At 39.5% G+C, this 60048-nt stretch overlaps 5 protein-coding genes and 1 long non-coding RNA gene across 12 annotated transcripts; 3 read left to right on the forward strand and 3 right to left on the reverse strand.

The window, feature by feature from the left end:
- Nucleotides 1–578: 578 nt before the first annotated feature.
- On the reverse strand, nucleotides 579–1694 carry b3galt4 (UDP-Gal:betaGlcNAc beta 1,3-galactosyltransferase, polypeptide 4). The gene has a single exon (XM_012917752.1). It carries the CDS (start codon nucleotides 1692–1694, stop codon nucleotides 579–581), a length of 1116 nt encoding a protein of 371 aa, XP_012773206.1.
- An 8694-nt stretch (nucleotides 1695–10388) lies between these two features.
- On the forward strand, nucleotides 10389–24238 carry nr2c2 (nuclear receptor subfamily 2, group C, member 2). 4 transcript variants are annotated; one of them, XM_004546115.4, is made up of 15 exons: nucleotides 10391–10573; nucleotides 14005–14089; nucleotides 14336–14428; nucleotides 14579–14779; nucleotides 14869–14974; nucleotides 15109–15288; nucleotides 15718–15919; nucleotides 16027–16117; nucleotides 16293–16438; nucleotides 17209–17386; nucleotides 17886–18007; nucleotides 18089–18228; nucleotides 18688–18825; nucleotides 18924–19029; nucleotides 20970–24238. In XM_004546115.4, exons 2-15 carry the CDS (start codon nucleotides 14030–14032, stop codon nucleotides 21142–21144), a joined length of 1938 nt encoding a protein of 645 aa, XP_004546172.1. In that variant the 5' UTR covers nucleotides 10391–10573; nucleotides 14005–14029; the 3' UTR covers nucleotides 21145–24238. The 4 variants fall into 4 exon arrangements, 3 of the variants coding, with proteins under 3 accessions (XP_004546172.1, XP_004546173.1, XP_004546174.1); XM_004546116.5 differs by having other exon boundaries at nucleotides 10392–10573; nucleotides 15763–15919; XR_191057.5 differs by lacking the exon at nucleotides 20970–24238 and having other exon boundaries at nucleotides 10389–10573; nucleotides 18089–18259; nucleotides 18924–19028.
- Nucleotides 24239–25624: 1386 nt separating this feature from the next.
- Nucleotides 25625–29113, forward strand: mrps25 (mitochondrial ribosomal protein S25). The gene is made up of 4 exons (XM_004546118.3): nucleotides 25625–25860; nucleotides 26878–26984; nucleotides 27080–27167; nucleotides 28704–29113. Exons 1-4 carry the CDS (start codon nucleotides 25727–25729, stop codon nucleotides 28891–28893), a joined length of 519 nt encoding a protein of 172 aa, XP_004546175.1. The 5' UTR covers nucleotides 25625–25726; the 3' UTR covers nucleotides 28894–29113.
- Nucleotides 29114–29208: 95 nt separating this feature from the next.
- rbsn (rabenosyn, RAB effector) lies at nucleotides 29209–37955 on the reverse strand. Of its 3 annotated transcripts, XR_191058.4 has the most exons (13): nucleotides 37635–37955; nucleotides 36328–36616; nucleotides 35068–35202; nucleotides 34874–34974; nucleotides 34736–34781; nucleotides 34480–34641; nucleotides 34112–34374; nucleotides 33853–33923; nucleotides 33658–33744; nucleotides 33456–33558; nucleotides 32330–32434; nucleotides 31066–32234; nucleotides 29209–29832 (listed from the first exon to the last, which is right to left on the reverse strand). XR_191058.4 is itself a non-coding variant. In XM_004546120.4 (12 exons), the coding sequence occupies exons 2-12, from the start codon at nucleotides 36488–36490 to the stop codon at nucleotides 31119–31121; spliced, it is 2352 nt and encodes a 783-aa protein (XP_004546177.2). In that variant the 5' UTR covers nucleotides 36491–36597; nucleotides 37635–37955; the 3' UTR covers nucleotides 29209–31118. The 3 variants fall into 3 exon arrangements, 2 of the variants coding, with proteins under 2 accessions (XP_004546177.2, XP_004546176.2); XM_004546120.4 differs by having other exon boundaries at nucleotides 29209–32234; nucleotides 36328–36597; XM_004546119.4 differs by having other exon boundaries at nucleotides 29209–32234.
- Nucleotides 37956–38006: 51 nt separating this feature from the next.
- On the forward strand, nucleotides 38007–57016 carry LOC143414195 (uncharacterized). 2 transcript variants are annotated; one of them, XR_013094706.1, is made up of 3 exons: nucleotides 38007–38032; nucleotides 54483–54593; nucleotides 54734–57016. It is a non-coding gene; the product is annotated as an uncharacterized LOC143414195 (long non-coding RNA). The 2 variants fall into 2 exon arrangements; XR_013094707.1 differs by lacking the exon at nucleotides 38007–38032 and adding an exon at nucleotides 44819–44908.
- On the reverse strand, nucleotides 39254–41612 carry trh (thyrotropin-releasing hormone). Its single transcript, XM_004546121.5, has 3 exons — nucleotides 41454–41612; nucleotides 40874–41081; nucleotides 39254–40517 (listed from the first exon to the last, which is right to left on the reverse strand). The coding sequence occupies exons 2-3, from the start codon at nucleotides 41061–41063 to the stop codon at nucleotides 39910–39912; spliced, it is 798 nt and encodes a 265-aa protein (XP_004546178.3). The 5' UTR covers nucleotides 41064–41081; nucleotides 41454–41612; the 3' UTR covers nucleotides 39254–39909.
- Nucleotides 57017–60048: the final 3032 nt, after the last annotated feature.

The following is a 60048-nucleotide window of genomic DNA, read 5'->3' on the forward strand; positions in this document are numbered from 1 at the left end:
CATCATAAATCCCTCCTTTTAAAAAAAAAAAAAAAAAAAAAAAAAATACTCTAGTCATTATTGGTGATTCTAAAACTTCATTATTGCTGTGTAATAAGCCTGTGATTTTATATCGGTCCTATTTTTTTGTGAACATGCATTTAAACTATTATACTTGGCCTAGACTACAGGCCTGTGCAGGTGTTGAAAGTAGCAGCCTATAATCATTACTTAGTTATCTAAACAATGTTGTTTTAATGTGCAGTTGCTGCGTGCGTCCTTACTTTAAAGCATCAGCATGCTAAACTTTGCTCTACATCTACAGTTCGTGTCAGTGTAATAATGTGGGAGGCAGCAGACACCCCTATACTACAGCTGATCCTGACAGCCCCCTTTACTACCAGCGGATCTTCCCTTTTCAGCAAAATAAGATACATAAGTACATTGAGGTGTTTAAAAAAATAAAGCTTTCAAATTAAACAAAGTAGCATTTTCGTAGTGCACGTGTAGCTTCACAGCCTAAAGAGCACTTGTGCTGTTCACAGTATTGAAGCGAGGCACAGCCTCCAAATAAGTCCGAGTTTGCTTTCCGTTAACCCTCACAATCCTTGCTCCAATCCCAGAGCTGTGCCCAGCATCGCCCGGACTTTGCAAATCCCCAAAGAAGCACGTACATTCAACCAGGAGCAGGGAGGTGGTGAATGCACATCAGCCCAATAGTGCAGCATGTCTCTGGGTGGGATGTGGTGGATGGACACCATGGCCTGATAGCAGCAGCGTCCGTACGGCATACTTGGTCCACCGGAGAAGAGAGGGCAGTGTGAGGGGAGCACTCCAGCTGCCCGGGCACACAAGCCTACAAACACATCCTCGGGCGGAAGAGGTGTGGATAACGGTGATGCAGAGGCTGCCAGGGAAATTTTGAGCAATGCAGACCGGGACAATACATAGGCTGTGCCACTGCAATAGTCTGGAAAGACAGAAGGAGGGTAGGCTCCTGAGGGTAGGTAGTGCTTGCTGTCCGGGTCCCGGTCGGGAGCCACATGGAGATGCACCCTGCCAAGGTACAAGTCTCCTTGTTCATAGGGGTTACGGCTCTTATTCAGAAAGTGTAGGAGAGAGCTGGGATTGAACAGGACATCATCATCCACTTTGGCCATGAAGTGAGCCTGAGGGCAGAACCTCCGGGTCCAGCCCAGCATGGACAGAGTCTTAAGGGTGAGGTTGGAGTACGTGTCCAAAAAACGCCCCTGAACCAGGTCTCCCTTCTCCCGAGCCTCTTCTATCAGCAGCTTAGCCAGTCCGGGGTCAGACGCCACACCGACCATGAAGAGGGTCATGACCCGCAGACCTCTCACCTCCACCTCCCCTCCCCAAGTGTCCCTGATGGCTTGGCGAGCCCTCTGATTGGCAGGAGCCGAAGTAACCATCATGATGAGGTAAGGCTTGGCACGTTGGCACACAAGTGGGCTAGGCATGAGCAAAAATTCCTCTGGTCTGGTAGGAGGGACGCTTTGCGGTGGGATGATCCCGATGTGCGGCTCTACCACAGTGTTCATTCCCATGGAGGTGACCCATGATTCAATGAAGTCCACGAAAAGCAGAGCCGACAGGGCTGAGCACGCTATCACCGCGCATAGAAAAGGCAGAATCCCAGGCTTGTTACCCCTCTTTCCTGCCCGGGTCTTACATACCCATAATGCGCGTCCGATCATGACCAACCTCTGCTGAAGACCGCTGTGGCCGCCACAATCCCCCCTCTTAATCCTTGGCTGTCCCTCGACTTCACAGCTAGAGGTATCTCCTTGTCATTGCGTCTCTTTTTCTTTTTCTTTTTTTAACCTTCGGGCGTCCCCCTTCGTTCCTCTTTCGGTCTCAGTTACAGTAGGACCAGCAGTAGACTGTGTCAGTGGGAGGATGCGCCAGCTTTTAGTTTTTTTGTTGATGCTGCAGCTTGATTGGATTTTGAGAAAGTAGGGTTTGCAGCTGCGCATATGAAACGGTCGATTCCCCCCGCTACCCCAGCTCTTATGAAGCGTTTTAGATGAGATAAAGGTCGAGCTATGCGCGATAAAGACCCGTTACTCCACCCATGCTTGTTTGTCAGACTTTCCGGGGCAAAGCTGTTTCTGCTTCTTTGCTTTGAAGGTCGGCGGTTTTTAGGTCACAAAGCTACGTATTCCTTTACAGCCAGATGGCCGTACAGGCTCTGAAATGACATCCAAAGACTGTAATTCTGATCCTATTATTTAGAATCAGTCAAAGATGTGAGTCTTGGCTGCAGTCTTTTTTCAATGAAGTGGCAAAACCCCAGCGTGCGATTTACAAACTAGAAAATCCAAAGTAGTGGAAAAATATCTGAAAATGCGCTATTTTCAGATATGTATGAATTTTCCTTTGAATCAGTGTGGAGCGGCGCTGCGCTTTTCTCTTCTGCAGTCGCTCCTGTCATACGGGATGGTGCAGGGTGACACCTGGTGGTGATGCTTGGTTACGTTTCCTTCCTGTCCTTATGTGAGAGTGTATGTGTAAGCAAATTGCCTATCCCACACGCTAAAACTGCGCTTGGGGAAAAACTGAAGCAATCAAGTGGTATTTTATTTAAAGTGTAGTTCTTTTCATTACAGTTAACCACCCAGAAACGTCCTAGGTCTTAAACACCTCTATCATAATTATCATTTATCATGAATAATAAGCTTAAAGTTATCATTTATGAAATGTTAAGTTTAAACTGTTCAATACACTCTGGAGTGTATTGAATAGAGAATCACATGAATAAAAATAAACTCACTGGCACAACCGATACAAGAATTATAAACAAGCTAAAGGAAAGATAAGATGGTTAAAACAACTTAAACAGTAACAGGCTGTCCAATACCCTGCATGTATCACTGGGTAAATCCCAGGGAAATCACCACAATATGAACAGCTGGACATAGCCAATACAGATGTCTACTGGGAGCCATAATCTTCCATATAAGGAAGATACTTCCTGCATGTTTTGCTCAGGCTACATGTCTACAAGAAAGCAGTGTTGGGTTATGGGGTTTTAAGGGAGCAAGCATGCTTAACTTCAGGTGGCAGCAGGGTGACCATAAATATTCACAAGGGCAAAAACTGAAAAAATCCAGAAAGGCAAAAGGGAAATATAAACCAAAAGACCAGAGGGGATGGTATACAGGATGTTAATGACAAAGACTGAGAGGTGTGGGACCAGAAGTGAAAAACAGCAAGTGATAAAAACAGGAAGTATCCGAAAGACAGGCATGCAGAGTAAAATGAAAACTTACAAAGAGCTAAGGGGAATACAGACCATGTCTGCTTTACCTCTGTGCAATAAGGGATTCATAAACCTTGTAACTGCAAAGAGATAAAGCTGATAAGTCATACCGCCAGCTATAGGAAGCTATAGGAAAGAGTGGTTGAAGCTAGGTTAAGGAAAGAGATCACAATCACTGAGCGTCAGTGTGGTTTATGGTAGGAATAAAAGCTAAAATGTGATGTCTGTTTTGAAAGTGTTCATGGAGAAGTACAGCGAAGGCCTTTGTGGACCTGGAGAAAGCTTATGACAGTCTGCAAGATGGGAGAACTGTACTGTATAAGTCAGGAATGGCAGAGAAGTTTGTGTGGGTGGTGCACGGCATGCATGAAAGTAGTAATATAAAGGCACTTTTTTTAAACATAGATGATTTAATTTAGCTAGTTTAGGAGCATTTCACTTTTCTTTTGCGCTCCGAAAGACACAGGGCCTAGAGTACCACAAACAACATGTATCCCTTTAGAAATAAACTTATCTTGTGATACTTCTAAAAGCCACATATTCTTAACTAGCCACAATAACACTGTATCGACCCACCCAATGTTCCTTTAATGCAACAATCCCTATAATTATCTAGTAGCCACACACTGCAACAGTAAGACTTGATGATTAGGGGGTTACAGGTAGGGCCCCAACAGTTTCTCTGCTCCAAGACATCCGCGGTCCTTTCACATGGTAAGCATGTCTGTTATACCCAGCGCATAAATGTCTGTATGTCAGCGCTGATTATTCAAACCCTGTTTAAAATGTGACACACGTGTTGTCCAAAAACATTTCCTCTAAATTTGCAAAGTTACTGATTTAAAAAATATATTTTCGAATTTTTAGTTGCATGTCAAACATATGATAGACTCTTGAGCATATTTATATAGCTAAATCCACAATGGTATAACCACGCTAAATAAAAGATGCCCAAGCACCAATGCACTCTAATGCAAGCCTCTGAACTGTATGTTGATAAGTACATGAAGCGTACCTCCACCTCTATAGCTGAAAACAGTTTGTATCCGCACTCTGAGGGTCTGCTGAATTGTTTTTAATATGGCACTTTTTGACAAACTGCAGATGATGAAATCCTATTTATTGGAAAAACTGTCCTTAAGCTACTGTTGCTCATACTTACTGAGTTCCCTAGCTACTTCTTTACTATGTCAGTAAACTTTTTGAAAAGGAAGGAAGGTGTTGTAGATTTAAAGAAACATCTTAATTGAAGCAAAGGCAAAAAATTATAATGAATTTTATGTGACTGTTCATATTAGCTTATGGGGATAGGTTAATTGGATAATCCAAATTGCCACTAGGTGTGAATGTGTGAATGAATGTGAGTGCGAATGGTTGTCTGTCTCTGTGTGTTGGCCCTGCGACAGACTGGCGACCTGTCCAGGGTGTACCCCGCCTCTCGCCCTATGTCAGCTGGGATAGGCTCCAGCACCCCCCGCGACCCTGAAAAGGAGAAGCGGAAGTGAATGGATGGATGTTCATATTAAATCCAACAACAAGTGAACATCCAAAACCGGCTCCAATCCTTTGTATTAATGATCTCCCTCCCTCCCTCCCTCTGTGTGTGTGTGTGTGTGTGTGTGTGTGCGTGTGTGTGCGTGTCTGTGTGTGTGTGTGTGCGTGCGCTCACAGATGGAAGGTCACGGCAGGAGCTTTTCTCAAACGCATCTCCAATCATTTTTTTTACAAGAAGTGTAGCTCATACAGTGGCATAAATGTATTCTTTGCGTTACTTTATAAATATGAAACTCTAAAGATTTTGAGTTCATGCACATTGTGAAACAAGAATCTAAATATTTGTAATGTTGACTCATGACTACATGACTTTAATAGACTACTTAAAAACACTAAACTCTAATTTCAGCAGTTTATTTTAAGTTTACAGAATATAACATCTGGTAAGACGATGAATTTTACTTCTCACTGTTTGTGCTATGTGCATCTATTTATCATATATGTTGCTTTGCTCTGTAAACTGTAAAATGTTTCATTGTATTCATGAAATAAACCAGACTTTCACTGTCGGCATCTTTTAGTCTTTTTCTGCTTTTGTTCACTCCAAGTTAACAAAGCCCACAGACTTCCAGAGTTAACTCGCTAACAGCGTGGAGCAGTCTCAGTGTATTTAGCTGCTTTTTCCTTAAACACAATCAACTGAGAGAAATGGCTGTAGTCATCCACTTGGGTCATTGTGAATGTTGAAGGAGATTTGTTCCATAGACACTGTATACTAGTGTTTCCTACACTTAATCCAACACTACTATGTTCTGTTTAAACCCAGATTCCTTTTATAGAATGCAGTGAAATTTGTTAAACTGTTGCTTAATGGGACAGAAGTACAAGTCACTCTTTTACTAACACATTGTAGATAAGTTTATTGCTGGACAACACAGCTAACAGCCTCACACACTCTTTAGATTTTTGAAGTATTGTGTGTAACGGTTTTAGTCTATCAAACCTTACCCTTTTCTCCCCAGTATTACAACAGTATGACTCCCAAAGTACGGCTCAGTATACGAACAAGGACTCTAAAGTCAGAACAGAAAGATACAGTTGGAAGATGAATGATTGCATTTTTTATGATGCGTAGCAAACTACACCCTCTTCTTCTTCTCTTTGTTGTTGCTCCGTGTGTGTGTGTGTGTGTGTGTGTGTATGCCTTAGATCTCAAATAATACATTACCCATACTTAAAAAAAACTTAAAAAAAACATTTGATTTTCAACATCTGAGATTCTAAGTTTTCTTTTTTTTGAGATTCGTTTTTCTTTACCTCTCAGCTGTTGTGTTCCAAACAAACAATGTTTTCTTCATGACCAAATTGTGTGCTAACTACCTCACACCGCTGTGTCTGGGGTCCAAAAAAAAAAGTTAAAACGATATACCTTGCGGCAGTTGTGCTGAAGAAAATACTGATGGGGTGTTTTTATATAGGTGGGTTTGGTTTCAGTTGGCCTCTGAGATGCAAATATAAAGAGCAGGTTGTAAAGAAAAAGGTGGAAAAACTATGGAGGTTCGGTTAGTCAGTAGGAGGTGTAATTGCCGGATAAAGGAGCAGTTTGTAAAGAAAAAAGGTGGAAACTATGGAACTACAGTTGGGATGTGTGTGCTGGGAAGCTCTTGATAAGGAAGCTGCTTTTATTGTTTTATGACTTGTTTTGCTGACTGTTGGGGCCCTACCTGTAACTCCCTGTCTAATCATCAAGTCTTACTGTTGCAGTGTGTGTGGCTACTAGATAATTATAGGGATTGTTGCATTAAAGGAACATTGGGGGGTCGATACAGTGTTATTGTGGCAAAAAAGTGCCTTCATATTACTACTCATGAAATAGTGGTGGGGTGTGTGGTAGGGGTGAGAGATGGGTTTAAGGTGATGGGATTACATCTGGTATCGGCTTTGAGCCCCGATGGGATCCCAATACCTGGGATGAACCATCCAAACTTACACACAGTGCACAAGAGAGGTGAAGAAGAGCATGCAGACAGGGTGGAGTGGGTGGAGACAAGTGTCAGGGGTCATTTGTAACAGACAAATAGCAGCAACACAGGAGGCAGAGCTAAAGATGCAAAGATGTTCATTGGTAGTGACCAGGAAGGAAATAAGTATTAAGAAATGAACAGCTTATGGGCTATTTCGGAATTTGTGTTCAGGAAACAAATATTGGCAAAGTGTGCTTCTTTTTTCTATTAGCACTTAACACACTGAACACCTTGATTAATTGCATGAGGCTGACCTTTATTCTAAAATGCAGTTAAATACAAATTGTAGCCCCATCCTTGCCTCAATGCGTAAAAAGATAACTAAATTATATTTACAATGAACACTTACTAACATGCATGCAGTATAGAGTTCATCTGAGATAGACAGATTGAGATAATTGCAGAAGACTAATGGGACAGAATATACAAATCTGTTGTGGTGGGCGTGTTTTTTGGCGCAGCGGCAGGGGAGGCCAACACAGTAATCGCCATCAGTAATCACACCTCACCTGCATAAAAGGAATGAACTGGGTCCTGAGGTTGTTCTTGGTGTGTGTGGCTGACAGCTGAAAAGCTGCAGCCGAGTGTAAAAACGAGTATGTGGTCGGGTCTGCCGTGTATCTTCTACATGTGTCATTTCTCAGAAAACACTGATATATAGGCCTATACACTCAATGCCCATTCAGTTAGGTACCTCTGTTCATACCTAATCAGCCAATCACGTGATGCCAACTTAACACACTTAGGCAGGTAGACATGGCAGCACAGTCAGGCTGGCCTGGTGACATTCAAACGGAGCATCAGAATGTGGAAGAAAGCTGATTTAAGGGACTCACACCAAGAAGGTTCTGAGTTTGGCTGGGGCCTTTCTGTGTGGAGTTTATATGTTCTCTCCGTATCTGCGTGGGTTCTCATGGAGTACTCTGGTTTCTGGCAGTCTGTACACGGTGTACCCTGCTTCTCGCCCTATGCCAGCTGAGATGAGGTTCCAGCCCTTCTGCGACCCTGAATTGGATAAGTGTGAGAGAATGGATGGATGATAACTGTGGCATGGCTGCTGATTCCAGACATGCTGGCCGGAGTACTTCATGGACTGCTGATCAGTTTACAGCCATTTCCAGAGTTTAAAGAGAATGAATTTAGCCAATAGGAACTCACATAACTACCTATTACAAGGCCTCCACAGTCACCAGATCAGAGCACCTTTGGGATATGGTGGAATTACACATTCACATCATGGACATGTAGGTTAAAAATCGGTGTGATGCCTTTATTTGAATATGGACCAATATCACTGAGTAATGTTTTCAGCACCTTGTTGAATCTATGCCATGAAGAATTGAGGCACCTCTAAAGGCAAAATTGGGTCCAAGGTACAAGGAAGGTGTAATAAAGTATCTTGTGAGGGTATAGCCCACATATTGCATGTATAACAGAGGTCATTAAAGATATGAATAAGTCTCTTAAATTTGTTAAATGCCAGTTAAAAAAAGAAGTGCGGTGTAACAAAACATGATGGTTTGATACTCTTTATTCACTGTAGGCTGTGTTTAAAGTGGTGTGGAAAAAATTTAAAAAACTTTCATGTGAAGAAATCTTGCCCGATGCCCATAACTTTACATAACTGGGTATGGTATATTTCTGAGAACCATGTTTTTTTTTTACCATCATTATTGTTAGAAAAGCAAAGTTGCTTCAAAAGTGAGAATAAAAAAGGAAAATAGAAAGATTATGATAAAAAAAATGTCTCAAATAATAATACAAATTCAGAGGCTTGGTGTAGATTTGAAAAGGAAATGAAAAGCATTTATTTCAGTGGGCAAGTCATATGTTTCACATTTTTTGATGTGTGGCTTCACCTTTTATCATATTTGCACTTTACTTTATTTGTAGCCTTTTCATCTAAAGTGTTATGTAATATGGGCCTTTGTGCTGTTAGTATCTTGGGTATGAAACATGTGCAAACACATGTAATTAGCATTTATAAGCCCAAAACAGAGTTTGTACAGTTTTAATTCTACAATTATACTTTAATACATTCTGTCTCTTGGGCTTTCTCATAATTTAATTAAGTAATCTTCAAAAATAGTTCTCCAGGGCTCTTGAAGAACATTTAAAAGCTTTGGATTGTGGCTGCTTTTTGTTCTGTTCTCTGTCAAGATTGTCTCACACTACTTCAGTGTTGAGGTCTGGCTATGGGGAGGCCAGTCACTGACTGATAGTGCTCCATTGTGTGTTTTTCCATACAGGTTAATGCACTGGCAGTGTGTTTGGGATTATTGTCATGCTTAAAAATGAAGCTGTTTCTTGTCAGGTGCCTTCCAGATCGTATTGTACGGCTGATGAAAATATGATCGTGCATTTCGATGTTCATAATTCCATCAAGATTGATAAGATCCCCAACACCACTGGCTAAAATACAGCCCCGAGACATTGCAGAGCCTATGCTATTTTTTAAGGATGTACCATAGACACTCACTGTTGTACCTCTCTCCTGACTTCCTCTGTACATATTGACAACAATTTGAACTATAAATTTCACATTTGGATTCATCACTCCACAAGACCTGTTGGCACTGATTTTCATTCCAGTTCTTGTGTAGTTTAGCATATGTTTTCTCCCTGTTTCCCTTCCTTGAGAATGCCTCTTGACAGCCACCCTGAGACCACTGAGACCATTCCTGGTGAGGATTCGGTGAACAGTAGATTGAAAAGCTGAAGGTTCAGATGGATCTCCAAAGGCAGGATTCTCCCCCCCTCCCCTCCCCTCCCCATTTCTTAAGTACATGACTTTCAGATACTGTAGACAGTGCCACTTGAAAGTTTCCTTGAAACATTTTATGGACACACCGCACAATATGCTGACATATGCCAGATGACTAATAGCTCTTTGGGAATCACGTTGTTAGTGCAAAAATGCAATTTTATGTCTATCAGACTGTTTTTGGCATTTTTGTAGATTCAAACTAAAGAAATGGAAACAGTTTATGTGCTCTGTGACAGGCTGCTAGTAACAAAGTGCCTAAAGATATTATTTTAAATTGATTCTTTGCCAAGTTGTCTGTTATGTGTAGACATAACATTGTCTTCCTTGAGTTAGGTGTCTTTTTATGCTTCAGTGATTTGTAGTTTGTGTTAAGTGGCTTAACAAACTAAACCAGAAAGCCAGCATAACGATTGCTCAAGATCACTTAATAAAATTGCCAGAAAGTCTCGCTTCTTGGAAGCAAAATATAAAGAAATTAGAGCTCGATCAAGATTATAACTGGATAACATTATCTGACATTTTCTATATCTGATGACATTATGTATATGTCACGAACTTCTGACAGTATCATATAAGATTAAAAAAAACAAAACACTTTATTTTTATATTTTTTAATATTTATACTATTTGTAATCATTTATGCAATCACTTATTAAAGCCTTGAGTTTATTATTGCAGCTCTTTATGTGAAGAGCAGAAACGCACTATAGGAGAAACAGTGCGTCTATCCTCTTAAATACATCTGTTGTTAAACATTTTTTTTACTATGTAAATGTTTCAAACGTACCTTAACAACAAAGTCCAGACAGTCAGACATAATGACGTCAGTCCTGTCTGGCTCGCGCTAAGGGTGGGGGGGTGTTGGAGTCGCGCGGGTACGCGAGAGAGGAAGGAGGAAAAAAAACTCAACCATCATCAACTCGCTGGCGGAGCGGGGTCACGAACTATGACCTTTAACAGAAGAAAACCAAAACAAATATTTTATAAAATAGCAGAGCGCACTAAATCTGTGACCGCCAGTTCCCGGAGGTAAGTCTGAGTCCTGGACTGAAAACAGTAGAAAGCTGTGAGACATACAGGACCATAAAAGAGCGTAGCTAATTTCCCAACTAGCTAGCAAGCTAGCCGATGCGGAGCTCCCTTCCTGGCCGTCTCCGGCAGCTCGGAGTGCGGGCATGGACCGTGAAACATCGGTCTCAGTCCGTTTAGGCTGACATATTTTGGTGACAGCTAAATTAATTGTTAAATACGATGACACAGCTGTCGACTTGAACCAATCCCTGCGTGCTAGGATGACAGCCACAGTGGGGCACACAGCTGCAGTCGGCTCTCACTGCAGCCTACTTGCGTTCATTTGCAGTGAGCTAGCTGAGGGGGCTAACGCTGGAAAGCTGTAGCTGCAGCAGATGAACTCGACCCTTTTACCTTTGCCATCCCGGGGACGGGAGTGGATTGAAAGTACTACGATCATACATTTTATTCATCACAGCTGCCATTTTTTTTGTATTCGCCACCAGAATATCTGTTCGGTGTCTGAAAACAAAATTGCTCGAACATATTTATCATAAGGATTCGTCTTCGATGTTACTGGCTGATTGCCAGATTCTCCATTTTGTTATGTGTTGTGATACGTTTGAGAAAAGAGGTAATGATGGACGTACTGTTAGACCAATCAGTAAACAATATGAAGCTACATAAGATTCCTGTATGGTTAGTGCAGCCACATAAATCATTTCCCCCCAAAGGCTGTCAGATTGTATTCTTATAAACAGTACAAGACCATATAAACAGAGAAGGACGGAAATCTTTCAAATGCCAGTAGATTAGAAAGAATTAAACTAATGAAAGGTGGATTTAGACACTTCCCCCAAGAATAAAGATGCTGCAAGGTGGTGATCACAGCTTTAAAAAAATCATTCTAATTTCTAGATCTTCTAGTGCAGCTTGACTTTTTCTTTCTTTCTTTCTTTTTTAACATACTAGCAGTTATGTTACACTGACAGCGAATCTAGGGTAGTTCAAAGTGGTGCAAACAGCCACAAAAAGCATACGCCAGAAAAATGTCATCATAGCCCTCAGTCACTTTATGAACAGTGTGTGTTTCAACATTTTGTGAGATTCAATTCATCTTGTATTTACTGTTACCTTCTGGCAGAAGTTTAAAGGATTTAAAAATTAATTTGTGCTCTGTTCAGTTAATGCTCGGAATATTAGTCTGTAGTGTGGAGTCATTGGGTTAGCGCAACATTAACAATTAATGTTGATGTGATGCTAAATTGTGACTTGTTGTGCTTTGTATGTTTGTGGTGGTCACAATAGCTATGCTGGGAACTGGGACTTGGAGTCCAGAACAAATTTCCTCTTCAGTGACAATAAAATATAAAGTAAAGCAAATTAGAAGTTTTAAAAATATTAAAAGCAGTGGGAGTTAGTCTCGACACCTTCATATTTACTATGTTTTTTAAGTCTTGACAGGATTTCATATTTGTCCATTTGGAGGACAGGTGTACAAAGTAAGAAATGATTGGTGCCTCTGTCGATGTCAGTGTGGTATTAGTATCTCCAAAAAGTGTTTCACCCACTGAAATTACTCTGGCACTGGACTGATGCAACTCAAGATTCATAGGTAGAAATTATTACATTAACCAATATAGGTGCAGCAGTATAGGAGGATTGACCATATCTGTGATAACATATAATATCTAACACTAACGCAGTGATGGTTCCAAACCCTCTTCAGTTAGCTTCACTTTGAGTGTGATTTTGGTTTTCAAAGGAAACAAAATAGACATTTAACAAAGGTAAAGGTGAGTTTAGCTGATAGCTTAAATATTTTATCTGGAATATTACATAAATACTGCATTGTCTTAGCAAGTTGTGTTGTGGTCTATAATAACATGTCAGCTATATCACCAAATTAAGTGAAATCCTCCTGCTGTGGTGGCTTACTCTCTGTTTGAGAATATGCAGAAGTGCTAAAGTATGGCTCTAAAGTCAGCGTAAAGTCACATGTAGAGGAACACACCAAGCTGTCGATCTTTGAACCATTGTATTGGACAGTTGCTCAGGTCTTATTAAGGATGGGGGGAAAAATTTATAGCGTAGTATTGTGTTATTTTGCAATGCAATCTTATATCAATACAGGGACACTAAATATGAACATAGTATTAAATAAATTAAAATACACTGTTAATACTATGAGCTATAGGGCTCATCTCATGCACCACCATCCCAAGATAACATTACCTGAGCAAACATTTATTTGACTAAAATAACCTTGAAAAAGGTACTTCCTAGTTCAGAGCAAGCCAAAGGCTCAGTCACACAAGTAAAAATAGGACAAGAATATCCTTGCAACTACAAAAAAAAAATTAAAAATGTATATCCATATATAATTATTTCCACATTCTGCAACCGATTGCAACTTGTGACTAAATGGTTGTCCAGACGTTTAGGGTTATTGCACGTTTACAAGCACTTTTAATCGCACGTTGCTTGGATGTCTTGCCTGATCAGAGATAACCTTTCTGCAAACAGTAATAGTCTGGACTTGGGCTGACTGTAATCACTCTGAAAAAGATTCTTGAAGGTTTGCAAGTAATTGCTGTCTAATTTTAAATGCAAACAGAATGCCAGCATGTTGCCATCAGTCTGAATGGGTCTGTCATTGTGCACAACTCATAGGGACTTGACTCATCTGGCTGCCAGCTGATTGTATTCTGGTTATTTATGTAGGCTGCAGGCTCCATGTAATGGCAACATTTATGCAGGTTTTAGGGACAGTGTTGGTATGCTTGACAATCTCATTTTGAAGCAAAAAAATAACTGAAGTGAGATAACTTTATCTTATTGGATAAAACAAATACAGACAAAGTTGACCATGAGGACATAATTTGCAATTTTAAAAATGTCACAATATACATTGTTGCAATATTCTCCATATGTTAAAAATCGCAATAAATTCTTCTTGTAATTGAAGTGAAATGTTTTGTTGAAGTTACCTAAAAAATAAGAATATTACTTTTAATAACTGTGTGATGATACGGCAGTCTATAGCTTAATATATAGGTAACAGGGCAGTAAACAGAAACTGTTTTGTCAATTTTATTTTAGTTTGAAGACTGATTGCATTTGTTATTATATAGTATAAAAAGAGAGAAGCTTATCTTTTGTTTAATTTTTAATGATTTTAAAAGTTGGGTTGCAAAGGCATTGCTGCAGCACAGATTTAGTATTTCAAAGTGGCGTAATATTTTAATGTTTATACCACCCATTCATAAGAACACATGAGTGAGACACTGGTGTGCTTCAGTAGCCAAATCGCACCATACAAAATCATCCAATGTCTTGCTGCATCTTCTGTGACCATTATGCGAGTCAGTAATGTCAGCCTGCTCTTCTGGGGTAGTTGGTATTTTTATTAGTTATTTAATTATTTTCTTTGACATCCTTCCAAACAGACCTCACTAATGACTTTACTTCATCATGACGTCCAACCTGAATCTGCTTTCCCAGCAGAAAGTGGATTCTGAGCATGACGCAGAGGTGAGTGGTCTGAAGTTGTTGCTTCATCCAACCAATATGAATTTTTTTTCCTTTTTTGATGGTTTTACTCACTTTGGTCGTGTGGTTACCTTTAAGATATAATTCACCATTTGCTGTCTTCTTTCACTTACAATAAAAGTGTATAACATTTTGTAGCAAAACATTTCAACGCTGCATATTCAAATGAAATGTATTTGTGTTGCAGACTTATTAATTAAGATTATTTTTATACATTTAACCAATTAGGTGTCATCCTCTCCATCAGACTCAGTGATGAGTGAGTCTCCGCAGCGCTTTCAGGTCATCTCGACTGAGCCCTCTACACCACAGCGAATTCAGGTAACATCTTAAACTTGAATGTGTTACAACCTGTTGACATTGTCCCCTTTCGCAGGGGCGCTGAACATGTTGGTGTTAAAATATTTTTCTTGGATCTTCCACACTTTCCCTGTTGTTCTGTCTTCCTCTTTCATCTCTTATCCCCCCCAGATTGTAACCGACCAGCAGACAGGTCAGAAGATCCAGATAGTGACAGCAATGAACCCATCCAGTGCCCCCAAGCAACAGTTCATTCTGACTACAGCTGACAGCTCAGGGGCAGGAAAGGTCATCCTGGCCTCACCAGACAGTCACAACGCCAAACAGCTCATCTTCACTGCTGCAGACAGCCTCATGCCAGGAAGAATACAGGTACATTTCCCTCTTAATACTGTCACATAGGGCATATGTGACAACACTACTGCCAATAACTTGTTCTTATTTGAATGCTTTTTTTCTAGATTGTTACAGATCCAGTGTCAATGGAACGGTTGTTAGGACAGTCAGGAGATTTGAGCCGACCACAGCCAGTGGAGTACTGTGTGGTGTGCGGAGACAAGGCTTCAGGTACTTCAGCCACTTAACATGAGTATACTTCGGATCTTTTCCATATACTTTGGTATCCAGCTGTGTGTTCAGCTTCATATTGTCAGTAGACTCAACCACGGGTACAAAATAAGAACTTTTTTGTCTGTGTGCAGGACGTCACTATGGTGCCGTCAGTTGCGAAGGATGTAAGGGCTTTTTTAAGCGGAGTGTGAGGAAGAATCTGACTTACAGCTGCCGCAGTAAGCAGGACTGCGTCATCAACAAACACCACCGCAATCGCTGCCAATTCTGTCGGTTGAGAAAATGCCTTAAGATGGGGATGAAGACTGAGTGTGAGTGTGCATCCAATTCCAGGACACAGTGCAAAAAATACACCCAGAAACAAGTCAAGTATTGTCCCTGAGAAGGTAGTTTCAGTTTCCTTGAGAAATAAGTGAGATATGGCCCGAAAAAGTCTTCTATCTTTTTCCTGACCTGACATGTATAAAATACAGACTGGTGTGACACTGGATACTGCTGCAGGAGGTTGTTTAGGAAACATTGTCCCTACAGCTACTCAACAAGGGTTATTTTTAGTAAAAATATAGGTTCAGCTCTTTCTTTACCATCAATTTGTCAGGAAGTCCAACTGAGAACTATTCTGATCAGTTAAACCAGAAGTACCTCATATCTGCAGTATTCTGAGAGACACTAAATATCATTAGCATTGTTCTCAGTGCATGATTGTAGAAACGCACAATGTTCTTTGCTTTTACTTGTAGGCATGAGGAAAATATTAACACATTCTGACTCCTGTAAATATTCAGCTGTCCAGAGTGAGAGGAAACCCATCGACATTGTGCCCAGAGAGAGGCATGCCAACTGCGCGGCCTCCACCCAAAAGATCTACATTCGTAAGGACCTAAACAGTCCACTCATCGCCACACCTACGTTTATCTCCGATACAGAGACAGATGGATCCAGGTCAGACCTGCAGACAAACATTGGGTCTGAGCTGTTAAATTTGCACCATCTTTAAGTTTCCAACGATTTTGTAAAGTTGTTTTGATGGTTCTTTGTACCACATGTAGGTCCAGCTTGCTGGACCAGGGGATGCTGGTTAACATCCAGCAGCCAGTGATCCAGAGTGATGGAACTTTGGTGCTGGCAACTGATTCAAAGGTACATCTAATCATTAAAGAGACTGTGTAACAGTAAACAAAACATCTGCCTTTTGTAAGTCGTGTAAAGAGGTTGGAGCATAAAATCTGTGCTAGGCTGTAATGTATGTACAGTGGGTGCTGGTTATGTTGCCTATATGATGGGATATAATCTGCATTGAGTCACTTGTCTTTAGATGGATTGTGGGCAGGGAGACTTGGGGACGCTAGCCAACGTTGTGACATCACTGGCCAACCTAAGTGACTCACTAAAAGAAAACCTAAACAATGGTGATACCTCAGACAGCCAACATGAAGAGCAGTCTGCAAGCGAGATAACACGGTCAGTCAGCAACACCCAGAGAGGAGTCTTGCCTTTGCTTGTTCAGATTTGGGTTCAGGTGGCTTATCGTTAGTGTTCTCTTCAAATTTACTTTGTTTGTCTCTGCAGAAGTAAACCAGTTCTCTATTTGCATTTGTTTAATACCGCATTGGTAATTTTGTGAGTTATGCGTTGTGGGTTCTAATATCTGCATTATTTTTTAACACTGATAAAACCTGTGTTGTAGACTGTAGATAATATCTCATTGATGACTTTGCATTGTTTTTGTTCTTATTTGAATGAACATAGTAACTGGATCAAAGGAGCTTGCAAAGAAAAGCGTCTGGACTTCTTTAAGTTGCTTGAAGACGTTTCACCTCTCATCCGAGAATCTTCTTCAGTTCTAAGGTCAAATGGTGGAGAGTCCCAGATTTAAACCCAGTGGGAGTATCCCCCCAAGAGGGACCTTAGAACCTTAGAACTGAAGAAGCTTCTCGGATGAGAGGTGAAATGTCTTCAAGCAACTTAAAGAAGTCCAGACGCTTTTCTTTGCAAGCTCCTTTGACTACGATGACCTGGATGACTGAGAACCTTCACAGACATAGTAACTGGATAATTGTGTGTATAAGAAAACAGTGTTAAAAACAGCATTTAGGTAATAAAAGTGGTGCTAAGGAGTTAACGCATGTATGTGTGCAATAAGAACACATTTATACTTTTGTGACTTATATGTTTCTTGTTAATGAAATTAATGAAAGGTCATTTTATGTGTGCTTGTGTGTTGCACACAGTGCCTTTGACACCCTGGCCAAAGTCTTCAACCCACCTGAAGTTGGGGTCGAAGACAATCTGGCTGATAAGTCACAATGTGTCAGTGGAACAACGATCCAGCTGATTGGTCGAGACCAGGAGACCCCTATTATAGAGGTGGAAGGACCACTGCTCACAGACAGCCATGTCAGCTTTAAGGTGAATAGAGTTCACATGTAATGGGAAGAACAATATGCACAATTTTTGGAGATGATTGACTGCTGAGGGATACCGATTGGCATCCACAGAAGGGTGGGTGGTACTCAGAGGTTATTCACCAGAATACAAGACCATTCATCTGTCTATGCAGTTTTAAATTACCAAAGTATGGATGCGTGGTCAATAATAAACAGCAAAACCCTGTTAAGTGGTTTGTTATCACCTGCAGTTGAAACACTTATTTTAAGTTTCTTTTTAGTTGGTGTTTATTTGATTTTTGTCCTTGCAAAGATACTGGCAGGAAACACGAGGAACAGTGAAAAATATGACATGTAACAAGCAGATCCCCAGCTGGACATTTTGTGCAATGTGCATTAACTTGAGCGACTCATTTAACACTTGCTTTGTGTTTCCTTTGTGTTACCATTCTCCTGTCAGCAGTAAGGTTTTTGTACTTGATGTCCTTTTCAGCTGTGTTGTGTTTGTATCTTTCCTCTAGCTGACCATGCCCAGCCCCATGCCCGAGTATCTGAATGTACACTACATCTGTGAATCTGCATCTAGACTTCTCTTCCTCTCCATGCACTGGGCACGCTCAATCCCAGCCTTCTCAGCTCTCGGGTGAGAGAGTTTTCACACAAGCTGTTGTCTTTGCAAACACTACCAGATGATTGTTAATCAATATTTTCCCTCTCTTCTCAGTCAGGAGGCAAACACAAGTTTGGTGCGAGCCTGTTGGAACGAGCTGTTCACTCTGGGTCTTGCTCAGTGCGCTCATGTGATGAACCTGTCGACCATCCTTGCCGCCATCATCAACCACCTTCAAAGCAGCATCCAGGATGGTATGGACCACAGACCTCGCCATCTTTCACAGTAGGACACACACGCATATAAACAGGAGTAAAGAAATGTGATTTTTCTTTTTTTTTCCTTTCTTTTTTGTTATTAACAAACATAGGCCTTAAGCATAGAAGACAACTTTATTACTTACATGTGATGAAATCAGAACAGGCTCATATTGTTGCTGTTTTTATTTAGATTGTAACAAAACTTTGAAATGTAATTGCATAAATAAAAATCCCCCCTGCATTTTGGCTTAATGAAGCCAACTACATTGCAAACAAGTGACGACACTTGCCACTAACACTGACTAAGAATTGCGTCGTTTTTCAGTGACGACATGCTTTTTGTTGTTTCTCTAAGTAACTTTTCTCGGACCATTAAGATGGAAAAGAATTAAAGAAAATAAGAGACTTAAACCATGAATATTTATACAAAATGGAAACTTTCTTCTGTCTCAGACAAACTGTCAGGGGAAAGGGTGAAACAGGTGATGGAGCATATCTGGAAGTTCCAGGAGTTCTGTAACAGCATGACAAGGCTGGAGACCGACAGCTATGAATACGCCTACCTGAAGGCTATAGTGTTGTTCAGCCCAGGTGAGTCTGATTTTCTGTGTCAGAAATAATAATGGACAGTCTAGCTGTTATCAGTCAAATTATTTTGGAGAACAACTGTTGTGTGTTTGACTCATCAGATCACCCAGGTGTGGACAGCAGTGGGCAGATTGAGAAGTTCCAGGAGAAAGCTCTGATGGAGCTACAGGACTATGTGCAGAAAACATATCCAGATGACACCTACAGGTACATTCATACCTCCTGTCCTACTCTCATCCACATTCAAAGCAAAGTGACAAAAAATGTTATACAAAGTGATACCCTAACTTAATACCCAGCACTAAGATGGAAAAATAACTGATACTATGCCACTCTTATTTTATTGCCGTAAGTTAATTGTGAGTTTGGTTGAGTCTTTTTTGGTTTTTACAACTTCTCTCCAGCATATACCTGTTTCATTCTGTGGGACACGTCACTGTCTGCCAGGCTTTAAGCTTTTATTTTCACTGTGGCTTTCTGAGGTTGTGAATTCACCAACCTGTTATCTGCACTATTCTCGAGTAGGCACAGTAAAACATCTCAGACTCTGCAGAAGGGAGCTGTATTAAGACTGATAAACATCCAAGCTGACTGCATCTGACGTTTACATTCTTTTCTCTGCAGAGTAAAAACAGGTCATGTCTATAGGGTGCAGGTCTGCAGTGCATGTCTGAAAAAAGCTTTTGGCTGATGTTGTCTGCTGTTCAGTTGTCATTTAATCTGACTGTTAACATTTTATTTGATGTCCAGTGCTGGTAAATCTTTGTATCCCAAATTTGTATCCTAGTTACAACCATCAGCCACCAGATGGAGCATCATTGTATAAAAATGCCATATCAAAAGGATGAGATTGTGGATACAAGCAGCAGAAATGAGCTTTCTTTGAAAGGTGGCTGACCTCTCCTTAAAGAAAGGGTTGTTCTCAGCTAGCTGAGGTTGGTTGCTTCTTGGATGAGGTGTTATGAGGATGTTCTAACAGGAGGACAGGGATATTCTCTTGGCATTACCCAGAAAGAGCTGGAGGAGGTAGCTGTGGAGAGAGTCTGGACTTCTCTGCCTCTCTTTCCCCAAGATTTTTATGATAGCTGTGTGAAGCACCACACCTTTAGACAGTGTTTACTATAATAATCAGAGTTTGAATCTAAATAAGTCGTACCCAGGCTGTATGATGCAGTGAATTTTGAGCGACAAGCCAATGGTTTGATTAGCAGCATATCATGGTGAGCAGAGGAATATGTGTTGTTGGTTTCATCCAGCTGTACAGGATACAAGTGCCTATATCGTGAATTGGTATGTGAGGAATGCTCTTACCATCTTATTGCAGATAACAAAGTGAAAACAGCGATAGTAGTTGTGTTGGGGTGGGGTGGGCAAAAGAGGACCATCGGTGTACCACTACCCACCCTTCATAATGCACAATGTGGATTCCAAAGACAAAAAAGTCTGTAACACCCAGGGAGAAATGAGCACACACCCCAGGAGTGTATTTGTCATTTCTGGCTTGAAGAGATGTTTTTTAATTTGTTCTTTAATGATCATTATTAATGAACATGCAAGTGGATATGAGCAGAACAGCTAAAACAGTATTAAGTTAATACATGCTGGGTCTTTACTGTTTTTACCTCAGAGCTGTACTTCTCTACTCTTCATTGTGCCTTTGCCACACACAGTGGAGTCTTTTACCAACAAATGAGGTTTGCTGGAAGGTGTTGGTTTGGTTCACCAGGCTGAGCCACTCCACACACACACACACACACACACACACACACACACACACACACACACACACACACACACACACACACCTTAATTTGAAAGTGTGTAGACGTCCAGACATGCACTTTCAATTATATATGTAAATGCAACATTATATTATATCAAGGCAGATTCATTGTATCATGACTCTTATAATAATGATCACATTGATTTAATGCATCACTGGGGAAATAATCTAAAAATTGGCCTTGATTGGTTCACTTTGGCCAAGGTCGATCGCTGACGTCATCGTCCATTGGCACAAACCTGAACTCCTGTGTCCTTTTCTTTTCTGTGGATGTCTGGCAGAGGGCCTTCATTCCATTTCAGGTAAAATCGTGTTTGCATGCAGTGATGTGTTGTGTAAATGACATCTTTATTCCATTCCTCAGGCTGACACGTATTCTGACTCGTCTGCCTGCACTGCGCCTCATGAACTCAAGCATCACAGAGGAGCTCTTCTTCACCGGCTTAATAGGAAATGTTTCTATTGACAGCATAATTCCTTACATCCTCAAGATGGAGACGGCTGAGTATAACAGCCAGGACTCTGACTCTACAGAATGACACGCCATCACTCCGAGCACCCTAACTCTCAGAGTTTGAAGTATTTAGTGAGTCTCCTCTTCAGGTACACACTTTCTCTTGTAAGGATTGTATTTTTGAACTGCAGTACTAAATCCTGCAGCAAGCCCTTGCTTTCAATGATGCATAGTGCAAAGTCATTCAGGTAGATTGAGATGGAATGGCACTGGACAGCCTGGATGGCTGAGGATGTTTCCTGAAGCTGATGCAGTCAGTCCTGTTGAACTAAATAACAGAATCTTCAGCATCTACAGCTATGCTCTTTAATGTCTTTATAGCACTTGACCTAACCCTTTCAAATTGCGTTACATTTGTCTAGGTTTGCATAACTTACAGAAAGTCCAGAATCTAAAAGTAACATTAAAAGAAATCCTGCATGTGAAAAAGATCTTTAAAAACCTCTTTAGAGTGGAGGACATCTGATTACTTTAAAGCTGGGAAGTTTTTTTGAACATCAGCGCAGTAAAATTGGCATGTTTCTGATACAGGCCATTAAAAAGAATTGAGTTTTCAATATGTATGGAAAAGAGCTTTTCTTGTTAATTTTGACACAACTGAAATTAAAATGTTGTTCAATTAGTTAAATCTGAATTATAGTTAGAGAAACTCAGTCAGGTATATAAAGGTACAAACTCTCAGTTATGTTCTCCATTAGTAAGTATTCATAGCATGTCATAGTATTGATCAAGCTCATAGCGCATAATCAGCTCAGTGCATCACCTCTCTTTTAGTTTTGCTTTTACAATAACAAAAGTTTCATAAGTCAAGTTAGTCATTTAAATTGAGGAGCGTATGTTGTTTCTTATACTGAACGATAGGGCTGCCACGATTAGTCGACTAGTCACGATTACGTCGACTATCAAAATCGTCGACGACTGATTTAATAGTCGACACGTCGTTTGAAGCTTTGTAAGATCCCAAAAGACGCAGGAATAAGTTGTAGGATTTAAGAGTGTAATAACGGACTGAAACAGAAGATGGCGGCACTGCTTGTACAAGGATGCCAGCTGCTGTTAAACCCTGAAGAAGAAGAAGCTGCGTCCCAGAGTTCATAGCGTGGCCCAGCTCAGTTTTCAACAATGGCGGCAGCTAGTTAGTTTTAGTATTACTCTTATTATTCTTTCTGGGTCACAAAATAAACGTTTAAGATATTCTCAGGCGAGAATGTAGCTGTGTAAACCTCAAATATCTGCTCAGTTTATCAAGACATATTTTCAAAAGCGCTCCGACGTTTTCGGAGACGTCTGTTACCCACCAGCTCAATAGCTAACGGGTTCAAGGCTCACTAGAGCCCGTGAGAACACCGGACTCCCGGCAAATCGTTTTCAAACCCACCGCCGTCTTTCGCGACTCAGGTTAAACATGATATATGAGTCACTTAGATAACTTAAAAATGTTATTGTTTGGCTTTTTTTTAGTATTTTACTTGTTCCTGAATGAATCGGTTTGGCTGAGATTAAAGTTACAGTTTTTACACAGCTGAATAAACCTCAAGCAGACAACTGATTATCAGAAGTGTGAGATGCTCGAGAATATACTCCAGTGTCCTGTTATATTTTAGATATCAAGGAGCAGACGGCTGAGTTTATTAAACTTCACCGAAACAATCTGCAAATTTCATTAAAATTTAATAAATTTTAATCTTGCCTTTATTTTTAGCTAGCACATACCTTAAACACTTAAAGCTGTAAGCTAATGATAGTTATATTAAGAGCAGATGCATGCTGGTGCAATAAGCTGTATGTTTTATGTCCAATGAATGCATGATCTGATTAGTCGACTAATCGCAAAAATAATCGGTGACTAGTCGACTATCAAAATAATCGTTTGCGGCAGCCCTACTGAACGACATCTCAGAGGTTTTTTATGTGCTTGTGTTTCTATGTGGTACAATTATTTTTAGGTTATTATGAGTATGTTCCTCATATAATCCGTGCAATCACCTCATCAATTTTCCCTTTTATGACAATCAATTACATATTGTTTCCTTCTGTCCTGTCAGTGTCATAACTATTCTTCTCTATCTTCATTTTTTACAGTATTTATCATCAGCTAAATATTTCTTTTAAGGAATTAGATTACCTTAAATGTTTGGGTTTAAAAATCCGACTTATGTGTAGCTATGCTACTGTTTTTTATTTTTGCATTTGTATTCTCGTGCACATCAATCAGCTTTTGTGGTGTTTCATTGCACTCATGCTGACTAAAACTTTGTGTTTTGTATGTTTTCCAAAAACTTTAACTTGTTGTAAACAAATTTGCTCGTTGCATACTAAGTGTACTTAAAGTACTTTTGGGCAGGTTTCCCTGATTTAAAAGAAAAAAATGGAGAAAAAAAAAAGATTTTCTAGGAATCCAATCCCGAGTGCATTGATGTCTTGGAGACTAAGTAGGAGATATGCATTGGCTTACCTTCTTATATTATGGTTCTGAATAGGCATCCACAGCACCATGAATGATAATGGGTGTATAAATAGGTCAGCTATGATTATGTCTCTGTGAAGTACATGTCAGATGTAATATTTGGGTTTAAAACCCATATGGACTGTTCGTAAAGGCACTGGTGAGAAAAGACCTTCGTACATGTAATTTCATTAAAATGAGTGCATGTTGTTTTGAAGCAGGGTTTTTTTAATCTTGTCGCTGTCTGCCCTAAAAAGGAGCATTGTTATAATTTTTCTAGAGCATTGCAATGCATGCAAAAGTTGCTTAAGCGCATTTTATTAAATGCTGTATGGAAAGTGTGGATTTAAATGTTGTGGCTTTAAAATATTTACCATGAGCAGCTCCCACATTACAGGATAATAGAGTTTTTCCAGAGTATCTTATGGTTAAGATTTTATACTGTGTAAAAGTACTGTTTTTTTCCTTATGTAAAATGTCTGTGTTCAAACATTGAGATTGAGAAAATCAGAAAATCATTCATGTTTTGCTCGAGTTGGTCACAGTCCTACCTTTCTACCTCACGCTGATAAAGATATAAAAGAAATGTGTTAATGACTGAGTCCCGCATCAGAATTCCAGTCTCTGAAGCTACGCATTTTAAACAAAATAAACAGTTATTCATGAAATAAAACACGACTGAAGTTATTTGTGATGAAGATGGATGATAGAACTGGAAAAGCTGAAGTCTGTATGAACATATCAGTTTTTTTTTCTGTTCCGTTGAATAGAAGTTAGGCTTTAGTAACAATACAGGCAGGAACCATAGCATTCTCCTTATTACTTTGATCACTTTTAAATACAGATGTTTCCCCATAAAAATAAAGCCATCAAATAACGAGTGAAAAAAGCATTAATAATGCAGAAACCTGCTTAATGGGTCTGCTTGAATATTTTATTCTACAGTTTACTGAACAACAGCGAACGAAACCCCAAAAAGACACAAAAAACAGAAATTCTGTTTCCAAAAAAAGAGAAAAGCTTTATAGTATTTATCTGAATTGAAGATGATCTTTTATCTTTTATTATCTTTTAAACTGTATATATTTCTCCCGTGTGTATTTACTCTTAGTTTTTAACAACTGTACAGAGACACCTTTTTCATAGCTTCAATGATTATTGCAAAACTTTACACACAAAATATTTAAGCTGCATTCACAGAACCACGCAGTGTTGTCAAATCAACACACAATCAGGCGAAATTACTCCACTAAGCTCGTATTGCTGACTGCTTCAAAGGAAAAAAAAATTAAAGACAAGTCTTTCCAAAGTCATTCTACAAAAGATGAAAAAATATGAAGTTAAAATAGAGATGAACTAATTTTCATGTTCAAGAAACCAGTTTGAGATGATCTGAGCGTTGCAACGTGGTGTGTTGCTGGAAGCAGCACTCAGGAGATGGATACACTGTTGACATACAGTAAAGTAATGGACATGGTCATCAACAACACTCAGGTAGGTTGTGGTGTATAAACACTGAGTTGGTACTTTAATGTGCTCAAAGTGTGACAAAAATATCCCCCACACCATTACACTAGAATTAACCTGAGCAGCTAATACAAGGCAGGATGGATGGTTTCATGCTGCTTATGCCATATTATAACTCTACCACCCAAATATCACAGCAGAAATTAAGATTTATAAAACCAGACAAGTTTTTTTTTCTAACCATCTATTGCCTAGTTTTTGAAGCTGTAGCCTCAGTTTCCTGTTCTTAGCTGACATTAACTGGCCCTTACGGGTTCCATACCATCATACCAGAAGCAATGAGTGTGAATAATTTAAAGTTATTGTGTTGACTTTTGTTGTAACTTCTGCTTCCAGTAGTTAGTCTTACAACAAATGAACTGTTGTGTAGACTGTGTTTTAAGGTTATAAGGCAAAATATAAGTTTTGGCAAAAAGAGTGATTGGTTTAAAAAGTTAATATTTTAGCAATTCGGGAAAATAATAATGTAGCTTAGGCGTTCTTGCAAAAAACTACAATTACCATCACTCTTTGGTCGCTTGGCTAGCGACCTTCCTACGTCATCAAAACGCGTCTCTGTTAGTGTGCTTTTTTTGGCTACAGGCACGCGCAGTTTGCTATTAAATGGTAATTTGTAAATATAAAAAAGGTTAAGATGCCTATGAAAGGAAGGTTTCCGATTAGGAGGACCCTGGAATATCTCCAGAAGGGCGACATCATCTTCAAAAACAGAGTGAAGATTATGACAGTGAATTATAACACACACGGCGAGCTCAGCGACGGAGCAAGGTCAGAGCATCGACTAGGAAATAGACGAGCAGAAATTTCAGCTTATTTTATACACTTAAAAAAAAGTCAACTCTTTTTGAGCCACGCTGTTGTTGAGATCTCACGTGTCTCATGTTTTATTAACCTGAGCCCATAAACACGTGGATCAGGGGAGAGGGGGTAAAATGCTGTGTGGATTACCTGGTCATCCTTTATAACTACTCTGACAGTATGCTCATATGCATCACTGTGAAAAGTACCGTGTTTTTTCAAGTCATGTTTATCCCTTTGAATTGTTGTGAATGTCAGAAAAATGGTGAATGATACAAATCCTTTTTTACATTAAGGTTTTAAAATTCAATTCATTCAAAACAACAGTTGCCTCAAGGGCTGGTGTCATGTAGGTTTCAGATATCACCCTGGGTCAGCACACCTGAATCAAATGATTTGTTCATTACCTTCATTATCTGGAGAACTTCAAGACATGTTGAGGAGGTAATTAAGTCACTTAAATCAGCTGTGTTGGATCAAGGACACATCTAAAACCTGAAGTACACTGGCCCTTGAGGCCTGGAGTTAGACACCCCTGCTTTAGGACAACTCCATAATAACGAATTACGATAGTTGAGCTTAGAATGCATGAACTACTTTTTCAGCATTACTTTGAGAGAGGACGTTTTTAACTTTAGAGATATTGTTTAAATGCAAGACAGCAGTCTTACATATTTGTTTAATATGTGCACTGAAGGAAATATCCAGGTCGCAGAATAAATCCAAGATTCTTCAAAGTTTCCTAAAAGAAAACACAAGTTTTGGATAATTTTACTTTAATCTTTTATCACAATAGTTTTCAGTTGATTTTGCATTAATTCAACTTTGTGTTTAAGTTTACTTCTCAGAAGTTTACTATATACAGGTTTTCCAGAAACACTTAAAAAAACAAAAAAACAGCATGATTGCCTTTTTTTTAATGCAGAAAGCTATAACAACTGTAATGATCTAAATGAAGCTAAATTGTCTTCTCTCTGTGTTTTGCAGAAAGTTTGTGTTCTTCAATATTCCTCAGATTCAGTACAAAAACCCGTGGGTCCAAATTATGATGTTCAAAAACATGACGCCGTCATCCTTCCTGAAGTTCTACCTGGGTGTGTAGCTTTACGTGTTGTTGTGTAGTGTTGATACGAAATACTGGAGAAATTAAACTGGGCTTAGATTGATCTTCTTTTGTGTTTTTGTCCAGACGACGGGGAACAAGTAATGGTGGATGTGGAGGGGAAGGACCACAAACAGATTGCTCAACATGTTAAGAAGATTTTGGGCAAACCAGAGTAAGATATACAAGGATTTTTTAAAAGTGTGAATCGTCTTTTATGAAACAGAAACAAATAGTTTGAAAAAATACCTTCCATAACTTTTCTTAACTCAGTGGCAAACCACTGAGGAGGATTTCTAAGAAGTTATGAACCACGTTGCTTAGGTGATCTGTCTGAATTAACACTGTGATGTCTACCTGTTAAAACTAAAGTCCAGAAGACGGACTACAAAATGAGCATCTTACTTCATCCTGTGTTCCTATCGTGTTGTTTCATACAGCTAATACAAGAACCAACAGTAAAAAAATATGATTACATACTAAAGTTGGAATTTTAAAGAAAAACATAAACCTGGATATAAACATGAATTCATAATGAATGATGGATGTGACGCTAATAGCACTTGGGTGCACCTTAAATGCACTTTGATCATGTAGACTTTCTTTTATATGTAAATTCTTTTTACCTCGATCAGAAGCAGATCTTATTACAGCAGCATAATGTTCATAATTCACCTGTGGGTTTAACATTACCTTTCATTAAAGGTTCAAAACATATCATCAGGTTACAACATGAAATAGAATCACTGTTCATTAGCATTTAATGGTGACCTGCCACTTCCTTCCGATCCAGTGTATCCTCTCCTAAAGGAGGTAATAAAGGAAGCACTTAAGCACTTTTCCTTTGTATTTAGAAAAGTCAACCAGATCTTATTATGGCTGCCATGCAGATAATTCCAGGTTATTTGCCTCAGTTAGTAACCTTTTTAAGATAAATAGGCTATTCGAGCACACCTCTGGATGTCTGCATACGCTCACATCAGAATATATTTAGGTTTGCTTACTTTTGAGCTATTTTATAGTGTTTCAGAATTAACTTTAATTATATACAATTGATATTTTTCCCTGTTGGCTCACAACAAATCAATACTCTGTAAAGAAAAATGTATTTATTTTTCCTTCCTAATGTCTATAAGAGGACAACCTCTCTGACTGCGAGGGATCTATGTTTGTACCTCCAAAATGAATCAGGCACATCTTGTGGTCTGTAATTATCCTTGGTGTGTGTAGATTTCTTTGAATGGATTAGACATTGTTCATAAAGGCACATACCTGCATATTTAGGGTCCCACAGTTCACACTGCATGTTAGGATTAAAAAAGAGTGAAAATGAGATCTGAATTCTGCAGAAATCTGTGATAAAACTGGTGAGTCAAAGAGTTGTCCACAGAGAGCCCACAGACCATCTGCGGAGTCCTGATGGTGGCAGTTCAGATGCTTCCCATCTAATCTGACAAAGATTGAAAGGATTTAACAAGAAAAATCAAGTAAACTGCCCAAATCCAGGTGTGCATAAGAAACCCCAAAGCTGTCACTGCTGCCAAAGGAACTTCTAAAGAGTAGAAAGGAGATTTCAGCAAGATGGACTCCTCAATTTTTAGTTTTACCATTTACTACTGTGCAGTGTCAAATGTCCTCTGTGTAAAAACTCTTCTCCAGCGAAGACCAGGCGATCTGTTCATATATTTATTTTACTCAACTCTCTCCACAGAGAGGTGCTACAAGCTGAAGCTCTGGCTAAGATGCAAGCCTCCAACCCCGCCAACTTTGGGCCAAAGAAGTACTGTCTGAGGGAGTGCATCTGTGAAGTGGAGGGCCAGGTGCCATGTCCTGGCACCACTCCGCTGCCTAAAGAGATGACGGGCAAATACAAGGCCCAGATGGCAGCATCACAGGAGTAGAGTCTGAGAAGGACAGTGGACTTTTGTAGATTTACAGAACAATATTACGGGATTATGTGGCTTCATTTGGTGTTTATATAACTATATCAAAGGACTGGCACTCAACTGTGAAGCAGGAGGAACCAATCATCTGTCACAGTGAGACCTGTTGAAGACTTCGCATGGATGTATATGGGCTGACTGATGTGAGCATTTAAATAAAACCCATTTTTCTCATGTAGCTTTACTAACCAGCCTATTTTGTTCACACTATGTAAGTATTCACCATCAATGCTCACATGAAAAGTGGAAAAACAAAACCAAAATGCAATCACATTTTACTGCAGACAGTTTTATTAGTGCTGAGATGGAATTTCCTAACATTTCTAAATCGCTGTGTCCATTTCAAATATTTTCATTTAAATGCAGAGATGTTAAATTACTTTCAAAGATAAAGATCAGCAATTAATATTAATGAATCTCCTTGTGTTATTCACACTGTCAAAACATTAAGGGTGGTCACGTGCTTTGCTAAAAATTTTCTGCAGATGTTACAAACACAAAAAACTCTACGAGGAGACTGAAAGCACAAAAAGAGAGTCATGTTAGGACTGGCAGAGCAGCACTCAAGGTGATAATACTTGCTGGCATTCATGTAGTGTTAATATATGTTTGACCAAGAAAAAGAAATTAACCTAAGAATTTATTTAGACTTAACAAATATGAATGACTTCCTTACACAATGGAACTTCAGTGAATTTTAGATGTTTTATGCCTACAGTGTCCCTTGGCAAATAGTGTTTCGTACCTGCTGGGTGAACTGGTTGGATGAACTCTGAATGGACATTTCAGGTGAAACTAGTGATCAGATAACAAGCCGAACATACAGATCTTAGCTGTGATGTCTGACATGCCGGGCTACCAGCTGAACAACACACACGTGCAGCCAAAATTCCTGTACTGTAACAAAAACAAAAAAACATCAGGTTGAGGAAGCCTTTTTTTTGGCTCCCTGCATAAGATGCAGCATATTTATTGGATGACATAGCAGGTGCAATAAACTGAAGATTTTGGGAATGAAAAAGTCGGGTTTGACACCTTCATTTAGTTTAAGAGTTAATTAACTGGCTGACTGCAACAATTGTAATTAAAACGTTTGCTAGTCAGTGTAACATTAAGCTACACTTTTTTTTAGTGGCAGGCCACATACATGGTTTAATTCTGTGCAATGCATCTTTAACTACTCTTACAAATCTAATTGGTCCAGGCGTATTGACTAAAATTATAATTCAAACACTAATAACAACTTTGTCAAATAATCTCTTTCCTTCAAACACTGGGCTCCCCAAATTTTGTAGTAAGTGTTAAATTCCACTTCTTGTTTGATAATAACATGGTCATTTGGACTGAGTTATTTGTGGGAAAGTTGGATGTAAAATAATGTGCGCTTTAGCTCTTTGCTAAGGGATAAATGAAAAGCAGGAAGTACAATTACTACAGAATGAAGCACCAATACAAGACTTCAAACATCAATGAAACAGATTTTACACATTAAAGTCTGCAAATTTAAGACATTTAAAGCCATTTCTCCAGAGAGAGCGGAGTAGTTTCTGAAAAAACTGTAGTCAGTTACCAACTACAAACCCAAATCTCAAGTTGAACTGTGCTTCATGTAGGCAGCAGGTTTTAATAAGGTAGAAGAAGCACTGTGTTTCTGTAGTATCTTTTTTTGATCGGGGGGGGGTCATCACAGGTCTGCCAGTGCTATAGGAGTGCAGTGCTATGATAGGATGTGTGAGCTCATCTTTATAGCTTTGCAGCTATGGCAGCGTTTTGACTTTGTTCAGAGCTTCTACTGAAGAACCATCTGACTGTCTCATTTAACATTTGTTAAAAGTGACATTGTTTTATCTTCATTTGTTCATGTTTGCATTTTTACAGCTGGGCAAATAGCTCCAGACATGCCTAAACAAATTCACTTTTACTCACAGTGCTCTAAAATTGTACATGTGCATTAGATTTGAGCCCTTGACCTAAACAGGCAAGGAAGCCTAAGAAGATGTTTGGAAATTCAGGAAATGACTACTGAAGTCTTGTATGTATTTTTGTTGTGGCATGAACTTCATTTGTGATACAGCAGACCTCACACAAATTAAATTCTGTGGGCTCAGAAGTCGCATTAAGTGAGCTAACCTTGTGGGACTTGGTAAGTAGCAGGTGATCAGGAGGATTTTGAGGGAAATGTGTCAGTGCTTCTTATTCTTATTCTTCTGCTCCTGGAGGGTTTTCTGTAGCTCTTTTAGGTTCTGTGTCAGAAGGTCAACCTCATCGAGACGCCCGCTGAGCTTTGCATCAAAGATGTAGGCCCTAATGTTGTCTATCTGCTGTAGCAGCAGCTCCTCCTCTATCATGTCCACATCCGGCAAGACCTCATCTTTGTCATCCCCGTCAAATGGGTTAGTCGAGACTTCTGGAGAATTTCCTGAAGCCTCTAGGAATGGGTTACCTTCATCTGTGTCATCATCCTCAAAGGGGTTGCGTGAAACAGTCTCAGCCTGTTTGTCCTCCTCTGCATCTTCATCTTCATCAAAGGGGTTGTATTCTTTCTTTCCGTTGGTTACCTCTTTGTGGTCCTTCTTGATGTCCTCAAAGAATGGATTGGATGGATCATCTTCGGTGGGTGTGGAATCATCCTCTTCAAAGGGGTTAAGGGAGGTGTTATTCTGGCCTTCACCGCCAGGAGGCGTTACATGGCCTCCTAAGCTTCTCAACCTTGGGGGAGACTCCTCCTGGCTTGTGAGAGCAGGGAATGCTCTAAAAGACGGAGGACTTCTTTCTGCCTTAGGAGTCAGCTCCTCTGCTGGTATGTCCTCCTCTCCCTGGTGACCTCCAGTTGGAGTGATATCTAGAGACCGCTCCCATTTATAGGATGGCTCGAAGGAGTTTACAGCGGAGCTCCATTGCTCTTTCTCCTCCCTTTCCCAGGTCTTCAAGCGATGCAGCTCCCCCTGCTGCAAACTCTCCTCTTGAGCAAGCTTTTCTGAGAGCGCAAGAGCAATACTGGTCTGCTGCTGGTCATACTCATCCTGCAGCTGGCGCAAGTTCTCCTCTAACATGGCTACTTCGTCTGTTCTCTGAGCCTCCCGAGCTTGACGAAGGAATGACTGAATGTTCTCGATCTGCTGCAGAAGGGGGTCTTCCAGTTCGCCACGTGTGTGGACGGAGTCCGCGGAGGGAAGCCAACCACCAGCTTTGGTAATTCGTGGCTCTCTGGGGGTCTGTGGCAGCTCTCCATTGGCATTCACAGGTGGACGGCTTCTTTCCTGTCTCTCCTGCCTCCTCTTCAGAGCCTCCTGTGCTGCCTGTTGAGCAGGAATCACATGAAGGTTAACACATTTAGCCACATCTGTCCAGCGGAAAAAAATAATAGTAACAACATACAGGAACACAATCGTACCAGTCTTTCTTGTTGCAGTCTCTTCTCTTGTTCCCGTTTCCTCTTTTCTTTCAGCTCTTCATATTTGTCCTTAGTGGGTAAAGACATCAGACCTAACAGCTTCTCCTGAAACAGAAGACACAAAGAATGGGCAGATTCATACAAATAAAGAATTCCAGGATGAAGATATGTTGCAGAAACAATGTGTAAATGTACTGTAATGCAATGATAAACGGAAACATGCTGCTCTTAAAAATTTCAGCCCCAGACAACATTACAGCACATATAGCATATTATATTTGTGGTACAACACATTTTTCTCTCAATGAAAAGCTTTGTTTACAACAGCAGACTTTCATCAGCTCAACATACAATATGATGACTGAAGCAGAAACAGATTTTACAGACTTGGCAGGTTGCTCATTATCAGTGAACTCCTGTAAAGTAATACTGATAAGAACATGGCAATAGGCAAAATGTGCTACAGGTCATGAACTGATTTTATATGGACTATCCCTTTAAGATTACAGTAAAAACACTGATACAGTTAAATCATTTCTGGTATATGATAGTCATACTACAGAGAACCCTGTTACTCTTATTTCTAGCTACTGCTATCTTGGAGCGTTGAATGATTCAAAGTTTGAAATAACTTTTAGTTATCTTATATTGGGCCATGTCAGTGCAGCCAAGCCATTTTAGCTCCACCCCCCTTCAGGCCAACTTTCTTCTGATTGGTTTACTCATTCAAACAGAAGGTTTGAGCAGAAGATGGTTGGGTCTTCTATGCCCACTTTGACCACATGAGAGATAATCAAACTAAGCATAATATAGAGCCAAGAGGAACTGTGTTTAGAGCAGCCTGAAGACGGAGCTTTTGTGCTCATAGAGATCACTTCTACATTCTTTGACCTCATTATTTCAAATTTTATTATAAGCCTGCAGTTAATTAATTTTCCTGCAGTTTAGCTGCTGGCTGAAGTACAGGAAAGTGGTCATTCCTCCAGAATTTCATTACAAGGATGGATGAAGAAACATTGTGTTTCTTCATCCATCCTTGAAATTTCCCCTTGTGGGACTAATAAAGGTATATCAAATCAAATCAAATCAAATTGTGTTTTTATGTATGAGTGGAAGTTGTCCTGACCTGGACAAACAGCGTGGCGGTATAACGGATCATTTTCTGTAGCTGGAGCACCTTCGGATGTGGTTGTGGATCATCCTTCAGTCCTAGTGTTAAGATCTTCTTACTAAAAAGAAAAGAAGCCAATTTAATCTTTAATAATGGCATAGTTGGCAAACACGACAAAAGTTTCATTTTGAAGCTGCCAGTCATGACTGCCATATACCTCAGAGCATCGATGAGTTCATAGTATTTCTGGACTTCCAGTCTTAACCCACCAGCAGTGTCAAGATTGTAAGTGGTTTCTCCAGCACTATAAAAGTGTACAGATGACAGCAAGTACTAAAACCATCTCTCCAAACTGAAAAATAAGCAGCTGTTATAAGAAAGTATGAAGAAGTACTTTTTAAATGTGGCTTACTTGAGAGACTCAGCCATTCGGATATACTCTGGAGCCTTTTCATCCACCTTCTCCATGCACATCCTCAGCCTCTGTCAGGAAGACAAATTCAAAGCAAGTAAACAACAGGAAGCTCCACAAGAAACACATTAAATGACAGGAAGGATAGAACAAAGCAAACTCGAGAGGTTGCAAAACAATTCTTAGAATCGACCGCAATGCAAATGGGAACAGATAAAGAACCTGATCTTCACATTAGGAATTAAAGTGATAAACTAACCTCATAAAGTTTCACTATATCTGGCACATGGTCCTTCTCTTCTAACTTCTGCTGTCTCTTCAGAAGTGTGTCCATACAGTGGTGACAGCAGCGAATCTTCTCATCATCCTTTTCCTCCAGCATGGAGGTTACACTGCTCAAACTGCTGATGCTGCCTCTCCTAGAGCCCATCCCGCTGCTGCCACCTCCCGCTGGTGGAGACTGGGACTGACTGGGACTTCCGGGTACACACAGTGCTTCTCGAGTCCCAGCGATAAGCTTCTCTGTTGAAGGTTAAATAAAAAAGACATGCAGCATTATGACACTTATAGAGAGACTTTTGAGATCTGACAGTTTTCTGTATTTCCCAAGTATTTGTTCATGCTTACGGGCCAGGGGTAAGGGAACAAACTCCATGCACTTCCTACACATGATGGACCCGCAGAGGCGACAGTGATGCCGTCTGTTACGTATGTTGAACTTGTTTCCGCAGTCGGGACAAAACGGTACGTCTGAATCATTCACCCATGACACTACAGACTTCTCAATGGCTACAAAGAGGGATACATTTTTATTATTTAAAATATTTTATGAAGCACAGTTACATATGTAAAGAATATTCAGAGTTATAATGAAAACTCTAACCTCTGATCTTAGCAGCATCTGAGTTGGCTCTGTCAAATGATGTCAGCTAAAACATCATAGTTTATGGTAAATGAGCTGCAAATTTATTTCCAGCAACAGAAGAAAATAAATTGTCTGAATGAGGTAATGTAACCAAACCTTTTCCAGTCTAATGATGAGCTTGTTGACCTCAATGACATAATGATCTATCCTGGCTGCCCGGTGCTTTTTAAACAAGTCCAGATGACTTCTGGTTACTCCTAAAAAGCAAAAGAAAAATATTTTTTTAGTGTCTTGCATTAACAAATATTGTTGGTTAGCAGTGCTACAGATGACAGGTTTTGCAGTCTCACCCAATTCCTGAGGCTCCCACATGTATGGGTCCACTCCACCATAGTAGAAGGACTCATAACTGCCAGTATCCGGTCTGTCGTCCCCATCCCTCTTCAGCAGTTTATCTTTGGCTTTCTTTGCTTTCTGAACCAAACCTGAAAACAGTGAGACAATACGTACAATGAAACAGTGCGTAAATGTATCCTGAAACTGTGATTCTTACGCTGATCCAGAGTTAATATTTATAATGACCACATTTTCAGTTTATTCATCCATCTTTCAACATGTGATTGTTGTTATCATGTTTTTCTATTTTCAAGTTCATTACAGTACTATTAATATGCAAATGAAGCCAACCTGCGCATGCATCCTTCTGGCCTTTTCATAATTCAATCATATTCCTATTATGTAGAAAGTTGCAGCAGCCAACACGGACTGCAAATTCATCCTGACAGCAATTTCCTATAATCCAGTACAGCAGTATTCTTATATTCAATTGCACTGTTTATACTTCTCCTTTTATATGTAAATTGTGTGTGTATATATATATATCCCCTACAAGCCACATGATCAGACTCTAGATATTTTTTTCTACTATTGGCTCTGTATGATGTAAATGAGATGTACTTAATATGTTCATCTGCAGCACACAGCTCCTGTAGTGACCATATAAGACTCATCCACACTCTTGGAGGAATCTAAGCTTAAATTCTTCACTTCTAACAAAGGATAAACTTCTAGCTGACCCAAGACCCAGTATAAGATAAACAAGAATACGTTTAACTTGTGACTAGTCACACTAGCAGGGTCCACAAATAATAATGGTAAATGGCCTGTATTTATATAGCGCTTTACTAGTCCCTAAGGACCCCAAAGCGCTTTACATATCCAGTCATCCACCCATTCACACACACATTCACACACTGGTGATGGCAAGCTACATTGTAGCCACAGCCACCCTGGGGCGCACTGACAGAGGCGAGGCTGCCGGACACTGGCGCCACCGGACCCTCTGACCACCACCAGTAGGCAACGGGTGAAGTGTCTTGCCCAAGGACACAACGACCGAGACTGTCCAAGCCGGGGCTCGAACCGGCAACCTTCCGATTACAAGGCGAACTCCCATAATACTAAACTTAAAATGAATAATAATAGGTTTCCTTTCAAAAGCACTTTTTTTCCAGACTAGACAGTACACTGTACGATTTTGTGTCTTTAGAACACAACAGGAGTAAATTAGCCCTGTAGCCAAAGAGTAAAACACAGAATCTGCTACTAACTTTTTAGCTGTCCCCGAACATGGCGGTCATCTCCAGAGTGCTCCTCTTCATAGTGGTCTTGGAGTTGGTAGAATGACTGGAGGTCCTTTAGGCACAGTGGGCAAAGAAAACCCTCCTTTACTTCACCTGTGCCCTCAAAGGGGGGCGGGTAGCTGGAGGCCATGACAACAAGTGTCAGTGCTGCTGCAGAGGGGGTGCAAAGTGGCACGTTCTCACTTCGGTCCACATCTCATGGGGTGTGCAACCTACCCCACAGTAGCTCCATAATGCCTGAGAAAATCCCAGGATACTGAGGAATGAGAGAAGTACACTGAGGCCACATACAATACTGAACAAAAGACTTGAGCCACCGATAATTTCTTTATATTTGCAATGCAAAAACGTAGTTTGTACAATTCTAACAAGCTTGTAAGTCAATATTTGTTATGACCAGATTTATTCTTCAATACAGGATGAACTCTCTTAGGCAAACGCTCTTTTAATTTTTTTGGTCATCTTCGGGAATTTTTCTCCACGCCTCTTAAAAGAAATTCAAGGCTCTTCTTTGTATGTTGGCTGTCTTTTGTTCTATTCTCTGTCAAAATTACCCCCACACTGCTTCAACACTGTTAACGTCCAAGTTCTTCAGAGGCAAATCCACGATTGATAGTGTGACAGTGTATGTTTTTCTATCCAGGTATGCTTTTACTGCATTAGAGGTGTGTGTTTGGGATCACTGTCATGTTGAAAAATGAACCCACTGCCAATCACACGCTTTCCAGATTCTATTGCATGGTGGCTCAGAATCTGGTGATGCTTTTTTGAGTTCACGATTCATTCAATTTTGCCAACATCCCCAACACAGCTGGCTGAAATGCAGCCCATAATCATGGTTTTAGACACTATTATACCTCTCCGTGGGGCTCCTCCATATAAAATAATGATCTGAATCAGAACCAAAACCAAAACTGTTGGTCTGAGAAGAGAGAATGTTTGTATGCTTGAATGATCCATAAGTGTTGACTTAACTCAATTTTAAGCTGCTTAAAAAACAAAAATACATTCCTCTGAGTATTGAACATCTTAAAAAACATTAATACATTAATTAATACTTACATTTAAGGTAATAATATTGATTAGAATACTATTATGCACATTCAGATAAATTACTATTACAACTGCATTATAATAGCTGAACTTAGCTTAAGTCGACCCACGCATTTAACGGGAAAAAACGCTTAACTGGACGGGAAGTATTAGGTTCCCTAGCTGCATACCAGAGGTGTTTTACTAAGTGATAGCTGGATACGAGCCATGAAAGGACTTACCTTTATTGTTTATTATTTAGGCTAACTTTGGGCGCCGTTATACCACACAGAGGATGTGGCGTTAGCAGGAGAAAGCTAGCAGCTGCTCTCGCCTTCTTTTGCAATCGTTTCTCCCCTCACGCTGTTCGAAAACGCGACATTAACAAACTTCCAACTGCACAAAAGCAAACAAATGCCTACTGACTATTGGACGCGATAAAAAAAAATCTGCACTTAGCCTACAAATGAGCCCGACAGTAGCTGTGTTGTTGACAGTTCGAGTTTTCACTGACAGAAGCACAACAGCAGCGCCAGCAGCCCTGCCTGGTCATGTGACTGACATCCAGTCGGTATGGAAGGAGAGGAGGGACAAAACTTGATTTTGCGGTTGGCGCTCCATCAGGAAAGTTCTCCGCAATGTAAGTACATATTTATTATATCCAACTTTTGGTTGTCTGTATTTTGTGCAAACCTGCACTGCTACCGTAAACAAACCATTTTTTAACTCTAACAACAGTTTGTCATTCCCGATGGAGGGTGATGGGAAAAATTCAAGGCTGGATAACTAAGGGTGTGTTTTTTGTGGTTGGGATGTGTGGTTGGGTTTGGCCAGCTTCATTAACTGCAACTACGAGCCTTAAGGTGAATCCAGCTGTACTGTGTAACCCTAGAACCTTTATTTGATCCAGTTTCAGTTTGTATAAGCTACAGGTCCCTAGTTTTATCCTACAGCATTTTTTCACTCGTTAAAACACAGTTTAAAGGATTCTTGGAGTGTGCACTTAGCTGACTGGCATTTATTGACAAGAGGGTACGAAGCAATCCACGGAGAATAGGTGAATAGTATGGACTCCCATCTCAGTTTCGACCTGTCTCATGGGCTTCACAAAATGATATATTGTGCAAATATTAATTTTTGATTTTCTTTTTCAAGAGAACATTCTTTAATATTCTTTTTAAGCATTTATAACTTTAAAAAAAAAAAATTTATTTAGTTAAATTACTTATTATCACTGTTGGCACCAAGAGCACAGCCTGTCCTGGTGGCTCACAAGCCGTTTTATTGGAAGGGCTCATAGACAAAAAGTGATGCAAACACTAATAGAATCAATCTATCTATCTATCTATCTATCTATCTATCTATCTATCTATCTATCTATCTATCTATCTCTCTCTCTCTCTCTCTCTCTCTGTGTGTGTGTGTGTGTGTGTGTGTGTGTGTGTGTGTGTGTGTGTGTGTGTGTGTGTGTGTGTGTGTGTGTGTGTGTAGCTCATTATATAATAAACATTATATAATAAACACTTTGCCAGTCCACTGGCACTTCTGCTAGAGTTGTGAGTGTTCGGCGAAACATCTCCAATATTAGGTCTCCATCGTTAACTCACATGCTTGATGAATAATTTGCATATTGATCAGGCTGGTGGACAGCTGCTCCCAAGGCTCTGATGGAATGAGCCTAATTAAGCTGGGGAGTGGATATCTGACACACTCTGTCTGTTACTGAACTGCATAAATCATTCTCTAAGAGGCTTAGGCAGGGTGACTACTTTGGACTACATACTAATTAGGCTTGTGTTGAATCAACAGTTTAATGGTGCACCATGAAGCATTGCATTTGCTGGAACTAAAGCAAACCATACGTTTTTACCAATGCGTTTATTGTCCAACAAAAACATTGGTGGCTGACTTTAAGGCAATGGCAGCTTTTAATTTATAACATTAGCTTCAAATTACGTAAACCATGCAGTAATGTAGAAAAATAAGCAGTGACACAATTTATTTGCTGTGATATTCATTATATTTTACATGAGTAGAAAATAATGAAACGCTAATCGAACAGTGGAGGGAGCTTTTATGTGTAAACATAGACACTTTAATTTGATCTTAACACAAGCTGAACTGACGAGCGCCTGTTGCCTCACAGAGGCAACATCGCTAAAACCATCTGACTAATGTTTTAATCATCTGCCTCAATGTAAGAATAAATAATCTCATGTTATTTATATCGATAGCTATTAAAAGATCAACATATGGCCCCAACCCTTCTGAAAAAACAAAACAAAAACGTCTGTACAGCTAAATAGTTATTCCAAAGTTTGGATGGCAATTACGCATGAGCTCTCCAAGAAAATGTCAGACAAATGGCTTGCGGTAATGTCTCAAATGTCTTCAAAAGAACAAGCGGTGGCACAAAAGGTTTAATGATCTTTTTTTCATTTTTTATAATTCATTGTGGTCATTTAATTTGTACATTTATTTGTTTACAACACAGCGAAATACGCACTCCTGTCTAATCTACTCTCCATCCACTGCAAACCTTTTACCCGGGTGTTGTCTCTTCTCCTCACCGTGGCCCTTGTTAACGTTGTCTAAAAAGTCGAGCAGCAGGCTGGTCTTGCTGCAGCTCGCAGGGTCCAAAACGTCACACGGACTGTTTGTGCCTAAATCCGGACTCGAGTTATCCCAAAACCGTTTCCCAGGGTGCTGACGCTTTTCCATCTCAGCGAGGTCTTCTTCTCCATCCGCGTCCGCATCCCCGTCACTGTCGCCGTCCTCATCCTCTAGAAGACGCTTACCTGGGTGCTGGCGTTTGCTGTGCAGCACCAGGTAACGCTTGCCTGGGTGTTGCCGTTTTGAAAGTTCACTGAGCAGGAGGATGGGGTTGTCAGAACTGTGACCCGCCGTGGAGCGCTTTCCCGGGTGCTGCCTTTTCTGCAGCTCTAGGAAAGAGTGCGTTTCATCTTCGCGCTTGCCCGGGTGCTGTCTTTTTTGAACATCAAAGTACTGTTCATCCTCGTCCTCTTCTCTCCTTCCTGGATGCTGCCGCTTCTCCAAATCATCACTATATCTCTTACCAGGGTGCTGTCGTTTTGTCACCCATTCTGGCTGAGAGTAATAGCCGTCTGGAAGAAAACAAGAGAGGAAAGTGGCTCTTAAATGTTTCAGAAGTCACTGATAAAAACCCGGTTTCTCTCTACCGCGTGCGCAGATAGTCGACCTGTTTCTTTGATTATTTATTTATTTATTTTTTAATTATAAAGGAGACATATTCTCTTGCATTGCCGATGTTAACTGTTTAGCAATTACTTAAACAAAATGTCTCCAAATGATACCTGAAAAGTGCGCACGAAACTGTAAACTACTGAGAATGTGCTGCAACTTTCAGGTACATCTAAGATATACCCGAAGTATCAGTATCGTATGAAATAAGATTTTATGACATTTTCTTAACTCAGAAAATAACATATGTTTTACGCACCATTTCTTCCGTCTTCATCCTGCAGCTTTTTGAGAATGGACCGTAACAGGAGAGTCTCTGCTCTCTCTAAAATAATGTCGTCTATGGTCTTTCGGTCAGTCTCATCCTCAGCAGACATGCTCTGTCCTCCAGACACCATCAAGTTGCAGACCGTTAGAGATGCAAGGATAAGCAGACATGTCGACTTCATGGTAATTTAGTTTTTCGTCTGAAACAGATCACGGCAGATAGGAAATATTAAACAGAAACAATATTAGTCTACTCTGCGCCACTGTATTTAAGTCAATTTTGGGACCAGACGTTTCGTTTTTGAATATAATTTTTTAAGTACAATTTTTATTTTTATTTTTTATCTTGAGAAATCCAGTTTTAGCAAAGCTGCTAACCAAGCCTTTGAGGCTTTGAGATCGCAGCAGCTTTGAAGATTGGTTTTTACAAAGAAATCTAAGAGAACTCTAAAGTCTCACCAAATAAATATGAATAAAACATGATGCATGAGATCTATCCAGATCAATTAAAGAGCAACCCTTAACCAGCAGACATATTTACATTTCCAATGAGATTAGTCTAAAAGCCTCACCTGGTAAAATATTGTCCTTTCCCCAGTTTCTGGCACTACCGGCAGTGATAATAGTTGCTTTCAGTCGCTTGCAGCAGTTGGTGACCTTAGAGGCCAAGTCTAGAGGTATGAGCAGATAACTTTCCGTCCCGGCATTTATACGAAACGGTCACTGTCGTCACACCAACACTGGAGTAATTTTTCAGGATCCTTCGTCCCTATTGATGTCACCAAGTCGTGCGCAACTGGATGTGGTGAATGATCGGCCAATAGGAGCTTTTGCTCGATATATATCTATATCTATATCTATGTCTATCTATCTATCTATCTATCTATCTATCTATCTATCTATCTATCTATCTATCTATCTATCTATCTATCTATCTATCTATCTATCTATCTATCTATCTATCTATCTATCTATCTATCCGTCTGTCTGTGTGTGTGTGTGTGTGTGTGTGTGTGCAGTGAAATGTAAACAAAAGCAACAACAACAACAACAAACAAACAATGACAGACTGACAGAAGGCAGGATTTATGTGAGATTTATGTGATGAATATGTGAAAAAAAGAACAACTTTATTTTTAAAAGTTGCAAAATTCATTTGAGTGTAATGCACTAGTTTATAATATATATATGTCTCTGTGTGTATTCCGTGCTTTTTTCATTTTATTTTAGTATGTACTGTTTTTACTGCTTCTCTTAGATGATTACATAAACGGTCAGTATCTTATCATAAAATGTGGACATCTCCCATGGTGTGCCAACGAGGGCTGTAGCATGATGTGGGCTATTCATGCTTTTCTTAAATACCCTTAGGTCATGGGGCTCAGGAGGGTGGGATCACCCCATCTGGTTCTTCTGAGCACATACTGTATAGCCTAATGTGGTTTCTGGTCACGAAGCAGCAGTGCTGAATGTATCAGAGGTGGGTCTAACAAGTTTTACATGGCTGAGTGGGATGTTGACTCACTAAGCAACCAGAACAGGCAGAATGTGAAGTCTTCTGAAGCAGTTTTATTGTTTAATAACCTCTAGATATGTTTTTCCCTTCTCTTTCAACAGAATTAAATGTTACCCAAACCTGATTGTTCCACTCTGCCTGGCACTATCATATATGTAGCTATAGCTCATCAATTGCTTTAGTGTGTGATCTTACAGTATCTAAGGTTCACTAAAGCTATAGGTGGTTTTCACTCATTGCTTCACATTTCAAATCACATTCAGAAAGTGAAAATAGTCCACTTTTTTCTGGTTGTATTAACTGGACCAGAGCTGGCTATACTTAGAGTATTTCCACAGGTGAAAAACCCACAGGTGAACTTTACATATTAATGGGTCATTTCATGCAAATGCAACATCAGCCCTTTTCTCACAGTCAGGTGTCATTTGCAAGTGTTTGAAAACAGCTGCAGACATTTGCTTCCAAAGTTTCTTTCTGTACAAAATAATATCTGCAGTGCTTGAAATTCATATCATTCATATAGCTGACAGGCAAATACAGTTGGGTGCTTTTATAATAGCTGGTCTTGGTTATGAGGGCTTGACTTCAAAGACGTTTTTAAGTAAATTGCTGACAGCAATAACTCTGGATTGTTTATGAAACTATGTATTTCTTCAAGAAAATAGTTATTGTCAGGTAAATTTTGCGCTTGTGCTGCCGTTTTTTATGAGACTTGTCTTGGACTACATTCCAGATCTCATTAAACTACCTGTATAAAACTGCCTGTGTCCATTATGTAGAGTCATATCATTCCATCATCTGGATGAACTCCTCTCCAGTCTCACTCTGTCTGTGATGAATGTCAGCATGAATTGAATTGAGTGTGTAATGCTGTAATTGCCTGCTTTCAGTGTGCTGTCACGTCCAATACTTCAAGCAGGTTTGAAGTCACATGGTTAAAAATAGCAAATCAATTTTAAAATCATTCTTTCCACTGTTTTAATGAGTTTTACCGAAAGTCTAACTTAATTTTTTAATTTTTATCAGTCTCAGTTACATATTTCTGTGACGCTGAAATAATGATATTGTTAGTTCAGTAACAAAATGAGGTTAATGATTGGGTTAAAAGGTTTTAAAAGTGTTCACAGAATGTACAAGCCCACCACTGAAGCTTCTTTCCATGAGCAGTGTAAAGAAGGAAGGATAATTTCCCATAAGGACCAGTCTCTGTCTGATAGTGTGTTCTTACTGCGCTGCTTCAAACTGACACATAAAGTGACAGTAGTACAATTAGGACATGTCTGATCTGTATAGGCACCTCCTTACACCTGTCATGTAGTTCCCTCCCTCGTATAATGCTGAGAGGGCAACTACAAGTCTGAAGGAACCAATTAATTGCCCAAGAGTGTACATAGTTGGTTTTTAAGCACTTTAAAAGGGTGGCATGTGCTTCGATCAGTGAAAGTCTTGTGATTCCACAGAACGTGTTCAGTGAATGTGGTGTCCTCGTGAGTGCAGATGTGAAACAATTAAAGAAGATGGAGTGAATGCTGCAGGTGTAGCGGCATTTAAAATATTCTCCTCTTATCCCTCTTAGACGTGGAATAAAACACAGCGTCCTTTCTTTTCATTCACTCTCATTCATCCTCCACAAACACTTGACACGAAAAACTTTTAGAGGTGGGAAATCACAGCATTAGAATTCTGGGCTGCATTACGTACCTCAGGAGGAGGTGATAGGTTAAGTGTACACCCTGTGCGTTGGGAGAAAATAATAAGACTCATTACCCTCTGCACTGTGTTTGCTCCAGCCTGGTTCGGTTTAGGGTTGTATATAGTCACAATGAACTTCTTCTTCTTGTTAAGAAACTTGATGCATTGCTGTGTGTTGTCCTGATTGTCTATCTGTATTTGGCTGCAGAGATGAGAAACCCCTATCAGATTTATTTTACTATTATTAAAGTATTAAAGTCTGCTTTGAAAAGGTCATACCACAGGACAGTAAAACATAAAACCAGTTAAATTAAATGAAAAAGACATACACCAAAGTGTAAATTTATATATTTTGCTGCCATTTACGCAAAATATATTTCATGTATAGATGACTTTTTATTCTCAAGTTGACAGTTACTAAAGGGAAACTCCCCAAGGCAGCCAATGAGTCAGCATAAGAAAAATAAGGGTGTGGAGCAGAAGGAAGAAGTGCAGTAATCCAGTATTCTTTCACAATAAGTAAAAGGACAAAAGGCTGGGTATAAACTAAGGAAGTATATACAATCTGTAACACTATGGCTTATTGTTCAGTCTGAGATTTTTGATTATTATATGTTATACAAAGTTTGTTTTACCACAGCCAATTAATAACCAGTTATAACACTGATTATTCAGGATGATTAAGTTCAGTAAAGCTAGACTGAGTTTACTTTGTTTTGTAAAACAGAACCCAGCTCCTGTTGTGTGTCTTCAGTGTGCAGATCAGGAGAGTCTTTTTCATGAGTCGACTTGGTGTCTGTTTGGAAGTCAACATTTATGGTAAAGGAAAACAAACACACACACTCAGATCATGTATACTGCAATATACCATCATGAATACTGCACACAGAGCCCCTAGACAAATACTGCTCACATTCACTTAAATTGCTTCACCTGCTATCTCCTGAGATCCAAATTTTCAATAATGGGTTTTCATTGACGCAAATTTCTTTCAGCAGGGTGATTTATCAAGTGTTAGGCTGACCGTGATATCATCCAGCAGGATGTGATCTGTATTTAGATCATCACGTGTATTTTTTTGGACCTACTGAGCGGTGAGACAAGAGTAAAAAAAGAATCTGCTACAAATGAGCATAAATATATAAAACAGACATGTCTAACTGTCGGCTCTGATTTCCTCAGGCACGCTAAACAAAGCAGTGACTTTAAAATGAAGCACTCGTATTTCACCGTTATTTTAAAAACCTGTGAAAAAGCAACATTAAGATTCCTTTTGAGTCATCTTTCTGAAAATCTAACATTCACGGTGCTTTGTTTTCTGGTTGAATGACACCATCTTCAAAGTAATTTGCAAAATAGTGCAAATATTAGTTTCTTTATTTGAGATTTTTTAGTCAGGCATCTCAACAAGGAAGCCCAAATCACACACTTTTACATCTAAGTGATAATGCCCATGTTATTATTGTGTGACAATCTGCATAGGGAGGACTTGGCAGTGGATGTGGGGACAACAATACATTGTTCAGATTGAATTTTAGATCATTACATCTTAGTAAGCCATTACCTATGTTTTCTAATTATTTGTCATGGTAACAGAAAAAAATCTCAATTTTTTGTTATTAATGAAGTGTTTACATTTATTGGGTGCCTTTAATGACATAAAACAGTCAGCACCAGAACCCTGAATAGGTCATGGTTGATTTAATCAGGAGTTAAGATTGTAACATTTGAGGAATAAGCTTTTAAATGTTTTGTCTTTGAGGAATCAGAGAAGTAGCAGAAGTAGAAGCTGACAGTGATCTATAACATATAACTGGTATCGGCCTTATGTTGTCCAATATGCACCAATACTAAAGCATTTTTTCTTCATAGATGATAATGCAGAATAAGACAGTTGCTGTCATTAGGAAATGGTGTCAATACATAGGAGTTAAGCAGACAGGGGTACAGATTTAGGCTGTTGTTCATAAGTTAATGACCAGATTGTGGGAAAACATGCTGTCAACTTCAGAAATAATGACCAGATTATTTCCTATCTGTCACTCTGTTATCTTAAATGCTTATCCAGTTCAGCATAGCCTGAGGGGCTGGAGCTTATCCTAGCTGTCACTGGGCAAAAGTTGGGCTGTAACCTGTACAGGCCGCCAGTCAGGGTTAACACATAGAGACAGACAAACAGTCACAGTCACACTCAAACCTACAGCTGATTTAGAATCATTAATTAACACAACATGTATGTTTCTGAACTGTAGAAAGAAGCCAGAATAACCAAAGAGAAACCATGTACGCACAGGGAGAACAAGCAGCATTGGTATCAAAACTCCAGCTTCAGTTAACAAAAGGGATAGGGATAAGGCGATTAAAAATGCTGGTTGAGTAACTGGCTTGACACTTGACTTGGCACAGACAGCGTTGGAGGAAAGAAGCAGAAGACTGAGGTCTGAACATATTTCACTTGAAAGGTCAGCTGAGTGACCAGTTCAAGATGCTGAGATACTCCACTGAACATTTTAGAGGCTCCAGTGGGCTTACAGCTTCTGATTTGTGTAATTTTAGCTACAGTACCCATGTGAAACCAAAATATCAAAATATCTACCTCGGGAGCTAATATCGTTTTCTGAACATATCTTAAAGGTTAATAAAAAATGATAGGACAACAGGAAGACATATGCCACACGGTGAATGGTGCTCTTCTCTTAGAGACTTTGAAAAGCTGTATAAATATGTACCATTTCTTTTAGGATGAAGTAGGGCTGTGCGATATGACCAAAATCTCATATCCCGATATAAGAATTCTATCGTCTGATAACGATATAAATCACAAAAATGTAACATTTTCTGTAAATTCTGTGAATCTCGGGCAGCTCGACTTGCGGGAAGTGTTTCCAGCTGCGCGTCATGTAGCTGGAGTCATTTTTAGACACAAGTTGTAACGGCCGCCGTTTTCTTTGTGAGTATTTATTACACGGCGTGCTGCGGGGAAAAGCCTGTTCTAACGTTTGAGTCTAAGGTCTATTATTTAGCACCTAGCGGCTCTTTTTTACTTCTCATCCGTAAATAATCTGCTCTTTCACGTGATTCAGTTTATTGTGAAAAGTCTCAACAGGATCTTGAGCTTTATTGTGAAAGGTTTATGTGGAACATAAACAAGCAGACACGCGATGGTGTTACGTTGTTGCTAACCACAACGCATAAAAACAGGCGCTTGTTCGTCTGTAGTGTGGTTATATTAAATATAAGAGAAAGAGAGAACTTTAAGAAATTAATATAGCCACTACAGTGACCATCAAAACGATGAAAAAAATATTGCCGTAAACAGTTTATTTTGCGACACCACGAAACAAACGATAGCGTAAAATGAAATGATAGACGTTTTTATATCGTCATCCGATATATATCGTTATATCGATCAGCCCTAGGATGAAGCGTGTATCAATCTAGAAAAGGAGAGCCAGTGAAAAAGTTTCCAGAAAGTTCCAGAAAGGAGAGAGTGGGTCTGTTGACAGGTGAAGTCCAACACCTCACTGCCAATGGATAGTCGAGAAGAAAGCAGCCAGAGGTGGCGAGTAAAAATACAAGACGTCTGACTCTGACACCAAGGGCGTGTTAGGAGCGCTTGAGACAAGCAATGAAGACAGACAACAGCAAACAGAGACACTAACAAATAAATAAACAATTCGTGTGTGGACGGCATGAAAACCCTGTCCCCCAAAAGTGACAGTGGCCTGACAGAGGTCACTGTGGCAGGGAATGAGTGACAGCTTCACAGGGTGTGCTGCTGGTGAAAGTGAATGTGTGGAAGAGGAGTGTGTCACAGGTCAGGAACACAGACCAGCTTTCGTAACCAGCTCGCCTTGCATGTTAATGTCACGCGGGAATATCATCACATTCACTCAAGGCGACTTATCACTCGTACTATTACTGTTTAACAGATTCACTTTGGAGTTCATTTAAAGACGGGCCAGAGCTGACGGTCTGCCTGCCATGCTCCATCACAGAGCTGTGCCAGTTGAATTGGTGAATTATCTTTGACTTACAGTCATTTTCAGGAAGTAAGACGGTGTTCATGGAGAAAGTGCTCAAAGTAAATACAAAAATGGGATCTTAAAGCCCTACCACAGTGGGTGATTTTACAGCAGCGCCCAGCAGCTGTTCAAGACCTTGATCAATCACAGTGATGACAACCCTGCAGCTATGAAATGGCTGTAGAGGGGGCTGTGGCATCAGCTGAAACAGTGTTTATTGCATAGCTAAGCTGTGCCATCTACACTGTGGACAGAGTGATAAATGTACACGTGTGAGGATCCAGAAAAGAATCTTTTAATTAAGGCGATGTTACGGTATTGGAATAAAAGTGAAGCACACATCTTCACATCAAGCCTATTTAACTTTCATGCACATATTTACAAAAGTTTTCCCATTTCCCACAAGTGCCAAATCTAAAGGTAATACTCACGAGAGCCGCTGGTGTGTCACAGAATTTTTAGTTTGCCATTCTGTGGCTAGGAATTTCAAATCATTACTCAAACTCTGAAAGCTGGGGTTGTTTCTGTTCCTATATTGACTGCTGCCTTATTTCCTCATTTTTCATTGCACTGAACAGTTACTCTGAAGTCACAATATGCACAGACATCACACTCCAACACACACACACACACACACACACACACACACACACACACACACACACACACACACACACACACAGGAGGAGAGAGCAGGATGACTTTGCATTATTTATTTTCAAATTTCATCTCTGTCTTTAGCTGTGTGTCTGCAGCCTTGAGAATCCTATTATCTCTCAATAACCTGTGAGGCGCCTGTGTGTTTCTTCAGCCGGAGACTGTGATTAGTGCACTACTACCACATGCTCCAGCTCACTTATCACTGTGCTCGCTCTCTTCTCCTGAGTGTCTATCCCCCCTCGTCTTTTCTCCCCTCTGCCTCAGTCAGGTAGTGTCTGGGACCAGTTGTAATCGTGCTAGATTGAGCTGATCTTTCAGTCTCACGCCTGGCTCGATTGCAAATGTGACGTTTTAAATATTTAGTATTTCAAGAGTTATGAAAGCGAAAATATTTCTGGGAAAAAAATGAATAGAATGATAACAGCACTAAAGAGAAGATATATATCGTTTTTCTTTGTAACTCAGTCCTTAAAGTGAAATACAGTTGAATAAAAAAATATCAGGGTGCTTATAGCTTTAAAACCTTGCTAAGAGTGGAGTATATTTTCTTAATAGCAGAACTTGGGTCTATTTGATCATGATTTCTTCTGCTGAGGTAGATTGCTTTACGAACATTAGCTGATAAGATTCAAACAGAAACAAATGGCTTATTTGGTTGAGCTGTTTTTACTCCTCTAATGTAAAAGGCTGATGGGGTATTGCTGTAACCCCACCGGGCAGCCATTGAGCACGCTTAAGTTTGTGAATGCAATTACTAGAGAAGGAAGTGTAGAATTTTCAAAATGATATCACAGGTGTATGTATTCACTATTTTTACTAAATCTTGTATGAGTTTAAGTCTCAGTGCTACATTTTGATGGTAGGATCAGAGTTTGGCCTAAACAACATTTAACCACAGATTGTCCTGGCTCAGCTGTTCAAATATCTGAGAATATAACTGTTTCAAGCACATTGTTGAATCTGTGCTATGAAAAATTATGGCAGTACTATAAAGTGTCCAGTGAGTGGACACTTTATAGTACCCACCTTTATAATACATGACTATTTGTATTTCAAAGGGGCCTTGCAATGACCAAATATTCAATTCACTTCCATTCAGTTCATTTCAATTTTATTTACACAGCGCCAAATCACAGCAACAGTTGTCTCAAGGTGCTTTGTAAGGTGAAGACCCTACAATAATACAAAGAAAACAGAAAACCCCAATAATCGTATGAGCTATGAGCAAGCGCTTTGGTAACAGTGGGAAGGAAAAAATCCCTTTTAACAGGAAGAAACCTTCAGCAGAACTAGGCTCAGGGAGGGGTGAGCATCTGCCACGACCCGTTGGGATAAGGGAATAAGACGGGACAAAAGACATGCTGTGGAAGAGAGCCAGAGATTAATAGTAAGTCATGATTAAATGCAGAGAGGTGTATAGACACATAGTGAGTAAGGTGACTGATGAAGAAACACTCAATGCATCATGGGAATGACCCAGCAGCCTAGACCATTTCAGTGTAACTAAGGGAGGATTCAGGGTCACTTTAACTATATGCTTTAGCAAAAAGGAACGTTTTAAGTCTAATCTTAAAATTAAAAATGCTGTTTGTCTCCCAAATCCAATATGGAAACTGGTTGACACCCAAATTGCATTTCCTCTTTACTGAACTTAATATCTTTATTTTATTTTTTAATTTTACATCTGGCCTTAATAGCACAGTGATGCAGACTGCTACCAAACATATACAGAAAAAGTTACTATCATCCCAGGAAGCATACCCCCCTTGAGGCCCATCTGAAGCCACTGTGGGCAGATGCATAGTGTGGACAGCCCACTGTGGTCCCCAGTACCAGTGTGAAACAAAGGACACATGGGCCCAAATGAGGCAGTCCTTAGTATGGCCTGACTGTGGGCTGCCCACTCTAACAAGAGACAGGTTCACAGTGGTTCCCCTCCAATCCTATCAAATAAGTTAGTCTGTCTTAGAAAATGCAATATGGCCTGATAACTTTCACTTCTGAGTTCGTTTGCAGAATATATCAATAAGATCCAGTTTAACTTCCATTTTACTGAGCTTGTGAATCATTCGCTGTCTCTCAGACTCACATTTCTCACAGTGTATATATATATATATATATATATAATGTGCCGTTTGGGACCCACACGGTATAAAAATGTGGGTTTCCCTGCATGGACATGTGTGCTGGGACAGCCTGGCTGGACTTTTAAAAAAATTTTTTAACATTCATAAATGTTAATTGTATCAATACCAAGATGGTGATATTTTGTTGTGGTTGCCATCTTGATGAACCCCAAGAAGAAACACTTAGTTTAAGTAATAAAACCAGTCACAGGTGAAATAAATAACTCTGTTCATTTCACTACAACGTTAGACCAGATTTTTCTTCTAAAAGTGACTCTACGTACCTTTTCTGCAGTGTCATAGTTTCAGATTCAAAGGCTCCTGGTATCAAATCTTAAGATATATCCTCTCATTAAATTTCCACATACAGCTCAGAGATTTTATGTCACTTAGTTGTATTTTCAGCCCGCTGTGGTCCTCGTGGCAAAGTGGAAATGTATGAAGATGAAACAGAATAGCGATGTGCTTCCCTTGTATCATTATCTGTATGTGTACTGAGCTGTAACTGAGAGGTGTTTAGCTGTAACATGCAAACCATTCATCTTCTGTAGGTAACAGAGGGGGATTGCAGACACACCGCAGAGTCCATCTCCAGTATCTCCCTCAAAGATCCTTCAGTGTAGTTAATCTAATTGGGAGAAATGGTAGGCAGCCACAAAGCATATTAAAAGTATATTTATCACCAGATGTAAATGCCACAACATGCAAATGCCGTTATCTTCCTCACTGTCATTTCCCCCTGCGCAGAATGGAGCACTTATGTCAAATTTATTGCACGCGCACTAAGAAAAATGCTCCCACTGGGTTTTTAGAAATGGCTCATCAGAAGCTCAATGGAGCTTTAAAATATTTTGTTTCTAGAAATACTGGAAACCGCATATCTTGGCATCACATTTTCATCTTTCAGTCTGTTTTCTGCCCTTTAGTAAAATGGCCTAGATGCTCAAGTGAAATTGAGCAATAAAATAGAAAGCAAAAGAAAACCTATTTGATGGGGAAAAACAGTCAATAAAACCATGCTCTCTTAATTTGCTCTACTGCTGTCACACCTCTAAAGTAACTACCCACTAGTTGCTGTTACAGCTAAGCCTACGAGACTACTCAACATTAATTTTTCAATGCTTCTTATGGGTGAGCGTGCTAATAACATCATCAGTATGGATGGTAAGTTTAGATACACTGTTCCAAAAAATAGTAAAGTCAAATTATTTTACTGTGTATTTTACAGTTGTGTACTGTTTTTCTAGAATATCATTACATTTACATAAGTAACACTGTGATCTGACACGTCAAATGTAAAATAACATAACATCACTGTAAATGTAATAAAACACAATTTACTTGTTTGTTAAATATATTTTGTGGTACATATGCATATTTAGATTGTAAAAATACATTCAGAAATGTCTCCCATCATGCCTTGGGACATGTGCTGCTGTTTAGATGTTCTTGCTTTATTGTTTATGGTTACGTTACTTTTAACTGTTATCTTGAATGTTGTGTTTACGCCGTGGTGCAGCGTCACTGACAGTTGTTGTTTTGTAGAGAGAGTGCTGTATCATGAATGACTTCTGTTGTGCTGTTGTTGAACCTTGAGGCACATTGTAACACTGGCAAGTGTTTTAATAAAGAGCTCCCCCTGCCAGCTTGGGGTTGAATAATAAGCTCAATCTCTCTCTGTGAGCTTCTTTGTTAAGATTTCTCTGCATGCCACAATGTAAAATATTGCACGGACACGCTGTGCTAATTATATGTTTTGAAAAAGAAATGTAGAGGTAGGAATTGCAATTGATATAAATAACATGACGCTAAGCATCGGCCAATGAATGTCAACTAACAACAAGGTATGGCTGTGACCGTAGGAAAAAACCCTAATATGAATGTATTTTACTGTGTATTTTACAGTAATGTTCTGTTCTTCTAGAATATCATTAAAGTTACGTAAATAGACTTTGACTTCACATTTTGAATGTAAATTAACGTTAAATCACTGTAATGTAATACAACATAATTGTCATGATTATTAAATGTATCTGTCTGTACATATGCATATTTAGATTGTTAAAATACATTCACAAATGTATCATGATTTCACAAATATCTGTCCGTTATTTGAAAGATTGAACTGTTGAATTCAAATGTAATGCTATGGAAAAGTATATAACATGATCCCTATAAGCTTGTGTTACATCACATAAGTATTATTATCATTGCTAGTTAGGGCGTTCGTGGCTCAAGAGTTGGCAGTTCGCCTTGTGATCAGAAGATTGCCGGTTCGGGCTCTGGCTCGGACACTCTCCGTCGTTGTGTCCGTGGTCAAGACTCTTCACCTACTGCCTACTAGTAATGGCCAAAGGGGCCGATGGTGCGATATGGCAGCCTCGCCTCTGTCAGTCTGTCCCAGGGCATGCAATCAATTATTATTTAAACTAACTGCTAACTGTATATTTCTGTACATTTACGTATTATGATTCATATTTCCACATTCAGTGACCTTGTTTATAGGTAATTTCATTGTTTGATCACGTAAAAATGTTCCTAATTTAATGTCTAAAAGCACTTGGAAAAGGCAGAATCCCATGTCAAATTAGCGCAACAAACTCTATTTTCATTATTGAAAATAACTGTATTTTTATGGGACAGTTATTTTCTGTTATTTTACGGTCGTATTTTGGCGCCCCAGCTGCCGGAACATTACCGTTGTTTTAGGATGTGTTTTTTAACAGTGTAGATTTCCACGTGTATCCCCAGGCACGTTATTGTGCCTTTCACTTGTATCCTAATCAAATACAGTAATTTTTCCATCCTATGGGAAAATATTTTTAACAAATATGCATTAGCAAACATGGATAGTCATACTGTTCTTATGCAGGACTATTTGAAATGTAATAAGCATTCTTTAGAGAACAAAGATAGCTACCCGCTTCGTGCAAAAGTCAGTCAGTTGCAAGAAGTCTAATTTTAATTACCCACTTGTAAAATACCAACCAAAAAATGAAAGAAAACAATTAAAATCTGGATGTTTATTAGGCCGTAGCATAACCCCCGATTTCTTCTTTTCCTCGTTGGATTTACCAGTGTGCTTAGGATCACCAAGAGGTTCACTTCCTGATCATCTTCAAGTCCTCGACAGATGGCTTCACATAATGTTTAAAACACTTCTTGGTATCATGCTGAAATTATTGCTGAATTAAGCCCTGCAAGCTGTTCATTCCCTGAAGACGTTGAGCAAACACCAAAACATAACATGTCCAATCCAGTGCTTTTCAGCTGGTATGACGTTCCTGCCCCGAAAAGCTGCCTTTGGACTATAAACATGTCGGTGACTGTGGCTAAGAAATTTTCTCTTTACTGTTGCTATACATATTAATTAAAGCATTTTCTGCATGTTTATTAGTAAACCTGTAATTTTTCTTTGATATTTGTTGGACAGGAAAGGCCTGTTCCTGGCATGTCTCTCATGCAAGAAAAATATGTGCATTCTGTTTCTGATTGCAGTGACATGCACTGTTGACAATATTAATGTGATGGTCTCCTCTCTGTGTGTGCTCACACATTTGTAATTCTGCTTGTGTGTTTCAGAGGCAGCGCCTTCTCCCGGCTCTTTCTCCTGCCCTCTCTTTGCTCCTGGAAGCAGTTCAGTAATCACTCACCTGTGTGCAATCGAATGTTTTTAGTCACTCACTAGTTAAGGTGAGTTCTATTTAAGAGCTCCCTCAGTTGCTGCATCTATTGTGGTAGTGTAGATCTGTTCCTGGTGTTTTGGGGTTTTTTGAGTTTGTAAAAAAAGTCAGTTTTTTACCTTTTGACTTACCTGAATCTGCTCTTTGCAGATGACTCCGGTCATGGTGGATATGTGGGGAGAAACGTGTTTGGAAAAATGGAAGTCTGTGGAGAGGAAGAGACTCAGCGAGGGAAAGCTGTGTAGAAACAGACTTGTTATTCATCGATGCTTCCCGCCCAGAAAGAAGACATTCAAACAGTTTTCTAGTTGCAGTTCAATCTTTATTGCCTGTGAAAACATCTGTGTGCAAACAAAATCCGTTGAACTTTTATTTTTGTAGTCTAATTGTCGGTTCATGACAACTGAACTTTGTTTCCATGCCCAGTGACAAGTGCAAAACATTCATATTGTGCACAACAACAGTAATTATTGCATTATTACTGTGTGATTTATGTATTTATAATATAAAGTCGACATGGGAAAAATGCTATAGAGGATTTTTACCAGTGGAAAGTGAGAATAAAAACAGGCTTTCTGTGGAGTTCCACATTATTGCCACAATTACACTGAACCTGCCACACCTAGGGAACTAAACCCCAATATTCTTTCCTTCCCTTTGGGGACTGAATTTGCCATTTTTGAGTTTCCTTTGCCCAAGCCTAAAAGGTGCTGAGTCTTATTTCAACACCTGGTACTGTGCACTAGAAGCCTTGGCAGACATGGTCTAATGAAGCCATGTAGTAGCAGTACTACATTGTCTGCAAAATGTAATGTTATCCAATACTTCATACCATACTGCTATCCTATTATCACTATATTGACCCAGCAGCCTCCAGCTAGGCCTTGATCAAAAACACTGCTATGTGCAGTATTTCCATCTTTCACTCCATAAAGAATTCAACACCAGAAATTCATGGGCCAAGCATTTTGGAACATGTTTTTGCAAGGGATCAGATCATCAAACAAATTTTAATATTAGACAAAGATGACCCAAATAAATACAAAGTAAAATCTGTAAATGATGATTTTGTTGATTAAAGTTTAAAAGCTATCCAAATTCAATCAGCTGTAATTGCTCAAATGTAAATGCTCACTAGACCTAATAACTAGTTGTGTCAGCCCTGGCAGAAAGAACTGCAAAGATTAACAGTAGCTGGCCGTGAGACTTTCACATCACTGTGGAGGAATTTAGTTTTTTTGTGCAGAATTGTTTTAATTCATTCATTTATGAAGAGCCTCTTTAAGCTTAAAGAGGCTCTTTAAATGAAGGCATGACCTAGGTCATGCCTTCATTTGGCTTTTTTGAGTCATTCAGAGGTGGAATTGCTAGTGTGTTTCAGATCATTGTTCTGTTGCATGAATTGTGACCATCATTTTATTTTACGCCAGATGTAATAGTACGCAAACCTTCAAAAAAGTTCAACTTTTTCATTATCAGTCCATAGAGTATTTTCTCATAATTTTTCGTTACATTTTTGGTTTTTTTGGAAAATGTGAGACAAGCAATTGTTCTTTTTGTTCTTTAGCAGTGGTTTTCTCCTTGGAAGTTGCCTATGTATGCTATTTGTTTTGTCTCCTTCTTGAATCGTGAACATGAATGTAATCCTACTTACAGTTTATTATCAAGAATGACCAAACTCCCACTAGGCCAGTATCAGATAATCTAGGATCAGCAGGAGCCCAAGGTATAAACATCGATAGGAGGGACCACACCAGGGTAAACAGTTCACAAGTTGTCATATTTGACATACAGCAGCTGCAAACAAATGTACTGAAAGCAATAAAATAAAATACAAAATATTTGGCCCAAAAACTAAATAAAAGTGCACGCATACAGCTTTATCTGAGTCAAATGTATGAATGAATAATGTCTGGTAACTGATGGATTGTTGGGGCCCATTCAGTTTGTCTAACGTTTGTCCTGCCACACTCAGGTGAAGGAAGAAAGTTTGTAGTCCTGCAGGTATCTGAAGCTTCAATGGGAACTACGGAAAGTCATGTGATCAAGGTCAACTGTAGGGGTCGCTGGGAGCTCAGCGCTGATTGGCCAAGTTACACAACAACAAATAATCTTATTTGTCCACATCTTCCTTTAAACAAAAGAAAAAAAGAAATGACCAAATTTTTTACATCATACACCCAAAAATTACTTTCCACTGCTCTTTTTTTTCTAACTGGGCTACACTAACCTTAAGGGAAGTGGCGCCTGCAGTTTTTTACCTGTTTTTCCGAGTTATTTTGATGGATGGATGGAATGATGAGGGTTCAGTGCACTCTTGGGAATAGTTTTGGTAGACCAGCCACTGGTAGGAAGGTTCACCACTGTTCCATGTTTTCTCTATTTGTGGATAATGGCTCTCATTAAGATTCACTGGAGTCCCAAAGCTTTAGAAATGGCTTTGTAACCTTTTCCAGACTGACGATGTAAATGACTTTGTTTCGCAGCTGTTCTTGACTTTGTAGATTGTGGCATGATGTGTTGCTTTTTGACATCTTTTTTAGTCTGCGCCACTTTGTCAGGCAGGTTCTATTTAAGTGATTCAGCAGGTCTGGCAGTCACAGTTAATTTGTAATTCAACAAGGCAGTGCAATTACTTGTTTGTTTTGTAATACGGCATATCTTTTTTTCCTTTCACAAATGAAATTATTATTTAAAAAATGCATGTTGTATTTACTCAGGTTATCTTTGTATGATATTAAAATTAGTTTAATCTGAAACATGAGACAAATGTGGGAAAAAAGAAATCAGGAAGGAGGCAAATACTTTTTCATAGCATTTCAAATAAAAATAGATGGCTTCCCTACTCAATAAAATAACATCTAAACAACAGCAAATAAATTATATAAAACAGGAACATCTTTACGTGCAATTACGTAGTTCCTCAGTAGTTCCAATTTAGTAGCTCTGTGAGGGTTTGTTTTTTTTGTGAAAATGTCTTTGTGCAACACTGTTGTCACAGTGGACAAACTGGACAAACAGTGACCCTACATTGTACATTAAAACCCCGACCAGGATGCAGTCTACTTAAAGCACATAGTTTAAAATAGAAGCAATGTGACATGACTTATTTAGCAGATTTTACCAAATGATGTCAGACCAGATAATTAAACTCTGAAGCTGATAATGATCTGAGCAAGACAGTTTCCCAAACTCTGATCAGTTTAACAAGGTTAATAATTCATGGAAACTCAAATGCCAGTAACATTAGCTCCAATTTTGTTTTGGTCTGTGTGGTTTCTGTAGCTGCCGTGGATGCACAGCAGGTCATGGTGGCAAGCTGAACCATCATCAACCTTGGCAGCAGTGACAAAATACCTGTAAGCATTCATGAGACCTCCAGCCACCATCTCTCCACTTGAAAGCAACACATGTGGCAGGAAGTCTGTGTCTGAAAGTGCACTCCTGGATATACAGGTTTGGTTTTTACTAGTTCCAAACAAATTTAGAGTGGGACTTTTCTGACCTTCTAATTTTATAAAATTTCACCAATGGCTCAAACTATGTATTACAGACAGCGGTAGACATTCACCTGTCTTCTGACCTCCTCTATCCATGCTAAAGATGTTTTGAACCACAAATTTGGATTCATCATTTCATTATACTGGTTGCCACTGATTTTCAGTCCACTTTCTGTGTAATTTGGCATACTTCAGCCTTTTCCCCCTGTTTCACTTCCTTAAGAGTGGTCATTTCTGGTGAAGTTCAGCTTGATCAACTTAAGGGCAAGCTGCATTTTTCAGGTCCTGTGTCAGGCCTTTCTGGCACAGGAGCTGATTAATCCCAATTTCTGAAGGACATGGTTTTCAGATACAGTTCATCTGATCTGGATAGTTATTTTTGTTGTTGTTTATTCAATCACTTCTTCTTTTTGTCCACTATAAATCAAATCAAATCAAATCACTTTTATTGTCACATCACATGTGCAGGCACATGCGAGTGAAATTCTTGTGTGCGAGCTTCACAAGCAACAGAGTTGTGCAAAATACAACAACATAAACAGGCAAAATATACGAATGGCTAAATCTGAAACTAATAAATATATGTACAATATATAATAGTATATGCAAAAAAAAAAATTATTTCTGGATGTGTATACTAAATGTTTTTCTACGCGTGTGTGTGTGTGTGTATACACATATTTTACAAATTAAATAGAGTCAACAATAAATAAAATATATAAAAATATACAGAGTTGAGACATGTGCAAAACAGTGGCATTACTGTACAGTATGGAGTGCATAATGTTGAAGTTCCAGTAGTGGAGGTGAGGTGTCTATGACGTGTTCAGCAGTCTGATGGCCTGATGGAAAAAGCTGTCTCTCAGTCTGCTGGTACGGGACCGGATGCTGCAGAACCTCCTTCCTGATGGAAGTAGTCTGAACAGTTTATACTATATACTGTGCTGAGATACCCCAAGTCTTCTGCTAACAGCTCTTTGTGAATCACCTTGTTGGTGCAAAAATTTAATTTTGTACCTGTCTGTGTTATCTTTGGCTTCTGTTTTTTAAAAACATACAATTAAGGATACAATGGATGAGATCATTCTCAGTTTTTTGTAAAAAGTATTTAAAATATATAATGTCAGATTATTTGACATTCAAGAACAATAAAAAAATTTGGAGTATAAGACACTGAAACCTCCTCTAAAATGTTTAAGTCTTTTTGTCTCATCTCTGTTGTCATATTACAATGTTTATATCCTTCGGTAATGTTTATCTATCTACATATATATATATATATATATATATATATATATATATAAAACACCCAGCACGCCCCTGCGGGCGGTTTATCCTTCAAGCTCGGGTCCTCTACCAGAGGCCTGGGAGCTTGAGGGTCCTGCGCAGTATCTTAGCTGTTCCCAGGACTGCGCTCTTCTGGACAGAGATCTCCGATGTTGTTCCCGGGATCTGCTGGAGCCACTCGCCTAGCTTGGGAGTCACCGCACCTAGTGCTCCGATTACCACGGGGACCACCGTTACCTTCACCCTCCACATCCTCTCGAGCTCTTCTCTGAGCCCTTGGTATTTCTCCAGCTTCTCGTGTTCCTTCTTCCTGATATTGCTGTCATTCGGAACCGCTACATCGATCACTACGGCCGTCTTCTTCTGTTTGTCTACCACCACTATGTCCGGTTGGTTAGCCACCACCATTTTGTCCGTCTGTATCTGGAAGTCCCACAGGATCTTAGCTCGGTCATTCTCCACCACCCTTGGGGGCATCTCCCATTTTGACCTCGGGACTTCCAGGTTATACTCCGCACAGATGTTCCTGTACACTATGCCGGCCACTTGGTTATGGCGTTCCATGTATGCCTTGCCTGCTAGGCATACATGGAAGTATATATATATATATATATATATATATATATATATATATATATATATATATATATATATATATATATATATATATATATATAT

The sequence above is a fragment of the Maylandia zebra genome, linkage group LG20, assembly GCF_041146795.1.
Source record: "Maylandia zebra isolate NMK-2024a linkage group LG20, Mzebra_GT3a, whole genome shotgun sequence".
In the NCBI taxonomy this organism is placed as follows: Eukaryota; Metazoa; Chordata; class Actinopteri; order Cichliformes; family Cichlidae; genus Maylandia; species Maylandia zebra.

Excerpts from the sequence above, each read along its gene's own strand:
- mrps25 (XM_004546118.3), top strand. The coding sequence starts at position 25,727 with ATGCCTATGAAAGGAAGGTTTCCGATTAGGAGGACCCTGGAATATCTC. Across the intron at positions 25,861-26,877 it reads GAGCTCAGCGACGGAGCAAG|AAAGTTTGTGTTCTTCAATA; the intron begins GTCAGAGCATCG and ends TGTGTTTTGCAG. Across the intron at positions 26,985-27,079 it reads CTTCCTGAAGTTCTACCTGG|ACGACGGGGAACAAGTAATG; the intron begins GTGTGTAGCTTT and ends GTTTTTGTCCAG.
- b3galt4 (XM_012917752.1), bottom strand. The coding sequence starts at position 1,694 with ATGATCGGACGCGCATTATGGGTATGTAAGACCCGGGCAGGAAAGAGG.
- trh (XM_004546121.5), bottom strand. The coding sequence starts at position 41,063 with ATGAAGTCGACATGTCTGCTTATCCTTGCATCTCTAACGGTCTGCAAC. Across the intron at positions 40,518-40,873 it reads GGATGAAGACGGAAGAAATG|ACGGCTATTACTCTCAGCCA; the intron begins GTGCGTAAAACA and ends GTTTTCTTCCAG.
- nr2c2 (XM_004546115.4), top strand. The coding sequence starts at position 14,030 with ATGACGTCCAACCTGAATCTGCTTTCCCAGCAGAAAGTGGATTCTGAG. Across the intron at positions 15,289-15,717 it reads GATGGGGATGAAGACTGAGT|GCATGAGGAAAATATTAACA; the intron begins GTGAGTGTGCAT and ends TTTTACTTGTAG. Across the intron at positions 18,008-18,088 it reads CCAGCCTTCTCAGCTCTCGG|TCAGGAGGCAAACACAAGTT; the intron begins GTGAGAGAGTTT and ends CTCTCTTCTCAG.
- rbsn (XM_004546120.4), bottom strand. The coding sequence starts at position 36,490 with ATGGCCTCCAGCTACCCGCCCCCCTTTGAGGGCACAGGTGAAGTAAAG. Across the intron at positions 34,975-35,067 it reads GTGGGAGCCTCAGGAATTGG|GAGTAACCAGAAGTCATCTG; the intron begins GTGAGACTGCAA and ends TTTGCTTTTTAG. Across the intron at positions 33,559-33,657 it reads GAACTCATCGATGCTCTGAG|TAAGAAGATCTTAACACTAG; the intron begins GTATATGGCAGT and ends TTTTCTTTTTAG.